We start from the raw sequence: 62,957 nt of genomic DNA, 5'->3' as shown, positions 1-62,957 counted from the left end.
TTTTTCAGTTTAATGGGGATCTATTATGTGCTGATTGCACATTATTCTGTTTACAGATTACTGTATATATCTAAGAAAAGTTTAGCACCCATATGTATATGGGTGTTTCGCCACAGGTATTTCATGATATGGTTATGCTCCCTGCACTTTAATAGACAACATTACCACCACACACACACGTGGCGATCTGACGATGTTTCGTGCAACCATCAGTCGCACAAAACATTGTCAGATCCGCCACACACCGTCAGGGCTGAAACAGCAGATAAGGAGGTAGAAACAATAGGATCTCTACCTCCTTCTGCCGATTCAACCCTGACGGCAGATTTTGGTCAGGCGCCTTCTATGGCGCCAAATCAAAATCTTTTAACCAGTCTGATCGCTTCCTGCGATATCGGTCGACTCGCCGGCATGCCATACACGCATCGAATATCGTACGAAACGAGGTTTCGTACGATAGTATCGGTGCGTGTATGGCCAGCTTTAAGGTGGCCATACAAGGGCAGATGCAGATCCCTTTGATATAGAAAGCCAGACGAATACTTCATCAAATGTGGTAGAATTCTTAATACTTCAGCTTTAAAGCAGGATCATTCAGTACAGTAAATGCTACATGTCATTCCCTCAGAATATGCCTCTTCCTGGCTGCAAGGATCAATCCACTGCCTCAAAGCCTCAAGATCTGGTTGGAAATTACTACTTGTAAATGGAAAATCTGTGGACATTTCCAGTCTTGCTTACTCATACGTACATTATACTAGACAGAGAGATTTACCAACCCTTGTGGATATTTAGGCAGATATAGGTCACAACCCTCTGCTTCAGTTAGAAAATGATGTTGATATTCTTGCAAATATTAATGTTGATAATTATAGAAATACTTATCGATACAGATAGTATAGTATAGAGGGCTTTGCTCAAAAGACCTTTCAGTCTATAAGGAGATGGGGTATAATGCAGGTAATCATTTCCATGTTTGTGCTTTCCATAACCATGGAATTGGCAATAGTCAAATTCTTACTAGCTAGCAGTTTGTCCAGGTCACGACTATTAATATCCTCTCAATGTTAATTTTCATTGGGCAGCCTCAAGCCGCAGGGCACATAGGTGCAGGGCTTTCTGAAAAGTTCAGGGGTACCAGGGCATGTGTGGGTATGATTGAGAAATGTGCCAAAACTGTTCAAATTCAAACACTGGGCTATATGTATTATATAGTTTTCTGCTTCTGTGACTGGGGGCAGAAAAATGTACTGCAGAAATATGTCAAAGTTAGTTATGGGGGGCACAGCAGGGTTTGGAGAAGAGAGATAGAAGTGATGTTAATGGGAACCTTTTCAAGCATCATTCTATGTAACATAAGTGGTATACATTTATATAAAGTTAAAATATATAATCTTTAGTGAGTGTGCCAAAAATGTTTTAGCAAACCTGAAAACCAATGATTTTCTTGATTTGTAATAATAATTCAGGTTACTGTACCCTTATTTTTCCTGTATTACTCATCTTGCAATTCACAAATGTACCACTAAATTTATATACAGTGACACCTACTGGGGCATTATAGGTACATCAAGCACTTTAAAGATTATTTCTTATCTAAAGGCCTCCCAGAATTAGCAGATTATTATTATTATTATTACATATTTAAAAAGTACCAACCGAGAGTTTATATTATATCAAACATATATTTTCCATAAAAAAAATCATCAAGGCAAGCCATAGGTGCCAGTTAGCCATTACAACATACAATCAGCAAATTATTTTAGTTGAGTAGAAAATGTAAAAAAAATAAATAAAACCTACACCATACCAGTATAAAAGATGAGATTTTATATTCAAATGTGAAGAAGCTTTTGTTTCTCCATTTGCCTGTTTAGCTCAAAGAATAACAAAACCATCAAATTTTTAACGTCAAAACAATGGCCCAAAAGTATGTTCATGGCAGTCATGGCATATCTAAACTATATTTCTTAATCTGTATTCCAATCTGACCTTAGCACCTGCTGAGCATGCAAGCACAAAGGTATCCTGGGGAGGTGTCAGTATGCTACTAGTTATTCCCCACTAAATGTCACTTTGCAAGTAAAACAGCACTGCAGCCCACTGATAACTGGTCTTGCGCTAATGGTTAAATGATTAAAAATTGAAGGCATAATTTTGCCACGGTGTGGCCCACTGGTATACCGTGAAAACACAGTGGGCCCTGACCCTGCCACCTGCCTGCAAGCCAGCTGTCCCTAACCATCACCACTACCCTCTCCACTGTGCTATTTACTTTGCTGTGTGCTCCCCAGTGGAAAGCACTGCCATCTTTAATTTGTAGCAGTGAAGTTAGTAGTACAGCAGAGCGGTGGCTGAGGGTAGAATGGAAGCAGGGTGATGGGAAATTAAGGTGGCCATACAAGCTAAGATCCACTTGTTTGGCGAGGTCGCCAGGTATAGGTATACGACGGGTATAGGTGTCCGATGGTTCAGGGACGGCATCAATGAGCCGATGTGGTCCGCGATCCGACTAATTTTTAAACCTGCTCAATCGAGATCTGCCCGATTTCAGGCCAGATGTCGGTCGGGCAGTCCCGTTGTTAGTGCCCATACACGGCCCAATAAGCTGCTGAATCGTTCTAAGGGACCAATATCGGCAGCTACAATCTGCCTGTGTATGGCCACCTTTAGGTAGCTGGATGGTGGGCCCTGAGTACTCCAGTCAAACTCTGGATAAGATACCCCTTATTTGGCCACCCACGCATAGCAGAGCACCCATTTGTTTGTCACACCCCCAAAGAATAATTGTGCACAAGTGCACCGACTGAACCTTTAGAACCCTGGACTGCCACCTTGAACATGGCATTAGCTCCCCAGTTTCCCGCAGCACAATTTTAGCCAACTCCTGATTTAGGAAAGAATGCTTGCTCAGTTGCATTTTTTTTACATATTGGATGCATTTGCAACAAACACAAGGCTGCTGTCAGACAAAATGACACTGGCATTGTGGGAAAATATACTTTTCACACTGCACTTGAACAAAGAATATATTCCTACTGCATTTTTATGCATTTGATGCATGTTTAGAATGTAATAAAACAGAGAAACAGGGATGGAACTCATAATATGAACCACATGAAAAAAAGCATGTAGATGCAATATATGTAGTTTGATGCATTTCAACAGATGCATGCTCAAATACCCCTGTGTAAGGGCCCTAATGGGTGTCCCCCTTTTCACAATAAGAATGTGATCCAATGAAACAATTCTTTCCCTGTAAAAGATGTAGTCAAAAATACTTTCAATATAACTAGGCCAATCAGCATTCCCAAAGCTTCATCATGCGCAGTATCATTGGGCACAATTTCATATAAAGTGTATTTTAGCTTATGAATTAGTGTAACCAATTATGATGCTACATTATTTATGAAGATGATCATTAAAACATATCACTTGGTGCTTAACCAATCCCTGGGTTTGGGTATTCTCCTCTAGAAGAGTGGGGTTGCCAATCTTATGCCTCACTCTGCTAATGTGGTAAAGACAAACAACCCAATGACAGGCCCAATATAGAGATTGTCTATGGCAGCCATCGATGGCATTTGCCAGTACATACAAATTGCAATCCCAGGTCTGATTGTGTTCTGAAACACATGAACAGGGCAATGGAGAATTTTAGGGGGCAAAACCCAGACTGACCCAATACAGCATTCAGCCATTTGACCCACAAGCTCACATATCATATTCCCTTCCTGACTTTGTTCCTCAACATATTCGTCCATTTCCATATAGGTTGAGATTGACAGGTCATTATACAAGTACTGGAACAAGGCATAGACCAGGTAGGCACCTGCTTTGGGTATAGTCCACGTGACATCTGCATACTTGGGGGTGCATGAACCTTAGAAACTTTTGGGGAGTGTTTTGTGACCTTTTACCAACACCCCAACTCACTAACATCTACAGGTTCTAGTCGGGCTAATGGTGGGGGGTGGGTGACTCTTGTCAAAAATTATGCTACTGGTTTTGCAGAAAGTTTATACTAGGGCTAGAGTTAGCCTCTACCACAAACAGCAGGATATAGGACCCTGCAGCTCCTTTCACCCTGCCCATTAGAAGCAGAGGCTCAGCATGCAGGATGGGAAGTTTCCTTTTCCCTCCCCAGTGAGCTATTAGGGTGCAGACACCCTTATATGTTAGTTGTATAAAGTACTATAAAGTGTATGTTTTCCTACTTCTCCCTTCATGCAAAAATGACATTGCCCGGCCCTGCCCATATTTACTATTAAATGATGACTGGGAGTTCATATGGTGTGGCTGTTGCATATTTGGGGGAACCAGTGGGGTCTAGGAAAAATATATTTTTTCTAGATATGAGTTGTGCCCTAAAATAATGTTGTGGGTGGGGGGACAGTAACTTGTAGTTCCACTACTATACACCCGACAAGGCCAATTCAATGCTGGCACTTTCTGGCTTGCCATGGGTCATGTCCTCACTGAACAGACACCCTGTACTTTCAAGGGATCAGCATCCCATAGGCTGTCACTGCAGACGCACTACAACTCCCAGCTTCCTTGGAAATCCTTCCGTTATTAGCAAATGCCCGAGTTCCGCTTAAAGATTCCTGGTCTGTAAGAAATACTCTAATTGAGTCCAGGCACGACCAACCTGCAACCCTCCATCAGTTTAATAGTTACAGTATTACATATCCCGACCTTGCCTGTGGTGGAATTGTGGGAGTTGTAGTATAACGAAAGCTGGAGGAGTAACCAAGGGATAAGCACTTTCTCTCTCTGCCAGTTCCCAAACAACATACTAAGTGCCTCCCCCTAGCTGCCATGATCCCTCCCTCTGTTTCTGACACACACTCTCCCAGTGTATCTCCCTCTCACACACTGTCTCTGTCATCCCCCACCTCCCCCCTCTCTGGCTCTCTCTCCCTCTCACACACACACTGTTGTCACTGCTCTCCCTTCAGCAGCCTTCGACCCCCACCCTCACTTCTCCCGGACCCAGGAGCACATTCCGGCCGGCTAAGGTAAGGAACCTCGGAGTAGCGGAGTACTGTTCGGCGGGGAGGACTTTTCGCTCCATGGGGTTACAAGCTGTTTTGCTGCAGCGTTAGGGGGTGGGGGGTTAAGGAGGCATCTGGGAGCCGGGCATGAGGGGAATCCCAGGCAGCGGCAGACATGATGGTAGCGCTCGTACCGCTCAGCCCGGAGTAGTAGGCATGAGCAGAGCGGCCCTTCTCCTTGCCATACTGTGTATTTTTGCCCTTGCCCTTTCACCTCGTCTGGCTCGGAGAGACCCCTTAATATGAGCTACAGGAGGGGTTAAAGCATTAGGCAATCCCTCCTCCCTGGCCATGTCCAGAGGCAGCAGCCAGTGCACAGGGGATGGGATCAGAACAGGGTGGGGGGTTGGAGCTTGGTGTCATCAGGGCCTATATGTTTGTTGTGTAAGCCAGTCAGTGTGTGCAGGGGTGGGAGAGTTGGCAGTTCATCCATCCCGCCTCCATGTGAAGCACTGCCGCGGGAAGTATGGCACACGGGGGGCAAGCCTGTAACTCGGCCCAGGTTAGTGACTCCTGTGACAAACTGATAAACAGCGACTTACAGGAATACTAGGAACACTTTCGGTTTGGGTGGCTCTGTCCCTCCCACTGCTTTATATGGCTGTTCCTCACAACATGGGCACGGAGCTTGGCTGCTCTACATCTCCATGTGCTGCTGCTGCACACGGGCTTTATATGTTTTACTGAACACATGGCAAGCAGGACACCCCTGCCATAGTGTCCAGGCGTAGGGCATTGCCTCACAGCATGGCTACCAGGCTAGTCTGCAGGAGCCGGTGTTGTTTAGCCTTACTACTGGTATTGGGAATGGCTTTATCTCAATCCTAATATGGTTACTGGGGTATGTGTGGTGCTGTTTTATCAGGGAACCTGTATTTTATGTATTGTGCCTCACAACATGGTTACTGGGGCCTTAATGATAATGAAATAGAAGGGCAGAACTAGAGGCAGAGTAAGTATTAGCCATGGTTGCCGTTTTAAGGGGGTGATGTGCCTGGTCCTTTAAATGCTGCATGCCCACTCCCCCAGTGCCCATGTGATGTCAGCATACTTGGTGGTGCATGTTCCCTACAAGCTTCTGGGGAGCGGGATCCTGCCTGCAGTGCCAACACTGACAACCAAGCCCAGCAGTTTTGGAAAAGCAGGAATGGAAAGCAGTTTACTTGAAAGCACCTCTCCAGCATCTGTATGGCAGTGGGTGTGAATCTGTATGGTTGTGAGTGTGAGAATATGAATTATATCTTAGTGCCTTTACATGTATTAAAGCCCTTGTGTATGCCTGCAAGTGAAGTTTCATGAAAAAAAAAAAAAAAAATATATATATATATATATATAATAAACCTGATTCATGTGTAGGTGGGTTTTCACATGTAGCAGGTAGTGTAGGATATGCCAGAGCAAATAACCGCTTCAGTATCAGGTACATTTATTAGTGTGGAGATACTATATACAGGAATGTGTATGAAGCATTTAATGCCTAGTTAGTCAGGCTCTGCTTCTGGTTAAAATGCAAAGCACTGTATTACAGGGAGGTCCAAAATATTTTGTTGTAGTGGGCCAAAATATTTCTGATGGCAGCCATGTTGCTTCACAGTTACGGCTGCAACCTGTACTGTATTGCACTGGCCTGACTGCTAAAAATAACACTTGGTGTCAATGTTATCTATTGGCCAGAAAAATAAGAGAAAATTAGGTTGGTATTTTTTTTCCACCAAAAAAAACTTCAGCCCTACTTGCATCATTCGTATTAGGTATGGTGTTGTCTGGTATGCCTTACATGTGCATTGGGCCTATATGGTTTAATCTTACAACATGGGCACTGGGACTTGTGTGGCAATGTTTATGGTTTTACTGCTATCGTGGATTACACATGTTATATTCCATAGCACTATATTTCTTCATAATGTGAGATGCTAAGGCTTAAATGATATTTTCTCACATCACTTGTGGGGGCTGTGGTGGCTGTATTCCACTGCATTGCCAGTTGGTTTTTATATTGTGACCCACACAACATGGACACCATGAAAACAAGGGCTTTTATGGACAGTAGGTCTTGCTTAAAAGAATGGGAAATGCTATGATGTTAGCTGACAGGTGAAGCTGTGGCCTAGTAATGATATACCTCTCCAGCCATTACAGCTACAGCTTGCTGCATCCTTTCTCCATTTGTATGCTTTTATTTTAGTACTGCAAAATTATTTTCTTATATTCACATAACATACCAAAGTACAAAGGGCTCATACCCGTCATCTGCTAAAATGTCATAAGGTGGACAATGTATAAAAATTAAACTTCCCATGTGAGGTAGAGCCACAGTTTCCATGACAGTAAAACCAAACAAGAACACACAAATCCCAACACCAATGTTGTCAGCAGGGCTGACACTTTTCAGTGCAGTAGGCCCTTTTCTTGGGTCCAGGGCCTGCCACTTACATGGCCCCTACAGAAGTTCCATATTTTCTTTTTGGTGAAATTCCTGTGCACTAAGAAAGAGGTGTCCTGATTGTCATTTGTTTAGTAAGAATTAAAAGCCTCTATGCCCACATGTTGATGTAAAACCAATATCCATGTTATATCCATGTATAACATCCATATCCATGTTGTGGAAACCAGCCATATAAACCAGGGAAGAAAGAGCCACCCAAACTGAAACTGTTCTTAGTGTTCCTGTAAATTCATGGTTATCAGTTTGTCACAGGCGTTACTAACCTGGGCTAAGCCATTGCCAGAGGTATAATATGCCATACTTCCCACAGCTGTGGTGGCCTTGATGCTGCAGCAGGATGGATGAGTCTTTTTAGAATCCAACTACTGGATAACTGATAAACACTTAATGCATAAATATACTTCATGTCTGGATCAGTTATGCTGGATGGAGTTTTATTAGTTATATTCATTTATTTTTTCCTTATATATGCAAACAGTAATTTTCCATTAATTCCTTACAAGGTAGAGGTTGTGGAGGAAATGAAAATTACATTAGAGTGTATTTTGGGATGTGGATTGCATGCACTTTGTTTTGTGTACACAAATACACAAAACAAGCTGTTAAACAATAGTGCGCCTATAGGGCGTATTGGAGGGGATTAAACAGGTTAATTGGAAATAGACTATGAGCACAGTGGATTTTATATGATGTTCTAATTTTGCAGGGATAGAGAAGGTTGATTAAAAAAAAGTGTCCCATTTTCAGACAAACATTGCTACTGCCAGCTGATGTTATTGATATAAATATTGCTCAGTGGATGTTACGTATTAATGCCAAAATGGGTTCTAGCATTTTATAAAGGACTTATTCTTATTTTTATCCACAACTGCTGTTTCACCAGGTACTATGAGTTTATTGAGATATTTAAAAAGCCAGTATTAAACAATGTAATGAATAAAGCTGGAATGTAACTGCATTTACCTTTAAGTTAACTTTTAGTATGAGATATAATGACCTAGTCTTAACATCTTTTACATTTGTTTTCTTTGTTTTAATAGGTTTTGAATTATTTTCCGCCTTGTTTTCTCTTTCCATCTGTCAAATAGGGGTCACTGACCCAGCAGTCAAAAAAACTATTGCTCTTTGAAGCTATAGTTTCATTGTTACTGTTATCAGTCTTTATTAGTTATCTCTTTTAGGCCATCTCCTATATAAACTCTAGTCTCTCATTTAATCAAATTCCTGGTTACTAGGGTAAATTGGACTATAGCAACTGCTGAAATTTTAAACTGAAGAGCTGCTGAACAAAAAGGCTAAATAATTCAAAAACCACATTTCTAGGTCACCTTTTTCTGTCATAGTTGCCCTTTTGGTTATTTTTCTGTTCTATTAATATTGGAGTCACATGGTGTACATATTCTCATACTAACACTAAAATATTACATATTAAGTTTTGACTCTTTAATAAAGTTTCTTACTTTTTTTTCTCTAGATCTGAACACGATTTTGCTGCATCGTTTTCCGGCTTTTGTTTTGGAAACTGATTAACAGCTGAACTTACTGCGTTCTGGTATGTATCATCTAGGATAAATTAGGGTTGCCATTTTGGGCTGTGTAATGGATGTTTTTATGTAAAAGAAAATAGAATGAGATAAAGAGGAGTGGGAGAGAGATGGATCTGGTCAATTAGCATAACATCAGAAAATGCATGTATTGCACTGTGATTTTGTAGTGCTTCTCTTTCTTCCAAGCACTCCCCTGCTCATCTTTCTTTCTAACCACTATCTGGTTTCTAGGATTATTGGTGCCTTTAATTAAAAATGTGGTGCCACCGTTTCCACTGTATGGAATTTACAGTCACCAAGTAATGAGACCAAAGTACCACAGATTGAATATTCTACAATCTGTTGGGGTGCAGAAAACAGAGGACTGGCTTTTAAACCATTACTCCCTCTTCTTCTCAATCAGAGAAGATGGTGTTCACCAACTCCCCTGCATTACACTGCTTTTTATTTCCAGATACTGCAAATGTTGCGATATTAGGGGTCCCCAGTGATGTGGTTTGGAAGTAGGAAAGCTTCTGGAGGTGGCCCAGGGTTTTCACAGATTTTTGTTCTTCCCTTGTAAAAGTTTCTGTTTCAAAGTGTTTTGAGCACATCTTGCTAGGTTCTGTTCTACTGTTTTTGGATGGACTTTGATGCTAGCAATTGTTGAAAAGTGTTACTGCAGGTGATATTGTGATCTTTGGCCCCAACAGCCTTTAGATAAAGCATCTCTCATAAATGGCAGAGCCTTGCTCATCAGGCCAAGCACTACAACATATTGTACTTAACAGATCAAGGAACAATATTCCTGCTTCCATTAATGCTATTTTTGGCATTTAAACTTCTTGAAATTGCGGGGCCCCTGGGATGTTGTAATTTCAGTTTTCCTGACAGAGATGAGAGATGGGGTGTTCCCTCAGCACCTGCTCATGAGAAATGAAAGCTGTGCCTTGCAGCAACTCAATGCAGCCAGTGGGCTTAAAGGTGTTATCAGATTATTTTGTAGGTTTAGAGAGGGTGCTTCCACATTTGCAATCCCATTATATTAATATTAGGGATGCACCGAACCCAGTTTTTTTTTTTTTAACAGAACCGAATCCGAATAAGCATAATAAGCATAATCCTAATTAGCATTAATTAGGACTCGGAGGGGTTAAAAAACGTTGTCTGCGCAACGCGTGGCGAAATTTACCCTTTCGAGTGCTAATTAGCATATGCTAAAATCGGCCAAAACCGAACCCTGCCAAAAAAGGCCGAATCCTGGCCGAATACTGAACTGAATCCTGGATAAATGACAAAATTATAGATCTTTTGTTTTTCCCACATACCATGTTGATTCTGCCCAACTTTGCTGCAATGTGGCAAAATTAGTGAGACACAGTGGAACCTGCGGTGCTATGTGACTCTGCAGTGGGGCAGTTATGCTCGGTGCATTGTACACTCACTAGTGACACCCATGATGCTCATTTTGACATTTAAAGGAGGTTCTTAATGCTTATGTCATAGCAGCTAGGTACCTAGGTATTAACCAATGTTGTGAACTGAACGGTGTATTTACATAACATTACTCAATTACAGTGGATCTTTACATACATTTGATTTGTGGCATCTTTTTTTCTCCAGATTTTACACTTTCCCAAAATTTACATTGTTTTGATGCTGTCCCTGGGAAATGTAAAATCTGGGTTCTTGTGTATTTTCTGTTCTATTTGGTTCTATTTGGCCATGGTATAATATTGCTCTAGTAGTTTGGCACATTGTTCAGTGTACAGCAATTGTTCTCTGTCTCGTGAAAAAAAAACATTTCCCCAAGCATAATTGCTTCTCCCCTGCTTGTGTAGTTAAAGCACCCTTATGCCACACTTGAAGTGTAACATTACCCTAAGAGATGTGAGACAATAACCACTGGCGTTTCTCAACCAATAGAGATTATTATATAATCAGATGAAATGTATTTATTGCATGTTTGTGTAAATCAGCTAGGTCCTCTGACAATTTTTTTTATATATTAGTGATTATCATACCTTATGGGCTTTTTATAAATAAAAAAAAACAGACTGGGTGTTTACTAGCACAGTTTTCTGCACATTTTGCACTTTTTACACACTTTTTTATTTTTACCATCTGTTATAGGAATGGCTGGTTAAGGTGTTTTTTAGGCCTATAAAGCTCTAATTTTGGATGTATGACCTTTTTTGAATTTTTTATACAAATTAAATTATGGATCTTTTATTAGTGCTTCTTTTGGGATATTTTTATAGACAATGGGGCTCACTTATTAACTGGGCAATTTTGCTCATGGGCAGTAACCCATAGCAGCCAATCAGTGATTTACTTTTTTCAGCCAGCTGCAGGTAGAACAATGATAGCTAAAATGTTATTGGTTGCCATGGGTTACTACCCATGGGCAAATTTGCCCAGTGTTGATAAATGACCACCAGTGTGTGTCAGGCCATATAAATATGCCAATATGACATTTTGAAATTACCACATATTAGGGATATTAGGTTGCTCAGTGTGCCTCATCATGGATTTAGCTGATGGGCCACAACACATTGAATGTGCATTATCACATATGTGTGTTAACATTCATATCCCTCAATATACAGCTATACGAGATTGGAGATATTTATTTGTTTTTGGTTTGTATATTATTATTATTACTATTACATCTTAATTTCTAAAAATATGTGAGATTTTAGATATGGCCTTTTGAGTAAGAGTCCCTTTTAACCAGGTGGGAGTAAAATGATGTGCTTTTTTGATCATTTTCGTTATTTGATTAGATTATGTATGTATTACAGTAGCACTAACAGTGTATATGGTTTTCACTGCATTTTAATATATATATATATATATATATATATATATATATATATATATATATATATATATATATATATAATATTATATTATATTTAATGTGTGTGTATGTACGGGATGGTGACAAAACAATTCTAATAAATCTAACAGTCTGGATAGTAACAGGTCCTATACACATTAAAGAGGACCGGTCACCCTAAGAAATAATTTGAAATTATTTTCTATTGTGTTTGTTAAGTAAAATAAACTTCACTTACACTATATAAGTAATATAAATCTTGTTTCCTTCAGTCCTGGAATTACACAATCACAGCAAATAGGCAGGTGCCATTTTGTGGCCACTGTTAATAAGGCAAAATTTGTGTTACCCCAAAATCTTGTGTATGTACCAGAATGGGGGACCTGATGCACAGGCCCATGCACTGGCTACACATTTAGATGGTTAGAAGGGAAGGGGAAAGTGTGTGCTGAATTGAAAGTTAAAGTTCTTGTCTGCCCTGCCTCTATGCCTTAGGTTTTTAAATGCTTTTATAATGGGTATGGATGTGTAAATATAACAATTAATTTGGGTTTCTTATTTAATTTGAAAAGGACTAAAGGTCCCCATCCACTATAAGATCTGCTTGCTTGGCGATGTCGCCAAGCGAGCGGATCTTTACCCGATATCCCCACCTACGGGTGGGCGATATCGGGTAGCAAGTTGCTTTTAAAAAAAATAATGGGGCCCTGGGGCCAAACAATCGGATTACATTTGCGGCCATGGGGCAGTCGGTTCGGGGACCGCATCAACGAGCCGATGCGGTCCCCGATCTGACTGGATTTTCTAACCTGGCCGATTGATATCTGGCCAATTTCAGGCCAGATATCGGTTGGCCAGGCCGCTCGTTTCTGCCCATACATGGGCCGATTAGCTGCCGAATCGGTCCAAGAGACCGATATCGGCAGCTTCTATCGGCCCGTGTATGGGGGCCTTTATGTTATACAGTTTATGTCTGGGTGACAGGTCCACTTTTAAAATAGATTGTATATATACCTTATAAATACGAATTTGCATACATCCCCTGACTATTGTTTTCATTCTCCCTTCAACTTTGCTACAATTGAGTCTCTATAATAGGCTCTACTTAGGCATTGCTTTCCCTATGAAAGCAGCACTTCATTGATGTGGATAAATGGAACATTGAAAGCCCTTGTATTTATGACACAGAGTTTTCCATGTTAGATGATATATTTTATTACAGGATAATACTGTGAGGCAAGTCACTTTATCTTTATTGTGTAACCTTCTTAATACAGGAAGATCTACAATGTTTATGGGTTATCAATAGACAAAATTGTTTTTTGTTTTGTCTGCTGGCAAATTCTTTGTTTTTGAGTGTGATAGAAATTTGTTGTTTTTGTAATATCTTTTAGGTGTTCAGCCATCTCTGTTTATTGTGTAATATTAACACAGCTTAATGATTTTTTTTTTATCTTACCTGAATTTGATATGAGCCTCTTCAGTTGGGTTTATGTAATAAAAAAAAAAGTATAAACACTAAATGAACTGCCAAAAATAAATTTCATTTTTCATTGCACATATATGCTTTATTGTGAAGTGATTCATTCTGGGATCTGGTCTCATTTTTCCCAATTGAAGTTGTATCTATATTTTGTAATGTAAGGTAATATAATGTAAGGTAGAATCTAGGAAGATAGCAAATGCATTTTGTTTGGGATCCTCCCTCAAAAATATTGTTTGTATAGTAAAAGAGAATGTAACTCTAAGAAACTTTCCAATATATATTAATTTGCAGTGGTTTTAAAGTTAAACTATTTTCTGTTATTTCTTGAGCTAAATAGTGCAACCTGGGAAATTTAACTTAGGCTAGGTGCCACACTGGCAGATCATTTTTTGAAGTGAAGGGGCAGAGTGTCAGCCTGCGGATAAGCACAGGACCAAACTCTGCTCCTTCACTTCAAAAATCCTGGTATCAGCACAACTTGAAAATTTTTCAAACGTAGGTGCAGAATCTCAGCCTGCGTTTATCGTCAGGTTGAGAATCCTTACAGTGTGGCACTAGCCTAAAGCTGGCCATACACACACCAATATTATTGTACAAAACCTCATTTCATACGATATTCCGTGCGTGTTTGGTGGACTAGATGGCCAATATCGCAAAAGCTTCAGATATTGGTTGTCTCGGCGATTGCATGGGACAAAAGATTTTGATCGGGCACCATTAAAGATGCCCAAGCTAAATCTGCGTTTAGGGTCTTAATCGTTAGGTGGAGGTAGAATCCTTATTGTTTCTACCTCCATATCTGACGATTCAGCCCTGAAAGTCAGTGGAGGTAAAAAAAAAACTATCTTTAATGCGACCACTGATTGCAGGAAAGATCGTAATTGGTACGTGTATGGCCACCTTTAGTCCATGTTTGGTCCTTGAAAAGTAGATAATTAGATTGCCAGTATTTAATTACCACCCTTCCCTTTTTTTTGGGCAAGTATTCATTGTGCAAGGGGATTATCAGTGCACTGGTAATTTAATATAACATGAAACAAACATGCAATCGCGGGCGACTAATCTCCCCGGATTTCCATCCCGCCGGCGAGACTGTAAATCGCCGGTGGGATGGCATACGCGGCGGCGTGATTTCAGTGTAATCGTACAAGTTGCCTCAAGAGGAAACTTGCGCAATTTCAGTGTAATCGCGCCGCCGCGTATGCCATCCCACCGGCGATTTACATTTTCGCCGGCAGGATGGCAATCCGGGGAGATTAGTCGCCCGATACACGGGAGATTTCTGTCTTGCTGTTTGTATTTTCTCCACACCTGGCTCTGAGAGCTGGTAGTGACATGACTCCTCTTACATTGTTTTCAGACCAAGAGAACAGAAAGGGAAAAACAGTAATTCTGACTGAATACACTTGCACGTATTTTAGGAAATTTTACAAAATCCATCCGAGCCGAGACAGTGGGTCCGGGTGAAGGCACATGGAAAGGCTGTTTGGAGCTTAGGAGGTGATTCACGGCCTCCATTTATCTACTGCATGTGGCTGTAGCCTTATGGATTGCAGGAAAACTTACAGCTCGACTAATCACAGATGGGGGCAGGACTTGGGCTGCTGCAGAGCTTTGCATGACTGTTACCTGTGGGAGAATGAAAGGACATGCCCCTGGCCTTGATTACAACATAGATACAGAGCTGAAAGTTTGTCCCTGCAGCTCTGATATAATGACATTTTTATAAGTTAAAACACAATTGAAACCATTTTGTTTCTTTGTCACAATACATTTAATGGAATACTGTCATGGTTTTTTTCAAAACGCATCAATGAATAGAGCTTTTCTCTATTTTTATGGTGTACTTTTTATTTTTTAATTACACTGTTTACAAAGCAGGTGATTCACTCTACCATTTAAACTTTTATTCTTATACCAATAAATTTATTTTTTTTAGCTGTAATATTGGTGTGTAGGGCAATCTCAGTGCATTGTGCCTGAATCTGAGCTTTCAGAAAGAGCCAGCGCTACACAGCGCTAACTGCTTTCAGGTAACCTATTGTTTCTCCTACTCCCATGTAACTGGAGGAGTCCCAGGCCAGACTTGGAATTCTATGGAGTGCTATTCTGATATCTACTAGGAGCTGCTGCCTTGCTACCTTTCCATTGTTCTGCTGATCGGCTGCTGGGAGGGGGGTGATATCACTCCAACTTGCATATATATATTAAATATACAAAAAAAATCTGTGCTTTTGAAAAATGGATTTCAATGCAGGATTCTGCTGGAGAAGCACTATTAACTGAGGCATTTAAAAAAAATGTTTTCCCATGACAGTATTCCTTTAAAGGAGAATGCAAGTCAAAATTTAAAAAGCATACTGCCCAATAGTACTCCTATTGTTTAGTAAAAACGCCACACTTTTGGCTCACCTAATCAAATATTTACTCAGTCACACTTACTTCACATTTTCTAGAACAGGCAGCCATCTCTAAAAAGGTATTCACCCTTCCTTTCCCTCCTTGCTTCATACTGCACATGTGTTTCATTCCCTCACCCCCTCCCCTCTGACAAATCTGCTTCTGATTGGCTGGTGGGCATGTGTAGCTCAGAGCAGGAGACAGGATCAAGGTACACACATGCTCAGAGAATAGGAAGGCTGCCGCTGGCAGCCTACAGGAAGGGGAGAGAGATTTCAGTGATGTCACTGTAGTCTTCACACTGCTGTAGGCTGCCAGCACCATATCTCAGAGAAGCAAGCAGGGATCTGGGAATTTAGATATGCAGTAAGTACTTAAAAAGAATGCCTTTAGACTTACTTTTAATTTATATTAACCTTTCATTGTCCTTAAGTTACTGGGGCATGAAGCATCTGACTCATCTCTGTTTAGTTATTTCTCTGACTGTAAGGAAAGATAGAACTGAGCAGAAAGACATTAGGAGACAGTTCCTGTATTAGGTACAAATTCATGATGCTGGCTGGATAAAACTACTAGTATAAACTGAAAGTAAAAATAATCTATATTGCGTATATTTTTTTTAAAGATAATTAGGCAAAAATGTAATCTATAAAGTGAGCAGATGTCTAACATAATAGAACACTACTTCCTCCTTCACAGCTCTCTAACCACTTCGTCAGCAATTTGAGGGAGGTGGCACATGAGACATAACTGTTTGTGAGCACGCAGGTCATATTCAAAGCAAACTAAATGAACTGTTATGTCCCATATGCCCCCCCCTTAATTAACGTATTGGTTACTGACTGCAAACAGCTTTGAGTGCTGTAATAGGTTACATTTTTGGCTAACAAACTATATTAAAAATATTTTTGTTTTGCACAGCCTATTTACCCACTTACATTTTTACACTGAACTGTTCCTTTAACAGACCTGTGGAAAAACTGACTTCTGCCAAGTTGTTTCTAAAGCTGAGAAAAGAAATGGATAAACCAATTCCACTTACAACTGCATACTCATTTAGTTTGCATGCAGAACACCAGCAGGGTTGAGCACCCTGGAGTCCTTCAGTTGTTAAATTAGGGCAAGATGAGAGTATGGGCCAACCAAATAGAGGACTAAATGTGGCTGATGTGATTATTTAGCCCCTAGGCCAGCTATCAGATCAAAATGGGTAGCCAGTGTAGGTGTAATGGGGAAGACCACATCAAAAGGTTGATCTGCTCCTTGCCTGGAATTTTCTTACCTGCTTTATAGTTATCTGGTTGATACTTGTTCGGATATTGATAAGTTTGGTCCCATACACAGGTTAGTAGGCTGGTGACTTAGATAAGGTGCCAGCTTATATCTGCCTGTATATGACCGTATGAACAGGAGGAGATATTTGCCAGAACTGTCCAGATTTTCTCTTTGGGAAGATTCATAGAGCTGCTGTCCAGAAACACCTCCTAATGCCTTGGTGTTCCTAGTACTGCAACTCAGAAACAGGGAGGTTTTATACAGCAATTCCCTGCATACCCTGGCAAACAGTTGCACAAGGGACCAGTATCATTGCTTACTCTACAGACTGTCATCTGTTTAGGTCAGGGCTAAAAGAGAGACTTGGTGCACATGGTGCTGAAAAACTGAATGCTTCTAAAAGTGCCCTACTGTGTGTCCTTATGGCTGTAACTATGCTTCTACCAGATGGGTGAATATCAACTGAACACATGAGAAATATTCCAGAGTAGTGCATTATACTCCCTGAATGATTGGCAGAGCTTGACTATATGCCAAATGTTAATATAATTTGCATACTTGAGCATCTATTTCCAAAGAAAATGCAATTTTAACAGAGCCCTATTTTATGTTTTTCAAAGGACCAGAAAAAAATGTTTTAAATACAAGAAAATGTAAAATCAGGGAAATGTGCTAAAGCAAGTTAAAGTAACACCAAAAAATTTAAAGTGTTTTAAAGGGATTCTGGTTTATTGATTATGGTATATTTATTATATTCTTTCTAAATTACACTGTTTACATAGCAAATAATTCATTCTACCATTTAAACTTTTATTCTTAAACCAACAAATGTATTTTTTTTTAGTTTTAATATTGGTGAGTAGGCGCCATCTCAGTGAATTGAGTCTGAGCTTTCAGAAGGAGCCAGCACTACACATTAGAACTGCTTTCTGATAACCTATTACTTCTCATATCATATTAACTGATGTGTTTTGAAAAAAAAACATGTTTTCCCATGACAGTATTCCTTTGAAGTAATCAAAATATAATGTACAATTGCCCTGCACTGGTTGTGTTCCATCTTTGCTAGAGAAACCCTACTATAGTTTATATAAATAAGCTCTGTAGAATATAAATATTGTATCTGTTATCTGCTATGTAACTTGTGCCTTTTCTCCTTTTAATGGCTACCCCCATGGCTACACAGCATTTTGGTTTATATAAACTATAGTAGTCTTTATTAGGCAAACATGCCAGTCATACCAGTGCGGGGCAACAGCACATTATTACTTTTATACAGTTTAATTTTTTTGAGTGTTACTTTAAGCTTCAAGTTATATAAGCACGGGAGTCAGTTGTACTTTTCTGTATTAATAACAAGATTAAAGCAGTACAGCATTAAAGAAACGGTAAAACATAAATATTTGATACCTTATTCACCACAAAACATTTCTAATAATAGGTCTACTCTTTTTCCCCTTTGTCTTTTTTAAATGCTTCATTTAGAATTTTAGTCATAAACTGCTTCATAGCTGCATGGGAAAAGGCGAAGGGTGCTTGAATTCCTGTGTGCACTGACCCGGAAGTTGTCTTCACATCGCATCGGAGTACCTTCAGCACTTAAGTTTTTTTTTATCAGCTCCTGGCATTTAAATTTATGATCCCAACCTTAAACCCCCCCCCCCCCAAACTGTCTGAAGGAATAGAAACATAAATTTAAACTACAGGCACTGATAAAAGGGCTTACATGCCGAAGGTCCTCCAATGCAAAGACAGCTTCCGGGTCAGTGCACACATCAAATATCTGTGTTACTGTTCCTTTAATAATACACTATGGCAGTGCTGTCCAACTGGCGGATGCGGCCCATCACCCCCCTCTGTGTGGCCCCCACCTGTCTGGCTGCTTTGATGGCTTACCTCTGTGTAAGCTTTAAATGCTATCAGTACTGAGATTAACTGGCCCCCTGCATGGTTCACACCTCAGATTCAGGCTCTAAACCCCCTGTATTGTTTAAAAATGAAATCTGTTGTGTTGTTCACACCTTTTAATCCCTGCATTGTTCACACCTCAGGCACAGAGTGTAAACCCCACATTGTTCACCTGTTCATACCTTAGACAGACTGTAGGAGCAATAGAAACTCACAAATAAACCCTGCACACTATAAGAAGAATATATACTGAGGTGGTATTGCAATTAAAAATATATAGCTATTGTGGAGACTGTAGGAGCAGTGTCAGCATTGTGTCACTGTGTGTGCCATACACTGCTTGCCCTATGCTATCTGTGTGCCGCACACACAGGCAGGGTAGGGCAGGAAGATTATGGCTCACACAGGCAGCATAGGGCAGGCAGAGTATGGCTCACACAGGCAGCATAGGGCAGGCAGAGTATGGCTCACACAGGCAGCATAGGGCAGGCAGAGTATGGCTCACACAGGCAGCATAGGGCAGGCAGAGTATGGCTCACACAGGCAGCATAGGGCAGGCAGAGTATGGCTCACACAGGCAGCATAGGGCAGGCAGAGTATGGCACACACAGGTAGCATAGGGCAGGCAGAGTATGGCTCACACAGGAAGGGTAGGGAAACGTGCAGTATGAAGCAAGGAGGTAAAGGAAGGGAGAATACCTTTTTAAAGATGGCTGCCTGTTTAAGAAAACAGAAAATGTGAAGTGTGACTGAGTAAATATTTGATTAGGTGAGCCAAAAGTGTGGCGTTTTTACTAAACAATAGGAGGACTATTGGGCAGTATGCTTTTTAAATTTTGACTTGCATTCTCCTTTAAAGGAACAGTAACACCAAAAAATGAAAGTGTATAAAAGTAATTACAATATAATGTACTGTTGCCCTGCATTGCTACAACTGGTGTGTTTGCCTCAGAAAGACTACTATAGTTTATATAAGTAAGCTGCTGTGTAGCCATGGGGGCAGCCATTCAAAAGGCACAGGTTACTTAGCAGATAACCGATAAACCCCCATTATATGGGGCTTATCTACTAGTTATCTGCTATGTAACCTGTGCCTTTTTTCCAGCTTGAATGGCTGCCCCCATGGCTACACAGCAGCTTATTTATATATTAGCATTTCTGTAGCATAAACACCAGTTTTTTGCAGAGCAACAGCACATTATATTTTAATTACTATAAAACACTTTCATTTTTTGATGTTACTGTTCCTTTAACTCACCCATAACACCACATATCTTTTTTACTGGCTGTATTTTCCTGTTCTAAGACAGTGGATTTCAGTGCCTAACTTGGAGGTCCCCCCTTTGGTTAGGAGTCCCCTTAGTCCATAACAAGGCTACAGATTTAGGAAAACCTTGACATAGCATTCATTATAGTACAGGTATGGGATCCCATATCCGGAAACCCATTATCCAGAAAGCTCCGAATTACGGAAAGCCTGTCTACCATAGACTCCATTTTAATCAAATATTTTAGAATTTTAAAACTGATTACCCTATTCTCTGTAATAATAAAACAGTACCTTGTAATTGATCCCAGCTAAAATATAAATAATCCTTATTGGATGCAAAACAATCCTGTTAGATTAAATTAATGTTTTATTGATTTTTTTAGTAGACTTAAGGTATGGAGATCCAAATTACGCAAAGACCCCTTATCCGGATAACCCGAGCATTCTGGATAACGGGTCCTATACCTGTACCAACGACATCAAATATGTGTTAACCACAAATTCCATCTTAATTGAACTTCAAGATGGACTTCAGGTTTATTTTGGCTTATTTAGGTTTATTTTATATTCATTCTCCATAAATCTCACAGTAACTGGCCTTGAGTCAGAGCCCCCTGCTACTCCAGATTGCTACTTTAGGTAGTATGTTGGCTACTGGTCTGTGGTTGTAGTAGATGTCATTTTTGCCTTAGACGGTGGTCACACATTCTAAATTAGTGATAGGCAACTGGAGGACACAAATGTTGTTGATCTACAACTCACAACTCCTGACAGTATACTGAGTCAGTATAATTCTGGGAGTTGTTGTTCTTCAGTTGCCCATTGGTCTAGATGCTCACCAATCTGCCATATTGATTCTTTTGTAGTATCAATTATCATGTTATTGCTTTTCTGTTTCTCAGTCACAACTAAAAAGTAGCGTTCTTCTCAACACTTCAACACCTTTTTGCACTGCTTTATCTTCACCTCTCAACTTAAGTGCTCTTCCTCCCTTTCATTCTCTTTCAGTGTTGCTGCTGGAGATTTTGTAGCGTATTTACTTTTTATTTTATTGGTCACATAGTAGTATATATGTGGTAACTCATAGCACTACAGATGCAACAAACTACCACCAACTATGCTTTTCCTAAGTGCTGGCAGGCAAAGGCACAAAATACCAGGGATGTAAGAGAAACTTTTGCTTGCAATTTGTGGAATACAATCAAATGTCTTTAGTTTGGACACTTCATGTAGCTCCCTGAGCCATCCCACTACATACTGCAGCACAGACTCAGCAATTTAAATCCCTCTTGCCCTTCCTCTCTGTGCTGGAATATGTTTGAGTAACACATTTATACGCTTTGATTTATATCAAGTTAATTTTTTTTAGGTAATTATATTGTGTTGTGAAAATCCTGTAAATTATATTCTTATATTTGGTACTTAGTACAAATAATGTACCCCATAAATTAAATAAAATATATTAGATTACACCTCACTGCACCATGACCTATGTAAAAGTGCTTGACCTTTGGCCTTGCACCTTTGTATGGTCATGGAACTCCTTTATGACTTGTGTATATATAAGTAATGAATAATGTTCCCTCTATTGTAATATAAATCTTGTTAGAGGACTGGAAACACAAACATTCAAGCAGATTTGGACAGCTTAGATCAGGGGTGGCCAGACTTTTTCATTCCGTGTTCATATACAGTTCATATATATTTCACAGTTGGAGTATATGCTTAGCTTGAATTGATTTTCGGGGCAGAGCCAAGCTCCCTGCAGCTGCTGATAATTCAGGCACCGGTGTTGGCATAGAAGGAGGTGGATGTATTGCTGATGTAATCAGGGATGGGAATTATGGGAGTTGAAGTATGCTGGTTGAAGGAAGGGAAGCTAAAATCACTATGGAAGCAAAGTTTTTAGCCACTAATAATCTGATTAAACAGGGTTGGGGGAGCTGACTGAGAGTTAGCTAACTGTTCAAATGGACAGCTGCAAATAGTTTACGAACTATAAAAATGTGTTAGACATATATTACACTTTAGCAAGCATATGGCTGTTCCTTAATATGACAGTTTTATTTCTAGCTTGATAACCCATTAAAAGTTTGTCACAAAACGCACGTCCATACTCATTTTCTTATGCCCCTGACACAAATGCAGGAAGGCTGTGGAGGGGCACAAAATCACACCCCTTAGAATGCCACAGACTCTAGTAACTTGCTGTGGCATTAGTAAAACCTTTCTGATTAACAAAAACCGTTACTTCTGTAGTTCATGTTGATGCTATGCTAGTGTAGGGGAGGTTTCCGTTCTGCAAAAGTCATTGCATTTCCTGCCAGTTTCCTGTATTTCTTCATTTCTTTTCCTCCCCCTCCCCATGTGCACAGATCTTTGGTCAGAGGATTTGCAGAAGCAAAGCAAACCATTCTTTGCCTCGGGGTACTAGTGTTCCCTTCTACAATTAGGGGTCCTAGTGTTGCCTACAATAAGCATGATATGTGTTCAGTTTATTTTTCCATACGTGTTTATATGAATTCAAAACATTATTGTTTACAGCCAAGTAATGTTTACAGTGTTATAGCTCCCACTTCTCTCAGGTGCTGAGAGATTACAGAATATAAACACTAGGGAACTTGTTACAGTTTTTTTGGGTTTTTTTTTTAAACATTTCATATTTTAACATGGAACTTTGAATAAGAGCAATAGAGTAAAAGGCATATTGTTGTTATATCACAGAAGTACAGGTATGGGATCCGTTATCCGGAAACCCGTTATCGGAAAGCCTGTCTCTCATAGACTCCATTTTAATCAAATAATTCAGATTTTTAAAATGTATTTCCTTTTTCTCTGTAATAATAAAACAGAACATTGTATTTGATCCCAGTTGAGATATAATTAATCCTTATTGGATTCAAATCAGTTTTATTGTTTTTTTTTTTTAGTAGACTTAAGGTATGGAGACCCAAATTACGAAAAGACCCCTTATCCGGAATACCCTTGGTCCCCAGCGTTCTGGATAATGGGTCCTATAGCTGTACAATCAAGCATAACATCTGAACTGGGAACTAGCACTTATATTGCAGGGTCAACCACTTTAACCTGCAGCACTTAATATCCTCCCATTTGTGTCTGTAAGTTACCCATCCACATAGATTGTAAGCTCTACAAGGCAGGGACCTCCTTCCTCTTGTCTCTTTGACAGCTCTTAAATGTTGATGGAACTGTACTGTGTATTTGTATTCATTATTGTAATGTTTAAATGTAATAATAAACACTGTTTATAAATTATACATTAACATATACTTGAATGACAGTAGTGGTCTCTCTTTTACACATTTATGCCGTAAGGCAGCCATTGTTTTGAAATGTGTAAGTCTGTGTTTACTTGCGCACCAGAAAGTCTGTATTATGGACAGCTAGTGAATTTGAAGTGGTTATAAGCAGGGGTGAGTGTTTTGTTTGCCAAAGCTTTCTGAGAGTGGTAGCCAAAACATACTGACTGGGGGCAATCATGTGTGTGCTCTGTGTGAAAAACTCTTGGGGAAACAAGTATATTTAAGTGTAAGAAAGTTTAATTTCTTGATAAATGGTGATGACTGTTGCATGGTGTTTTGGGTAGTATATAAAGTTATAATGCTGGTTAGGAGGAGGGTTTAGAAGTATACATGAGAACATATTTGATGTTTTATCTATGCCTTGAGGCTGGGTGGGGTAAATTATACCTCTGCTTGACAGAAGAGTTTGTTTATAGCCCCAGAAAATATCTTTAGTAAGAAGACAGTCTAAAGGTGGCCATACACGAGCAGATCCGCTCGCTTGGCGATGTCGCCAAGCGAGCGGATCTTCCCCCGATATCCCCACCTATGGGTGGGCGATATCGGGGAGCATTTAGGTAAAAAAAAAAATATTAGGTAAATATTAGCATTTAGGTAAAAAAAAAAAATAATCCTATCGTTTGGCCCTGGTCTGCCAGGCCGCTCTGCTCTCCCCATACACGGGCCGATTAGCTGCCGAATCGGTCCAAGGGACCGATATCGGCAGCTATAGACGGCCCGTGTATGGGGACCTTAAGGGCTCTGGCACACGGGGAGATTAGTCGCCCGCGACAAAACTCCCTGTTTGCGGGCGACTAATCTCCCCGAGTTGCCATGACCCGCCATCCCACCGGCGAACATGTAAGCTATTTATAGACGCGGGACGGGCGCAGGTATAAAAATGTACACAGCTCAGCGGGCTGGGTTAGGTGCGGGTTGAATTTTTGTCGACCCACACATCACTAGTACCTATGTTAGTAAATACACTTATATGAACCCCCTGGGCTATCCTCCTAGTTATTACAATTCCACAGGAAGGCTATGGTTCTGGGCAGTAAACTAGTAGAAAATTACAGCATATATTTTTAGTTTTCAGTACTTCTTTTGGACAGTTACAAATGGAAGACCAAAATGAACATCTTGTCCATTTAAAGGAAAATAACATCAAAATGTAAAACTGTACATGTTAAAAATATATGGTACTTATTCTGCACTTTGCTTAGAAACACTACTACAGTTTATATAAATGAATAACCTTGTTGCCAAATGGGTGAGCCATTTAAAGGAAAAGTAATGCCGGGCAGAATCCACTATGGGACGATCGATTGATCGATCCTAGCCTTCCTTCTGTATAGAAAGGAGTCGGGCTAGGATCGATCAATCGATCGTCGCATAGTGGATTCTGCACTGCATCGCCGTATCGCCCTATTTCAAATGATCGGAAGCCAAGTTTTAGCAGGTATTTTGTAATAAAGCATTCACAATAATAAATGGTGTGCCGGATAGGGCAATTATTGGGGCAGGGTAGAATACATTTTTTTTTTCTTGAAAAATGTTAGTGTTATTTTTCCTTAAAGTTGAATTTGGAGTGTAGGGCCCATGTTTACATAGCAAGTAACTAATAAACTGTGTAGAATAAAATGGATTAGATCTTACACAGGAGGATGAACAGGTCAAATGCCATTCTTTGCTTTCTACAGAACTGTCAAATGAAAGCCTCTCTCATATATAATAGGACATTTGTTGTCAAGAAATAGTTTGTTTGTGGGTGCTGGATATACTGAAATTAATTATATCACTTATGGCATTACCTTTTCTTCAAGACAGCTACTTGCCCTCCAGCAGGAGATAATGTTTAAACAGATATTTTAGATTAATCCATTCATTAATGTTGGGTCGATTAAAGATTTTTTATCACTTAATAAAAAATTGATTGTAATGGGTTTTTTTCTCTTTTAGAACAAAGGCAAGGTAGTGAGGGACGGTTTCTGGAGACCGCGCAACACCTGGACTCAGGGGATGCAACATGACCTCTGCTGCTGTGGATGGCGGTGGATCGGTGGGAGACATTGTCAGCAATGGAGTGGAGAATTTGGAACAGGTAAGAACCCAGACTGATGCTAACTGTATGTGTATCTTGTCAAAAAAACAATAAAACACATGAAGATTTGTGTATGTATATATGTATGTATATATGTGTGTGTGTATGCATATATATATATATATATATATATATAACACTTCCAAATAGTCCGCACTCCCTCATCAGTGTTGTTGCTCACAAACTTCCTGGGTGCTGCATATGGTTGTGTATATATATATATATCTATATATATATATATATATATATATCTAGGACCTTGTTCACGATGTTATAGGGTATAACATCGTGAACAAGGTCCTAGACCAGGACCGAAACGTTGATGGAATAACCATGTGTTTATAATAAAGTTAAATTATTGGGATTGGAGTGCGCACAATCCTTGAAATGAGATATATATATTAGTCCTTGTAGTGTCTGCACTCCAAAGCTTGTAACTTTGCGGGGTGCACAGCCAAAATTTGAGTATTCAGCAATAAATATTCAGTTGCCAGCACACCCTTAAAAAAAAAAGACATATTGTTTAAAAAGAATCTGACGTTTTGGTCCTCACATATATAGGTGTGTGTTCTCTCTTACACAATTTGTACCACTGTAGGACAACAGTACAATATATTTTAATTTATAATAAAATATATAATACTGTTCATTTTATTTGGTTGTCACAGGAAGAAGTTCAAGTAACTGAATACCCTGCTGTGATAGTAGAGCCAGTTCCTAGTGCCCGGCTGGAACAGGGTTATGCAGCCCAGGTTCTGGTATATGATGATGAGACCTTCATGATGCAGGATTTTGCAGAGGAGCATGAGGTGGAGACAGAATGCGTGGAAATAGGTGAGTGCTATGGGCAAGCACAGTATAATTAAAATCCCATTGTAGATGCACAGACAGGCACAGTATGATTACAGTGCCAGTAAAGATGCATAGGCAAGCACATTATGATCACAATCCCATAAGAGATGCACAGGAAATCACAATTACAATACTAATAATTTAGACCACACCAAATGTAAATAACTAAAAGATTTTACACAGATAACTTAATGTTTGGACCCACTGGGGCACTAGAGTTTCCTTTTTTGCATAAATATATGTAAGGGCACTGGCACAGGCACATAAAGCATTTGCTCTGCTTCTCTCCACTTGGGTTTTGTTGGCAGACGGAGAGAAATGGATCCACTTTTAAACACTTCCGTGTGTAGCAGGCATTTTTGGCCCGATCTCAGCTTTGTGTATCTGCACTTAGGCTGTTAGCACAGCTTGACATGAAAGCTTCTCTCTTCCTGCTTACAAAAACACAGGTGCAGAGAAGTGAAGCAGGCGCTTTGTGTGCCCTTGCCCTAAGGGCTCTGGCACACGGGGAGATTAGTCGCCGCACAACAAATCTTCATTGTCGCGGGCAACTAATGTAAATCGCCGATGGGATTACATATGTGGCACCACGATTTGCCAAAGTTGCCTTGAGAGGAAACTGCAGGCAACTTCAGAAAAATTAAATGCTGTGTGTGGGGAAAGAATTTTGTGGAGATTAGTTGCCTGCAGTTGTGAATAATTATCACAGATGACTTCCCGTGTGCCAGTACCCTTCGTTTGCTAAAAACCAAATAGGATTGTTTTGCCACCAATGTGGATTTGTGAATCTTAGTTAGGATAAAGTACAGGTATAGTACCCATTATCCAGAATGCTTGAGACAAAGGATTTTCCGGATAAGGGGTCTTTCTGTAATATGGATATTCATACCTTTTACTAAAAAATCAACAAAATATTAATTAAACCCAATAATATTATTTTGCATCCAGTAAGGATTTATTATATCTTAGTTGGGATCAAGTACAAGGTACTGTTTTATTACAAAGAAAAAGGAGTTTATTTTTAAAAATCTGAATTCTTTGATTAAAATGTAGTCAATGGGAGACAAGCTTTCTGTAATTTGGAGCTTTCTGGATAACTGATCCCATACCTGTACACGACACTGGTTTAATATTAAATTTTTTTAATTATTTGCTTAAAATGGACTCTTTAGGAGATGGCCTTACCGTAATTAACAGCTTTCTGGATAATGGATTTCCAGATAAGGGATCCGACTAGTTATTGTACTAGTTAAAGAAAGAAAAGCCAGTTCTTAGCATTTTAATATTGTATAAAGAATCCTATTTCACCCAAATGTTTTCCAAAGCTTCTTTTCTAGAATCAGTATAAGCTGTAAAATGTTATGATTTTGGAGCCATTGCAGCTTTAGATAGTATGACGCTAGGCTCAAGAAAAAGTTCCAAAAGCAGATATAATCATGCCACACGCTATATAATGCCTAATGGGCTTTTGGAGATAACATTTCTACTGCATTGCGAATTGTCTAGTTTACATCTAAAACTAAGGGGCTGATTAATCAAAGTTCAAATCCCAAAATGGGAAAAATTCGGATTGGATACAATAATTTCTGATGGTCGCAAATATCACGAAAATGCTTACGAAAAAAACGCATTAGTTACTAGGTACAAAAAAGTCACAGAAAATACACACAGTACAAAAAAGTCAGATTTGGACCGATCGTACTTTAATAAATCTGCCCCTAAATGTATAATAATCAATAAACTTCTGTAAGGAAAAGATTTTGTAATAGCATTCTATGGGGTCATTTAGCAACATTGCCTGTTATACCTTCTATGCTCTTTCCGTCCTCAGTCCTCTTCAATCATCTTTCAGTGAACTTGCAGACAAACACAGTTAAATGATCATGAAAGCCTTCTTCCAAAGCAGTGTCTGACGTGGCCATTTTAGTTTTTTTTATGCACATTTTAAGGTAGCCCAAAAATGTGTCTCTAAGTGACTTCAAAGTTAGTATGTGGGGGGGGGGGCTTGTATTAGACACTTTGGCATCACTGAAACAAACCTGTGTGACATTGCCCAGATGGCATACTTCTCTTCCTTCCTTGCAATTCTTGCAGTACCAAGAGAATACATTTCTTTTTTCTAAAGGTTTATTGAAGAGAAAGCAGAATAGTTACCTCAGTGGTGGGATGTCAGATAACATAATCTCCTGTAAGAAGTGCACACAGTTGTGTCTTACAGGTGAGCTGGCAGCCGTTAGCAATGCACATTCAGACCACAAGATGGAAAGAGTTTTAAGAAGAGCTTTTAACAGAAAAAATATTCTGTGTCCCACTGTACAAAAATATCCTAAATCAGGGGTCGGGAACCTTTTTGGCTGAGAGAGCCATAAACACCACATATTTTAAAATGTAATTCAGTAAGAGCCATACAATATGTTTGGCCACGGATGCTGTGGGGCAAGGTAGGGTGGGTCCCAAGGATGCCGGATGCGATCAGAGGAGGGTGTGGCCTGCGCTCGGCAGATAGAAGACGTGTTCTAAGGCAGGTCACGCCCTCGTTATTTTTTTTTTTATTAAAGATTTAGCAGCGAGCCAGATGCAGCCATCAAAAGAGCCACATCTGGCTCCCGAGCCATAGGTTCCCTACCCCTGTCCTAAATTGTAAACTGTTAGAAATTCTCATAGTAACATAAAATATGCAATGTATACTTTTTTGCTGCTGCACGAGTTTATAACACTGTATTGTCTCCAAAGGAAATACTAAACCTAGAATTGGAAAGCTATGGTGTATCAAAAATTATATATATGTAATGTATCCCATAAGGGTGTATCAACAAATACAAAAAGCCAGTGGGCTAATTGTACTTATATATATGCACTAACAGAATCAGAAAAGGTAAGCCAAAAATGTATTACAGCCCCAAAGCAGGGCAAATTGTCGCTCATTTTATGCCCTAAGCGTGAAGACACACAGAGCTACTAGTAGCAGCTATTTTTTCACTGTTTCTAAAGGCCAGAAAATCTGCCATAGAGAATACTGAGAATTGCCTCTGCTAACACACACATAGAGAAAATTATCAGTAAATGATCATCATTGTCTATTTTAGTAGCCACAACAAGTAGCTGCTAATAGTTGAAAAGCAGATTTGTTTTATTCTAGTCACAATTAGTGAACTATAGAGTAGTGATATAAATTCTATATATTGCCTATGCTGTCTTCAAAGCTTGCAGTTAAGAATTACATTTAATCTTTGTATTTTAAAATAATAACTTTTCTGTCTTTTAGAGATCTTTTGAGGAAAGCATTGGTTTTGTTCTTGGTATAGGCCATGTAATACACTAGCAAAAGTGACCTGGTCTTTGTCTAGTATGTTTTAATTTAGGTGCCTCTTTAACAAGGTTCAACAATGTGGCTTTTGTTTATGCTTCATGTTATAAAAGTACAAAATATTGTCGTAAAGTCACAATGGTTTAGAATATAGTGGCATATGGTAATTTTGCATGGAAAATTATCAGTCTGTTGCAGAAAGCTTTACAAAGGTGAATGAATTTCACTTGCAAGTAGCACAGTATAGTGAAAATATATGGGCTTCACGCAGTTAATCTGCATGTCTTGCTACTGTGTTTCCCTATTGTGTGATTGTGTGTAGTGAAAACTAAACATACTGGCTTTTATTATATCATTAATGAGTAGCTTAGTTGTCCTCTCCAGGAGCAATTTGTCTTCTCATATTCATATGGAACCTGCTTTTGGATGGTTCTGTTTGTAAGGTGCACTAAATGTGTATGTTAAATAGAGCAGCATTACCACCATTCCTCAAAGGCAGTAGATTGAATGGTAGGGCAGGGGATGCCTGTGATGCAATGGAAGATGGCTCATAAGGTAGAAATGCAGAAGGACTGGGGAGTAAAAATAAAAAAGAACTGCATGCCCAGTATAATCTCGGCCTACTCTGTACATTGAAACCAGGTGACTTCCTCCTAAATTGCTCCTCCATGTAGTGGATAAGGATGGACTGCTGTTTGGCATAAACCATATGCAAAGGGGTGTCACTGATGCACCTTTGGTGGGTCTGTTTTGTTGTAAAAAGACTTTGGGATCTCCCTTTTATGGAAGAAATCTGCTTGTAGGTATGTTCTCCTAATCTGCTCTCAGAATGCACAAGGGATTTGTTATAAAGATGATGCAACAATCCCATTGGCACAAAGGATGTAACTTGATCATTTTGTGTTTCCTAGTAATATAAAAAATACTCTACAGCTTACTGTACAGTCTTACTCTTATGTAATCATTATAAACATAGTACACTAAGCTTTTAAAGGAACACTGATCATTTTTATTTTTTTTTTTTACCTTCATACATTATTTAAATCACTGCATAAGCTTATGCAGGGCTATCTTATATTTCTTCTTTTTACAAATAAATATGCACAGGGCTTTTAAGCAAAAAAAAAAAAAAAAATATTGATCATACATTTTATAACTTAACAAAATAAACTGTAATTTGCGTCAATATAAACCTACTGCTGCTGGGGATGGGCAATGCTAGCAAGTGATACCATTAGCCACACTGACTGACCACAAATCAAGTAGTGTTTTGTGCATTCTTTGGAAAATGACCAGATTTCCAGATAACATTGGCCTTTTTGTATTGTAGGAGAGGTTTTTTTTTTTTTTTTTTCAATAAGAAAAAATTGCATTGTTACCCCTTGTGCTATTGCCCTTTGTGACATTAAGCTGCAGTTCCAGTAGGCTTGCTTGTACATGAGTCTTAGGATACTGGTACATTTTATACACTTAGAAGTTTTTGCAGGGTTAAGCTGCCCTTTAACTAAAATAACATTGGCAGCAGTTCTTACTGATATCCATTTTCCATTTCATGCTTGCTTAATGAACTCACTAGAAGGGAAAAGAGGTGGTTTTCTTTCCTCTGCTGATAACACAGCTATAAGTAAGAGCACTGACAGGGAACAGGAGCACCCTCTGTGTGGGTTAAAGAATACTGCAGCTTATAGTAGAAACTACAAGATTTCCTGTTTTTTTTTTTTTTTTGTGTTAACACTCGGATTTTGAATGACAGCCCTAATATTACATGGGTGTGTCCTCCCTTTGCCTAGACAATGTATTAGTGCTAGCTATCTTTTCAAGTAGCTGTCAATTAAAATATTCATCCGACTTCACATGAAGATCAACAAATTCTGGGGGAATACTGATGGGTGACTTGATTTCAGAAACTGTACAAAATTGTTATTTGTTTACATTTAGTTTCTTGGGGTGCAGCCAGGGACATTTAGGCTCCCAGAGTTCACCCTACTTCGATCAGAAAATTGGCGTTGGAGCAGCTCATTGGGGGGAGGGGGGGTTGCCTGTATCCCTAGTGCCAGAATGGATAGCAGAGCTGAAATTCAAGTTTAATAACTGAACTTGGCTCTCGAAATTACCAGGAGCAGCTTATTACTGAGATTCTCAGCTTGACTCATGGCAGCAGCACCCCTGGGTGCAGCTCCTTTTACATTTTCATGATACTTCTGCTTTAAAGAAAAGTGTACAGGATTGTGTTAGAATCTGTGTATGCCTACAAATGCATTGTGCTGACATAAACAGTGTACTTTGTGTGCTTAATGTGTTGTATATATTAGGGCATCTTTAAAGAATTACATGCATTCAAAAAACAAAATACTTCTGCAAATGAAAATGTAGTCAGAAGGGACACCATCACTTTATTCTTTTCTTCTTTTTTTTTCTTCCTTCTGCTTAAAGAAATATTTTTATTAATCTATATAATAAGTGTTATAATGTATTATTATTACAGTCTTCCACTAGGTGGGGCATGACTTGAAAACTGCAGCCTGCAGAGAAAAGTGTTAAATCAGTGGAAAATTTAGATTGCTGCAAACATCATTGAAACTATCCCTCTTAGCATTTGCCTTACTCCTTTCTAAATAAAGTAAAATAATATCTTTTTAATGAACTTTTTACATGCTGCCAAATGTAGAATCTACAGTGCTGGCATTGTTCCAATGGTATAGATTCTGTGTTAACTTTTAATACATACATCAAAAGTAATTTGCATCAAAGGGATAAATCTGAACAGAAGGGATGATACAGATAAGAGATACCTGCCTGCTGCTAGCTAGTCTACTGCCTATGCAAGACTATCCCCCTTCAGCAAGAAAAATACCACTTTTTTTAACCTGAGTAAGGTTTTCTTTTTTATAGCATTTAAATAAGAGTTAGATTTCACAAAGTAGCATTAAATCATACCTTATTGCTGAGATTCTACTGACAATTAGAAGGCTTAGGGCTGTGACAGATGGGGAGATTAGTTGCCCCATGACAAATCTCCCCGAAGTGTCATACCACCGGCTTGAATGTAAATTGCCGGTGGGATTGCATACGCGGTGCCGAAATTGCCAACGTTTCCTCTCAAGGTGACTTCAGCAATTTCGGCAAATTGCCTCGCCGTGTATGCCATCTCACTGGCGATTTACATTCTAGCCGGTGGGATGGCATGTCGGGGAGATTAGTCGCCCCACGACAAATCTCCCCCGATATGTCTGTCACAGCCTTTATAGCACACAGGTTGCATTTATGAGCTTTGAGTGCTTTTAAGCAGTCTGAAACTGGACCTATCTAGTGGCCATTTTAATTTTGCATACCCTGTTAGGTACTTTTTATAACATCATCCAATGAGATGTTTGCTTTTAAACCAGTAAATGCTTCCTGGGCAGACTTAGTGCCTTTTATTACATAACCCCAACAGTGTCTTAATATTTTAAATTATCTTTTTGCTTGTGATAAATCATGTGTAATTGAATCTGAAATCTAATTTGACTAATTTTACTTCAGTTTCTATTTATCAACATTATTATAGCTATGCACTACAATATTGCTGTACATATTAGAGACTGACAACAATTAGAAAGCCATTTTTTTCTCTGAATAAAGTAGATAGAAAGTAAATGAGAGTGAAAGGATTCACTTAATATGTATGTCTGTATTTAGCCTCTGTGAGTGTTCATATTTTTAAAACCGCTGAACACAAGCCCTATGCCTTAGGCTTTTGTTGAACAAAGGGGCATTTTGTATTCGAAATAAATAGGATTATCAACAATAGTTAGCATAATAAATGTTATGACATTATCCCCTGACATAACTGTTAAAGCTGTATTTCTGAATACAATCTGGTTACATTTGTATCCTACAATATGTATTGTTTTCAGTTTCCACAATATTTTTATACTGAAAGATACACTCATTACACCTTGGCAAGGTCATCAAATAAGTGGATGGTTTTTTTTTTTGATACAGCCACCCAGGTTGTGGAACAAATCAGGCCAATCCAATCTCTTGGAATCATGGCCACAGATAAGAGACCTATGCAGAGTAAGCTGACCAAATATATTTGGGAACTACCAATCTAGCTGAAGTTGGTGGGTTTTAAAATGCCCTTTGTGAGACCTGTGCCAGCCACACCGGGAGTGAGTGCATCCCTGGATCTACTATAAGCAGGTAGTGGAACTGCTCTCAGATTACTTTTATTGCAGGAAAGCAATCACTGGCCCCTCTCCAACAAAGCCTTACAGCCAGTGAAAAGCCAATGGGACTATAATGCACCATAAAACATACAAAAATGACTGAAATCTAAAGCTGGCCAAGCTTTTGATGAAACCTAATCATTGAAGACCAGATGCACTGACTGACAGCCCTGCTGGGTGTATGGATGGATACGTTTTTGCAAGGGCACATAATGTTCCAGAGTGGTCAATGACCCCATTAGCATAGAGTGTTTTATTGACAAATCAAACATTTGGCAATTACTGATAAAAATGTCCCTTTGCTAGAATCATTTCACAATATCTTCTCCTTAAAACATTCCTAATTACTTTGTGCACAGTACATTTGTGTGTCATTTTCGACTCTAGGGGTCCTGTCACACAGGACACTTCTTCTCCCGGTGGGAAATCTCCTCTTCTTCAGGCGATAAGGATGTCGGTCAATACCTGCCCCTTTACAATAGTTGGAATTGCCATATGTAAAATAAATTACATGTGGTGACCATAGGTAAAGTGGGGAAAGAAAGCTTTTTTAAGTAATAAAAGGTAGCAGTAACAGTAAAACAGACTATTGCTCTCACAGAGCAATAGATTTGGCTGCCAGGGTCAGTAACCTCTATTTGAGAGCTGAAAAGAGGTAGTAGAGGAATGTAAATAATTCTGCAACTATAAAATATTAAGACTAGTTTGAGGGGCAGATCTATCAAAATGTGAGTTTAGAGCTTAATATATAAAAACTCATCCACGTTCTTTTGGTTCTTTTGGGTTTTTCAAGGAGAAGGAAAGTCATTTTACTGCCAATAGATTTGCCAGAATAGTGTCACCTAGAACAATATATTTATTCTGCAGAAACCATTAATATACCCGAGTAAACGGCTTTCTCCTTTTGCTTAAGATAGAAGCTGACATTTTAGGTAGCTTCCTTCCTGCAGTCTCTATCCATTATAGCTGAGATCACACATTCCTAAGGGAGGGGGGAGGGAATTCTTAGCATTCTGGTGGGAGGGGGAGCAGGAGTGATGAGAGAACTGAGCAGACTCTGACCCCAGGAATTAAGGCTTTTTCTGAGAGAGGAAGTCAGACACTGGAACATAATTTTTGCAAAAAAAGTGACCAGAAATCCTGTGTTTCTTTTAAAAGAGGACTCAGTACAGCATTACTGTAAGTGCTTATGGCTGTATTTACATAGACCTTTCTAATAAAGCTTACTTGGTTTTTACCTTTCCTTCTCCTTTAAGAAGTGTATTTATCAATTGGTGAATTTTAACTTTCACTCATTGATAAATACACTTCTAAAAATCCCATAGGAATGAATAAAACCACTAGCCCCTGGAATGAAGGATTTTTCTGAGAGAGGAAGTCAGATACAAAAGAACATATTTACAAAAAAGGAGACAAGAAATCCTGTGTTTCTTTTGATAGAGGACTTTCAGCTTTTCTGTGAGTGGCTTATGGCTGTATTTACCTTTCTGATAAAGCTTACTTTGTTTTTACCTTTTCTTCTCCTTTAAAGAATGCAAAGGAAGACATATTACAAAATCAACTAATAACGCTGTTGATAGAGTGGGGAATAATATAAGAGGAGGAGACCTAATAACCAAGGTTGCTCCAACTTGAAACAAAATGGATTTTCCATCTTCACGCTAGGAAACCGCTAGGTCTTAACTGTGAATTCAATTTTACTCGCTATTTGAGAAAATAATAAATATATATGTAATAGATACATGTTCCCCCCTCTCCATCCTCTGCTTCTTTCCACATTTTTTACTTTTTCTGCATAAACACACAAAAAAATCATGCTCAAGCGTCTTTTATGTATATATATTTGTATATTTAATGCTTCATTTTGCCTGGAAATAATTTTATAACTATATTCAGCTTTTTATATTTACATGTATGCATCATACACTGTTATATATTGCTTATACAGCCTGGTGTTCCCTCCATAACTTGTGTGGGGTACTATTCTTTCTTTTCTTTTTAATTTACTATACCAATGCATCAGTATATTAAAAGTTTTTTCATTTAACGTTTTCCTTCTTTTTCACATTTTTGTGACCCACCCCAGAATGCTCGGGACCTGGGGTTTTCTGGATCTTTCTGTAATTTGGATCTTTGTACCTTAAAGGAGAAGGAAAGGCTACCAAAGAGTTAATCTCAAGCTGCAGGCTTACCTTCAGTTGTCTCAATAGTGCCCTTAAGTCTCCCCAAATTGCCATCGTTCAGATGATCAGAAGCCAAACAGGAAAAAAAAACGCTGAGCTGGGTAAAGAGGATTCCCATAATGCCTCACTCCTGCAACGACTCTACGACCAGGACTGTAGGCGGCGCATGTGCACATGTCCCTCTTCAGCATAAGCAGGTGCACTCCCCTTCTGACAAACCGGCAAGCGTCCGGTTGCTATGGCTGTCGCTGTATAAATAGCGCATGCAGCAGCGCCCTGGGGCCATTAGAAGCCGGACAGGCGAGTGTGCTGGGGGGGAGCTGTGAGCGGGAGGGGGGGTTTGGGGGTGGGGTTGGTACTGGTTGACCAAGACTCCAGGGATTGGAGCGGAGCAGGGAGGGTGGTGGGTGGTTAAGGACTCCAAAGGTGCGAGGATTGGAGGGGGGGCCAGGTTCCGCCGGACAAAGACGCAGGGAGGGTGACGGGGTGCAGAGGCCGCTTTCTGTGTTGTCTGGGATCAGCTACTAGTAGCCCAGCGGGGAGCAGACGGGGGGGACGCATGCGCAGTAGAGATGTGAAGGGAAAGGGTATGGGCATCCCTTTTTAAAGATGGTGGTGCCGTTCACTGAAACAAGTACCGTATATACTCGAGTATAAGCCGATCTGAATATAAGCCGAGGTACCTAATTTTACCTAAGAAAACTGGAAAAACTTATTGACTCGAGTATAAGCCTAGGGTGGGGAATGCAGCAGCTACTGCTAAGTTTCATCAAAATAAATACCAATAAAATTATATTAAATGAGGCATCAGTGAGGTATATGTTTTTAAATATTTATTTCAAATAAAAACTGTAAACTAGCTCTATAAGTGGAGGGTCAACAAAAGCAATTGTTTTATCAACAATGATACCTTAAGAGTACTCTGCAACCAAGCTAAAACACAGAGTTAAAATCCTTCAAAACTATATATAGTTTATATAGAATATAAAGTGCAATGTCTAGTGCAGAATGGGACAGGTGAGAATGGTAGATGAAGATGAATTTGGGAGCGGGCCAGGGCACTGGAGGGTCTGGTTGCGGGTGGCCTAATTTGCACACAAAGGACAGAGGGTGCTAGTTTGGAGGGACCCATGGCACCCGACTCGTGTATAAGCTGAGGGTGACTTTTTTAACACGTTTTTGGGTGCTGAAAAACTAGGCTTATACTCGAGTATATACAGTATGTAGTTTGTAGTAAGTGTATCTCTGTTAATCTTTCATTAGGCAAGCCAGAAATATAGCGTTTTTACACAGCAATAGTAGTACTATTTAATAACGTAGATTTTGACTTTCCTTGTCCTTTAAGTCTACTAACATTAAATAAACCTAATAGGATAGTTTTGCCTCCAATAAGGATTAATTATACAAGGTACTGTTTTATTATAGAAAAAAAAAACAATTTTAAAAATGGGAATTATTTGATTAAACTGGAATTAATAGGAGCTGGACTTCTCGTAATTCGGAACTTTTCGGATAACGGGTTTCCGGATGAGGAATCCCATACCTGTATGATTTTTTTTTTTTCCCTTTCATTTTAGTCTTAGACACATATGAGTATTTTGCCTATTTGGATTGAATTGTACCACTGTGCTTGATCTAGAATCGTCTCCACATTTGTGATTGGTTATTGTGTATTCTAATCTGATTGGCCACATCCCCCATAAAAACCATGTACAGGAGTGTGCCCATTAGCCTATAAATAAGTGCCCCAACAGGCACGAAACACATTAGGGTTTTCTTTGTCCTAAATCCTTATCACTTTTCATTTTTTGGGGAACCCACATCCTTTTTCTGTGAATGTTATACCACACATATATAGACTGGGGTGCTTTGTGGGTCTTCTTTATATAATTGCAATGTCAAAAATCTTTTTTTTGGAGCTTTTATTACCGCTCCTTTTTTGTTTTTGTACATTCTACAACATAGGCCATTGCCTAAAACATAATGTAGGCACTTTAAAATAAACTTAAAACTTTTTCCGTTAGAGCATTCCAAATTAAATAACTTTCCATTATAGTCCGTAAGGCAGTTCTATATATTTTCAAGTAATTTTCTGCAGCTTGCTTCCTCAAGCCAGGCTCACTTTGAGTGTCGCTCTAACAATGCATCTAGTCCTGCGCCTCAGCAGCCAGACTTCTTATCCCATTACCAACTAGAGTCTCTACTGCAGCCACATGGGATTTCCCTGCAGTGCATAGTATCTTTACATGATTTACAGCAGCTATCACTTTAAGCGATTATTATATGTGTTCAGTGATTTATCCTGATATTTTCCAAACACTACTCATTCACCTGAAGTAGTTCAGCACATCCTCTGGGAATTCTCTGCGCATTCTGGGCTTCTTTTTATCTTTTAGAATATTGTAAAGAATATAGAACAAACTTGCGCAGATAGTGTTTAGATAGGTGTGTATGGTGAAAATCGGAGATTTCCCAGGTGATATCAGCTGAAAAATCCCACACAACATGCAGGAAATTCAAAAGAATACAGGCAGAGAACAACTGATTTCTGTAGAACAAAACTGACTGAAATAGGGTATTTACATGCCTTATACGATCATTCAGTTCATAACAAGGCACAGAACAATCATACCAATTCTTACATTTTAGGTTGGCTTTCCCTTAAAATGCATTTTGTATTTTATTGACCACTACTTTAACACTCGATTTCTTTGTTGTATATTTTAAAACTATTTGTCCCCCCCCTTTTTTTTAAGCTTTTCCGTATTATCTTTTGCCTTAAAACTTTTTTAAATGTCCATTAGAGCTTTTTCCAATAGAAAAGTTAATAGCCAGTTCTTGTAGATGTTGGTTTATATGGTTATTACCACAGGATGGGATATATGTTAAAAGGCTGACCTGTATATTTAGGGCTAGATATATTTACTTCTGAGCTTGTGGTTTTTATCAATTTTTGGAAAAAAAAAAAAAAAAAAAAAACGTCGCATTAAAAAAACTCTATATTCTATATATAAATTCTATATAAGTCAGTGGGAATAGTCTCGATAAACTTTATTTTCCAGTTAAAAACATTTTGGATTCAGCCTCATTGAAAATGAGTGGAACAATTATTTTCACTTGTGCAATTTTTCTACTGCAAAAAAAAACTGTGAGCTATTCTGGCCAAGTTTTTTCTTAAATAAGCTAATGCTCTAGTAAAAAAAAAAAACAAGGCGTGTGTAAGAAAGGTCACGCATGTTTTGTCGCAGTTTGTTGACGCAATCACTTTTTTCTCTTCTCATACTCAAAAATTTATCAATTGGTCTTCTTGAATATTACTTAAGTTCTGCTTTAAATATGCAGTGGTTGGAAGGGTTTTGATATATTGGTCAATAAATTTTGCAGGAAAGGTAAGGGTTCACAACACGTCATTCTATGGCAGCATAAATAGTAAATTGGTCCTGCACCCAAGCACTTACTCCCCAAAGACACAGTGGGAGAAACACCCAGTGTGCAATAAGACTAAAAGATAAAGTAAAGCAAATATAAACCAAGACACATGTATAGATCGATTCAGCTGATTTGGCCTAGCAGGTGTATAGACAAACTAAGCAAAGGTTAAACATTGTGGTCACTTTCTACGTATTTTTGCACAGTTACACAATTTAAGTGTTTTACCTGCTGCAATTCTCAAAGCATTCTCAGCGCATTTTCTGGCATTTTGTTGTAATGACAAAATGCCATGTGTGACATTGGCCTTAAGTAAGCCCAGCTTTATTTGCTATCTTAGATATTCTTGGAACTATAGTGGTAAACTTGTTAACGGGGGACTTGACTAAATGATGGACCACAAAGGTCTAATGGATATCCAAATGCATAAAGGTCAACATTGCTGCTCTTCCACATTGGTTTAATAACTTCATCACAGAAATAACAAACTGTTATATTCACATCAGCTGTAGGAGTGCTGTAGCCTGTTTTTATTTTGTTAAAAGTTTCAAAATGAAAACAAAGTTGATACTGCACACTGAATAATTATTTGTATTCATTAATATGTATAAGAATACTTGTGTCTGCTGAATTATACTCAGTAGCCAGCTAAAGCAGCAGACCATAATGCCCAGAGGTTTTCCAACTTTTTGCTGTCCATTTGTTTAGGTCCTTATTTAGGACCAGGTTTGATATATTTACAGCCTTGTTGTGACCTAAGGGGCAACCTGCTAGCTTTTTCACTGAATTCTCCGACAGTAGAGGGCAGATTTTTTTTATATTTAATTTTGAAATTTCACATGGAGCGAGCCAAATTCTTCATTTCCCATGGTGCCACAGGCATCTGACCTGTGCTCTGATAAACCTCAGTCACTCTTTACTGCTGAGCTGCAAGTTGGAGTGATATCATCCCCCTCCCAGCAGAACAATGGGAAGATAGCAGCTCCCGGTAGATATCAGAATAGCACTTAATAGTAAGAAATTCAAGTCTGGCTTGGGACTCCTCTAGTTACATGGGAGTAGGAGAAACAATAGGTTACCTGAAAGCAGTTCTAATTTGTAGCGCTGGCTCCTTCTGAAAGCTCAGACTCAGGCACAATGCACTGAGATGGCTGCCTACACACCAATATTACAACTAAAAAAATACATTTGTTGGTTCAATAAAAGTTTAAATGGTAGAGTGAATTATTTGCTATGTAAACTTTAAGGCAGTGGCACACGGGAAATATTTGTTGCTTCAGTTTCCCAAAGTTACCTAACAAGGAAGCTTAGGGCGACTTTGGAAAACCAAAGCAAAGCATATGCCATCCCACCGGCGATTTACATTCTTGCAGTTGGGATGGCATTTTGGGAAGCAAAGATTTAGGGCTCTGGTACACGGGGAGATTAGTCGCCCGCGGCAAAACTCCCTGCTCGCGGGCGACTAATCTCCCCGAGTTGCCTTCCCTCTGCCATCCCACCGGCGAACATGTAAGTCGCCGGCGGGATGGCAGACGCGGCGGCGCGATTTCGGGAAATCGCCGAAAAAGACTCGCGAGTCTTTTTCGGCGATTTGCGCTAAATCGCGCCGCCGCGTCTGCCATCCCGCCGGCGACTTACATGTTCGCCGGTGGGATGGCAGAGGGAAGGCAACTCGGGGAGATTAGTCGCCCGCGAGCAGGGAGTTTTGCCGCGGGCGACTAATCTCCCCGTGTACCAGAGCCCTTAACGTGAGCAACTAATCTCCCCGTGTGCCACTGTCCTTAGCGTGAAGACATATAGAGCTACTAGTAGCAGCTACTTGTCACAGCTACTAAAATAGACAATGCTGATCATTTACTGATAATTGTCATTTACTGATAAGTGTGTTTTAGCAGCGGTAATTCTCAGTATTGTCTCTGAAAGGGTATTTTCTGACATTTAGTAGCCGTGACAAGTAGCTGCTACTTTGTAGCTCTGTGTGTCCTCACCCTTAAGGTGTTTTTTTTTTTTTAATTGCTTTTATTTTCCTTTTTTCAAAACAAGGTATAAAAGAAGAGGGTGGGAAAGGAGAGAGAGAGGGAGAAAGGGGGGTTGAAAGAGAAGTAGTAGTAGAAGGGTTTAAATATTATGCTCGCATTGGAATTAGTGAGGCATATAGGGACTTAGCATGGTGGGTCAGGAGTGTCTCCTATTCTAGGCAGGGGGTCCCCTTTAATGTCCAGCCATGGTTGCCATATTTTGTCAAACTTTGTTGGACATCCTCTAGTTAGGTATGTCAGTTTGATAGAGGGTAAGGCTCCGTTAATAAGCTTAATCCATTGTTTCTTTCAGGGGAGCTTTGGCCCCATCCAGCGGAGAATGATACACTTTTGGGCATAGTAGAGTAGCGACCGGGCAAACAGTCAGGAGGCAGTACCTCCCACTTGGTCCTCCATAATGCCAAGTAGGCAGGCATGTGGCGAGAGGAGAGGAGGGTAGGCTAGTTGAGCTGACATATGAGTGGTAATATCTTCCCAAAAGTCCTGGACCATGGGGCAGTTCCAGATCATTTGCAGGAAATCTGCTTGGTCTGCTTGGCACCTGTCACATTTGTCAGTATCTGACAAATGCGACCAATTTCTTTTAGTCTGACCGCGGAGTATATTAGGCCTGCATCAGTAATTTGTATTGAATTAATCTGTCTCTTGAGGATACCAAAAAATGGTAAAAGGTCTGTTACCTCCTCCCATTGCTCCTCTGTTAGGTCATCTAGCAGTGACCTCCATTTGAGGTAGGTTCTATGATTAAGTGCCTTAATGGGCACGAAACGCGTCAGGCGTTTATTGTTTTAAACATGAAGAAATAAATTTTGGATTTTAGCAGTCTTCACGTGTCCGGAGTGCTTGATGTTCCATATGCTAACTTTGGAGATTTCCCCCTTCAGCTGCGGGTTCGGGGCCTTGAGCACCCGGACCACTATCGGCCTGTGGTGAGCTATTCTTTGATTCCTCAGCTTTTACACTATTTGAGCGACGTGCATTGTGTGATTCTTTGAACCATAGCGTCAGGTTCGGGGTTTGAACACCCGGGCCCAACCCGATACTGGGTATTATATATTTATTTACTTCATATAAATTTATGCCTGGGAATCCCTTTGGGGTTTGTTCGTTTGGTTTACATTCCCCTTCTCTGTGAAAGGGGGCCTGTGAGGCTGAGATTAGTAGAGTCGAGAGACCAACTTGGGGGGGGCACTCCTGAGTCAGTAGATTTTCTATGGGATAATTCTCGTAGACTAGGGATGCTTCCCGAAATGGGTCTACAAATGCCTCCCTCAGTTGTAAGTATTGCTACAGTTTAATGTTAGTCAGTAAAGGTCTGTTCCTAAGATCACTATACGTGGGAAACAAGTTTTCTTCCAGTATGTTCCTGAGCCTTTTTATACCTGCTATGGGCCAGATCTGAAATTGGGGCAGTTGAGTAAGGTGAATGAGGTTGTTGTTATTCCAAAGGGGGAGCCTAGGTGAAAGCAGTGGTGGGTCTATACCTAATTTATGCAGTGCCATAAGCCACAGTCTATGCGTATATTTTATAATAGGGGTGATGTGCTGTATATCTCCTTGCATTCTGTATGGGGCATTTTCCATAGTTTCCACCGAGTCCAATATTGTGGCTTGTAATGCCGTATTTGGACAAGCCACCAGTGGGTGTAGGACACTTTGGAGGCGATATAGTACATATGGAGGTTGGGTAGTCCCAACCCTCCTCACCCTTAATGTGTTTTAGCTTCACAAGTTTATGAAACTTAAAAATATGGGGGCTGAAAAAGACCAGAATGGACCGAACTGCTATTAATATAATGGCTTAGGTACTAAGTAGTTGTGAAAATAAATTGACTGACACAACGTACATACATTCTATTGACCCAGCTGGATATCTTGCAGGCCAGAGATATAACAGCCACATTTGCTGTCCTTCCTTCCATTCATTTCATATTTCTTCTTTAGTAGTAATATTCATTTTACAGGAGGTGGCATCCCTAGTTCTAAACTACAGAATTCTCAGAACTACTTTGACTATCATTCTTACATTATATTTGTATAGGGCCCTGACAGTCTTAATTACTCAACCATTAGCCTTAGGAACAGGGGTTTCTCTGGGGGTCAAAATTAACTTTGCAGTCCAAAAATCACACTGTTTTGCACCTCATAAAAAGCTTTTTATTGTATTAAATGGGATCTTGGGGCCACACACCAGAGAACATAAGAACCCAATTTTGGGTCCCAATAATAGTCATTGCATCGCTCAGACGATTTCCTGAGGCAGTGGGAACTTATTCTCTGGTCTTTCAACCCCCATTGGAGAAGAATGTGTCAGGGAAACATGTTATAGTCAGTGTAGCGGAATCGGCGCTCCAGGTTTGCACAGGTGGAAAATATTAGCTGAAATTGTACGTAGTACTAGCTGCTTCCGACCAAAAATATGCGCCGGGCTTCTGTTCAGTTTAGACACGTCGCTGTCAAGCGAGGCGTAGAGTTGTGGTACATCAACATTATGCCTGGATTGCTTGGCTGGACCATAGGGACTAGTGAGGGATAATGTGGCCAGGCATATGAGATGTAGCAGTGCGCTTCCTGTGTGAGACTGCGGAAGGATCGTGCAACGCATACACTCTGCTTGTAGCAGCCGTTCGCTTCCTGTAGGGTGCGGAAGGATCCCAGTAACCCCTCCTCCCTTTGCACGCACACACTAGGCGCTGTGTGTGTCTGAATCTCCGCTTCCTCCTCTCTCCTGCCAATGTGAAGCTGAACCTCCGGGATAAATATGGCGACTTCGCTGCATGAGGGACCTACCAACCAGCTTGATCTGCTCATCAGAGCCGGTGAGGCAGTAGTGGCGAGCGCAGTTGCATGCAGGGGGAGGCGGGGGCATCGGCTAGAGAGCTGCGATAACGGAGCGTGCACACCCGGCTCCCTTGCGCGCTGCTAGCTGCGATTAGCGGAAGGCGTGATGGCAGCCGCGCACGTCTATTTTATCCGCCTCTATACCTGTGTGGGGATAAGTGAATGGGAAGCAGGAAGTGATGGCTGCAGCCTGGCCGCAGCGGGTGGGAGGCCCTGGCACTTGTGCACTTACATCCATGCCGTGCAAGTGCAACCAGGAAGTGTGTGAGAATGTTGTCTTGTGCCACGCTGTCTGCTTTCTCTGTGCGCTCCCGCTCCGTACAGCCTGTGTGTGCGCCTGCATTTACTTACAGCCTCTCTCTTTTATGCTTCTTTTCCATTTCTCTGCTCACCTACTGGCCAACGGGGCTTCATGTTTGCTTTGTAATATAGATTTGCCTTCGCATTGTCAGGTGGAGAGGTTGGGTTGCGGGCCAATCAGCAATTAGCCAGGCTTTGATTTGCAGGGAGATGTGAGCTCACAATGCGGATGGAATTGGAGGGAAGAAGAGAGATGTAAACACGGAAGTGAGAGGCGGGGACTGTACGGGGCAGCCAGAGCGCTACTGCGAGCATGCCATGTGGGCTTGCCTAGTAACATTGCTAACAGGCACATAGAAAGCGCCAACGGATTCCACAGCGCTGTGCTTTAGGCATGTGTATATATCAAACATAACGGGCATTAAATAGAAACAATGACCGATTCCACAAGGGAAGAACGTAGTGTCAAAAACAGCTTGTCTCGAATTCGTGCGTTCTGCCCTTAAATCTTATATGGTGTGTAAATACATAGTTTCCTACTGAATAAACGGATAGTGCTGATGGCATAAGCACCATCTTTCTCTTGGGGGTTTCCTCTTTAATTGCAAGCTGCTTGGGTCGCTGGGTGCTGATGTTGAGTTACCCTACGTTTGAGTCAATAGAACATAATATAAATTCAAATAATACAGCAGAAATGCTGATAGATTGTGTTTTATTGCATCATTTTTATTGACATTTTAACTCCTTATGCACTTTCGGTGGCTTATTCCCATTGAAAGTATTCAGATTATTGCTAAAAAAACATTTAGTATCATAACGCTGCTTCCTTAATCCATCATCATCATTGCATGCCAGATACAAAGCTCCACATCCACCCCAAAAAAGCCAAAACGCAGCACATTGTGTCATTTAGCATTTAATGGGACTATTGCGTCATTAATAAATTCTCGTTCCTAGTCAAGGTTTTTGTAATATATCCAGTCTCATTCAGAGGTATACCTTGCCTTGTGCAAATGTCCCTTTATCTTTAATGCTTTGCTGTGGAATTGTGCTATATTACTAGGAGCATTTGTCTTTTCTCTTGTTGAGAATTGTCTTTTCGTGAGTAAAAGAATACTATCATTCAAATCATGCAACAAAACATTTTTTAAAGAATAGGCACATTTTCTGGTTCTGCTAGGATATATTTCAAACAACCTTCCTATGTGTTATAAAAGCAGAAAATATGGAATAAATTGTGGTTTTTATATATAATTTCTAATTAAATAGTGACACAGTTTTTGTGTAATGAAATGATCAGGGTGTTACTTTGTGGTTTGAATAACAAACAATGACCCCTGGACTTCTTTTCAGGTCCCACAGACATAACTGACTATGTAGGCCCATGTATAATAATGCCATCTACCTGACATATTAATTTAATTTTATAGATAATAATTTTCTCTGGTGTATCGGCTTCTGCATCTGAAAACCTACATACTTATGGCAGATGTGTCTGTTTTGTAACATATGTACAGCGCTGCGGAATATGTTGGCGCTTTATAAATAAATGTTAATAATAATATGTAGTCTAGTATTTTCTATAGTAATGTTTCTTTGGCATTTTTATACCCACTTTGATCCTTATAAATATCATGCATAAAAATGCTGTGTGTGACATAATCCTAAATCCATAATCCTTTGTCATTTCCATTGTTTTAAACTGGAAATGTTTTGATTTGTTTACATTTTATTGGCCCATTGACTTGCCTATTCATCTCACAAAACACAACCCTAAAAATGTGAGTAACTAGTACCCCTCTGCCAGCAATCTTAAAATAGGTAATATATGTTGTGGTGACATTGTAGCCAGAGGGAAGCCATTTCTGGCACAATTAAAGAAGGTGGTTACAGATTCTCCCTTTAGGGCTCTGGTACACGGGGAGATTAGTCGCCCGCGGCAAAACTCCCTGCTCGCGGGCGACTAATCTCCCCAAGTTGCCTGCCCCCTGCCATCCCACCGGCGAACATGTAAGTCGCCGGCGGGATGGCAGACGCGGCGGGGCGATTTCGGGAAATCGCCGGAAAAGCCTCGCGAGTCTTTTTCGGCGATTTGCGCGAAATCGCGCCGCCGCGTCTGCCATCCCGCCGGCGACTTACATGTTCGCCGGTGGGATGGCAGGGGGGAGGCAACTCGGGGAGATTAGTCGCCCGCGAGCAGGGAGTTTTGCCGCGGGCGACTAATCTCCCCGTGTACCAGAGCCCTTAACACATCCCTAGGTCACCTGTGTTTACTCTTTTACTCTACATTTAAGATAAAAAGATTTTGAGATAAAAGCATAGTGTCAGCTTATGCATGCTATTGTGTACTAAGCCTTTTTGTAGTAAAAGTTTGAATGCTTCCTTCCTTTTGCAGTGAAAAGACTGGGGAAACTTGTTAATTGATCATGGGCAACATAGCTGCAGGCTGTATACCTGGCTATTTAAAACACTGGCAGTTTTTTAGAACTGCTTAGAGATGAGTGAAATATTTTAAATGTTTTTTGTAAATAGCAAAACTTATATCAGTTCATGGGGTTACCAAGGTAATATTCATGGGGTTAAAGAGGTAATTCATCTTTAAATTAATTTTTAGTGTAATGTAGACAGTGATGTTTTGAGAGAGTTTGTAGCTGGTCTCCATTTATTTGTTGTGGTTTTTTTTAAATATTTAGTTTTTTTTTAGATTGCAAGCTTGTAAGGGCATGGCCATCTTTACCTCTAGTATCAGATATTGGTTGTTTTTGTATGTAAATCTGTAGGTTCTGTGTGTACACTAGGGATGCACCAAATCCACTATTTTGGGATTCGGCTGAACCTTGAACCCTTTGTGAAAGATTCGGGCAAATTCTGAACCGAATCCTAATTTGCATATGCAAACTAAGACACACAAAGTATAAAAACAATCGCGCACACATCGCCCATCAAAAAAATTTTGATTTTAAGGGTTCCAATTCAGTTTGGCCGAATCTGAATCCTGTGAAAAAGGCTGAATCTTGGCCGAATCCCAAACAGAATCCTGGATTTGGTGCATCCCTAGTATATTGTACAGCACAGCAGAATGTCTGCCCCTTATAAAAATATTCCGTAGCTGCCCAGTTTAGAATTTCAGCTGTACTCTGGTTGCTAGGGTCCAGTTTACGTTTAAAGGACCAGACAGTGGTTTGAATGGCTGACTATGAGTAGAAAAGGGCTTTTATAAAAAAAAAAGTAACAGTAAAATTGGAGCCTGACAAATGGAAATGATGGAAAGAAGCAGAAGAGGAAGGTAAATAATTTGAACTAGAAAAATGAACACCAGTGTTGCTAATAATAGAACATTATATAACATACTAAAATTTAACTTAAAGGCAAGTTACTTCTTTTAAGGGGACAGCAGAAAGTATTTTGGGATCATAAGTAAGTGACTCTTGGTATAATATAGGCAATGACATTAAAGGTAATTTTCCAAATGCTATTTTTTATGGGCTTGTGGGGTTCTGAATTTGTACTTTTTAATATCAAGATTATAATTTGAGAATTTAAACTGCTGTCTGGTTTAAATGTTAGAATGAAAGTTCATAGGAATAGAAAAATATGAATTAAAGTCTTACAATAATGGTATTGCTGCAGTCACTGTCCCTTGCAACCAGCTAGCATTTTATTTTTCTTTGGCCCGAGAATGAATAGAACGGCTAATAATTCAGCAAGCACAAAAGAAGCAAGTTCCTTAAATTCCTTTTATCTGCTGCCTCCTGAAAGTTCATTTATTAGAGCAAAATGTTCCTCGTAGTATTGTAGTTCTGAACTTCTAATATATAAATAACATATTTACAATATTGAGGCTAAAAAAACCTTTTCCCTATTTTAATTAAGAAATATCTATGGAATTCTTCTGCAAACATAAAGATAATGCAGTAATCTTCACTGGGTCTTTTGAGCATAAGAGCATTAAGAAGCTACTAAAACAAGTGAACAATCCACTGATAAGCCTTCTGTATAATGAGCAGCAAACCCTAAAGGTCCCCATACACTGGCCGATTATAACTGCAGATATCGGTCCCTTGGACCGATTCGGCAGCTTATCGGCCCGTGTAGGGGCAGAACCGAGGGGCCTGGCCGACCGATATCTGGCCTGAAATTGGCCAGATATCGATCGGCCAGGTTAGAAAATCCATTCGGATCGGGGACCGCATCGGCTCGTTGATGCGGCCCCCAAACCGACTGCCCCACATGCCTCCCCGATATCGCCACCCGTAGGTGGGGATATGGGGTTGAGATCCGCTCGCTTGGCGACATCACTCGTGTATGGCCAGCTTAAGTTGTAGCCTAACAAAGGCTTGTAGTATTGGGCTGTTTATACAGAGCTTATTATCTCTTTGAGCAAACTCTGTTTATAGGTTAGCTGGGGGGCAATGAGTTAAGTGAAAAACAAGACGCTGAAACACCTGAGCAGATCGACGACATAGAAATCCACTGGAGGGCCTACTAAATCCTGTAAGGTGGTACTGAGGCAGGGAAGGACTTTTTGCACAACTGTGTCCTCTTGTCAAGGCTCTTTCCCATTGTACTTCACATTGGGAACCAGGTGCTAATCAGGTAGTGGATTTTAACCAGAGATGATGTATTCTGTTAAGTGTGTTTTAAGGTGACACCCACCCATTGAATACCCAGCTAGCAGCTGGCTTACTGAGTGTGATGCACACCTTGGAACACCTTCTTGGTGTTCCAAGAAATAGAATGGCTACTGCATTTCAGAAGTCGTATTGAAAAGTTAAAATAAATGCCCCTTTCTGTCCCCCTAGTTTGCTGTACTCTTTGTGCTCCACAAGGAGTAACTTGAATTGCCAAAGTGAATGGAAAGAGTGCTTCTTAAAAGATTCTTGATTGAAGCGTTCATGACTCCTCCTTTTCTGTCAGTATGGTTTTCGCATAGTGATAACCATAGAAACAGCCATCAGTGACTGATTACAGAGAGGAAGCTTGCATATTCTTGGCTGCTTCCCAAGTATTGCCTCTTTCAAAAGGCCTTAACTGCTTATTGTCCCTAACAGAGACTGATTGGGTGTTGGTGAATTCATCACACAGGAACCCTGCTTCCCTTGGCTACGGTTAGGGGGCAGCTGTAAGGAATTAACCCTTAGCTAGTTTGTCAGCTAAGACAAGGAGTAACCGCTCTGGTAATGTTTAGAAACAAGATATAAAGGATTACCTGTTGTACTTGTCAAATTTTCATTATATTTATGTTTAAAAAGCTTTCATTGCAGTCTGGCAATTGGTAAAAGATGCACCAGTTAAGGTCTTATGCACATGGAAGATTTTATTGCTTTATGACTTGACTTGAAAAAAAAGTCACTTGGTCTTGGTAGCCCAATCGAAACTGTGCCGGCTCAGTTTGTGGGGAAAAAGAAGTTTGCAGTAGGGTGATGGCATGACAGCTTCTGATCTGATTGTGAGGTGGGGGGGAATTCTGTTATTGACTTATATACAACCAGTCTGTTGCCAGCCATGATGTGAATATCTGCCTAAAAATGCACATTTTGATTTTTCTGACCAAAATCTGTTGGCCATTAAAGTCAGTGGCGGGCATCTTTGGTGGGCTTTTCTTCACCGGCAGAAATGTGTCAATACATGTGCCATTAACCTTGAAGTTACCGTACGCCCAATATGTTAAAGGACCATTAACACTGATGACTGAAAGGGTTTTGTATTTATTTAAATATAATCACTGGTTTAAATTTTCTGTTGCTTTAAAAACAGGACTGCTACAGTTCAGCTGTGAGGATAGGCATTCAGGGTAAAAATTGCCTATAGGGCATACATTTAGGGCTGTGACACACAGGGAGATTAGTCACGCCGCGACAAATCTCACTTGTTGTGGACAACTAATCTCCCTGAAATTCCATCCCACCAGCTCGAATGTAAATCGCGGGTGGGATGGCGTACGCAGCGGTGCGATTTGGAGAGTTTCCTCTCAAGGCACAATTTCTTACACAGGGAGATAAAAATTCCATGCCATTCATAAAATGTTTTCTCAATTAAAATGTGGCATTTGTTGCAAACACATAGGTTAATAAGAGTTTTTAAATGAACAGATGGAAATGTTATATTTAAAAATAATTAACATTTATGGCTTTACTGGTTTCTTAATAAATTTTGCAAAGAAAAACCTAATCGGTCACTTTATTGATCTTGGTAAATATCAGAATATTAACCTAGCTTGCTGAAAGGAACTAGCATCCTCATGTGTTATCAGCTCTCAGGATTCTTCAACATATGCTCATGGGTAAAGTCATACTGGGAGTTGTAGTCTAGCAAGGTTAAGAAACAGGGATCTAGCCAAATAGATGACAAGCTGCCCTGTAAATCTGGCTGTTTGTGGCCATAATGACAAAGCAGAGTTCCATGCATGTGTCTGTGTCTCCAAGCAGCAGTTTCCTGATAAACAAGTGGCCTCAGCTTTGCAGGTAGCTGCCATACAGGCGCATGGGAGTTAATTTTGAGCATGTGCTGTGGGACCAAATTGTTCTGAATCACTTTTTGTGCCTTTTCCTTTAAAAAAAACTATTTGCAATGTGGTGTCCAACCACAATTCATTTTGGCCAGGGGTTAAACAGTGGGGGTGCAACATGAAGCTTATGGCAGGAAATGTGAAAGGTAACATAAGTACTCCCTGCAGAAAGATTGCTAATTATATGAAAAAGTCTTTCTGCAGTTGTGAGAAGGACTATGGAAAAGAATTTGGACATGGGCTAGATTGGCTAACATTTATTTTTTGCCATCCAAATCGGCATTTCTTTGACATTAGTTTTTATTATTTAATTTACTATGAAGCACCAACTTAGTTTACATAGCTGTAACTTACACACACAAACACCATACTGTGTATATAGCACCAAGTTTTTATCTGTTATGGGTGTGTTCTAGGCCACTTGCAGTTCATTTCCCAGTTGCAAGAAGCATGAGGAAGGGTAACCTAAAGATAGATGGAGTGCAGCGTTGCTGGCTGCTTGTTAGGAATGGCTCGGCCATGAGCACATTTCCATACATGGCCACAGCAATCGGAGATGGCACCTTGCAGGCAAAGTAGATGAGGAGCAGCAGGTGCTGACGGGACCGTGACATTAAAGAGCTGATAAACTCGGAGCCAATTCTGTGCGTGCCATAGCCTCTTTCACTTAGGAACCATACAGCAAGGAGCAGCTTAGCTACATTTTAGAAGAGGTGCCCTCGGTGTGGCTGCATTGATTTCTAAAAATCGTAGCTGGCATGTGTTCCTAAATTCAGCAGTGTCTGATGGGGATAAAACTCCCTAAAATATTTACCCTTGAATTTTGCTTTGTGTTGTGCCAGTTCCTTGTTAGTTCTCTCTGGCGTGTGTTTATCTCTTGTAAAAGCTTTCAGAAAGTTTGTTTATATTCTCAGCAGTGGCATCTAATTTGTAAGGCAATAAGTGAGATTTGTGCTGGAGTTTGTAAATCGGCAGCCCATGCAGGAGTTCAGCCCCAGTGGGGTCTAGACTTCGGCAAAAAGGGCAGGGAGCAAGAGAAATTAGGTGGGGGATGTTAGGGGGTGTTTGGGCATAACGAGGTGTGGCTGGGCAGGAGTATTGTGATTCATGATTTAAGGCAACCCGGACATCCATATACATTTTCTACAAAGTCAAATGTAGTGACGATAAGGATAGGATGATTATGCATCAGACATGTGGTGTGAACATAATTCCATTCAGTTTAAGTCTCACTTGTAAAATATATTATTGGTGACATGTTAATTGCTAGTGAAGTTTTTAACCATTCACTCTCACCAACCTGTTTTTCACAATTTATTTTTCTTTCCCCCACCACCATAGCTACCACAGTAGTTAGTCACAAAAACACAAGGGTGTATATAAGATAAAACAATCCAATTTTCGGTCACAGTCATTTAACCTTTTGCATTACCTTATGAGTGTGGTACAGGATAGGATCCCTTATTCAGAAAGGTCCAAATTACAGGACAACCATTTTCCATATACAAACATAATATAATGCTTTGCTAACAGGCACCACATGACAAAAATGGCCTTTTCCAGAATGTATTATTTAATTGTCCAGCATGTTACCAGAATATGATCATTTTCAGAGTTTGAAGAATGGCTTTTTGTTTAGTTTAAGGTCAAATATTTTATGTGTGGTACTGATTATGATGTCCAACATAATAGCCAGAACACTTCCTCCTTTGCAGCTCTCTAAACTGTTACCAGTCAGTAACCAATCAGTGAATTGAAGGGTGTGGCCGAATGGGACATAACTGCTTACAAACTAAGTGAATAGTTATGTCCCATGTGCCCCCCCTAAAGTCACTGACTAACTGAAAGGTTAGAGAGCTGAAGCAGGAAGTAGTGTTCTGGCTAATTATGTTATTTGTCTTCTCACTCCAGCAGTGACAGTAGTTAGCTATTTACTGTTTACTCCTACGTTTAACAATGTCATTTGGAATGTAATTGATTTATTTGGTTCTTGCCTGTGTTTTACAGTGGAAGCATCGGTTCATGGCAGCAATGTTCACTGCACGGATAAGACTATTGAGGCTGCGGAAGCACTGCTTCACATGGAGTCGCCTACTATCTTGCGAGATACCAGGAGCCCCGGTATGTGCACTTATTATCATCATGCAGTCTGTCACCTCACCACTTGCTAATGCACATTTTGTAGTGTTTTATTACTGGCATCTTTACCACTATCAGGGATATTGTTAGGATATTTGTATTCTTTACAGGATAACTATACCCTTAAACAATGTAGGTCTCTAGAAATATATCTCACAAAACAGCACATATGTAAAGCCCTGCTTCATGCTTCATCTAAATTAACCATTTTCATGAAAATATACTTTTTTTTTTTTTTTGCTATGTGCCATTGAGTAGTCCAAAATAGAAAATTTCCGTTTTAAGTCTAAAGGTCACTCTCTGGGGTCATACGATTCACGGTGCACACATACATGTTAGTTCACTTCAGCCAATTAATGGGCAATGTTCTGTCTTTTACTCCCACACTACTTCCTGTTAGAGTTGCATTATTTCAGGTGATCAGGTGAGCCCATCACTAAATGGTGGATCAAGGGAAAGGATGTAAAAGGGCAATATTTACTGATATATATATATATATGTGTGTGTGTGTGTGTGTGTGTGTGTATATATATATATATATATATCTATATATATATATATCTCAAACTCAACAGTAGAAAGCACTCACAGCTATAGCATCAATCAAGTCAGTAATTTATTTCGACGTACCATCTACGTGTTTCGATCACCACAGGATCGTCATCAGGATGATAGACAGGAAGTGAAGTGTCAGGTTAAAAACCCGCAGTATCCAATCAATGTTTATACAACATTAACCCATTCAATAACATGTGCAAAGTGTAATCAAATACCAGGCACTTAAAAATCCCCATATGATCAAAAATAGAATAATTATCAAACATCTAGACTCATGATAATACATAAACTAGGACATATCCCATATATATCAATGTAGTAAGCCACATGGCAAAGCTCATAGTGAAATATAATTTTGAAACACATATAAGTCAATCTATCAAGACACATGACAAAGTCACATGTCATATCTAAAAATTGAGTTTCTAAATATCACCATTAACTTCAATACTCATCTAAACTCATGCTAATACATAAACTAAAACATATCCCATATATATCCGTGTAGTAAGCCACTGATAAATATGGGATATGTTTTAGTTTATTGTTAAAAGGTAAGGATGGATACAGGATCGCTTCACTAACCTTATTTCTCTTATCCTGTCAGCTGAACAGTTTATGGACTTCCTTTTGTTTGCATGTATTTTGAGGGAATATAGTGTGGGAAGGCAGGTGTAGACTTGCTGTAACAGTTACTTCTTGTATATTAGAGTATTGTCTGATTTGCATGATGGACTTGAACATGTTTCCTAATCAGACATAGCAGGGTGGCCCTTTTTCCTATGAATAAGCTAAATGTTTTATGAAACATGTTTATTGCCCTTTTTGTAATTGGACATTTTAAATTGCAGTGCTTCTACTCTACCCTGTGTCTGCATAGTTTCTATTCATACACCTATATATGTGCTTAGATGAGGAGAAATTATTGGGTGGTACATTTGATAATCATTTTTAACTGTGTTTCCGTGTAAATCATTAAATTAAAAACAAAATTAGAATTGCCAGTCACACCTCCTGGATGGATTCCAGTGGCTGATAAGTAAATGGATTGAGTTCTAAATACCCAAGCAAAGCCAACACTTTTCCTGTTGCATATAGAAAATGTAGTCCAGAGTTAGCTCCAGATACATATACAGTAAAAAAGATGGAAAGATAGTTATACAGAGGTTTCTATTTTTATATTTTTTAGTTTTTTTTTTTTATTCAGTCAGGGGCAGGAAATTATGCATTTCTTTTCAATAATAGAACAGTTCAGAGACTTAAGACACAAGGATTGTCAATTAGATTGTAAGCTTTAGTGAGCATAGCCATCTTGTTTTAAAGGTCATTTCAATTCCTTGGAGAGAACTACAAACCAGGAGTTTTTAAATGGTTCTGTTGAGCATTGTAATTGAAGTTCTGTGTATCTTTAGGATGATCTTTCAACAGATGAGCTCCATTGTTAAAATCACTGCAGGATTAAGTTATTGAATATAACTTCAGAATTTCAGGACTGTATTGGCAATGTGCTCAAAGCCTGTCCCCATCATTTCTTTTCTTTTACAGTGGAAGTCTATGTTCCCCCATGTGTCTCCACTCCTGAATTCATTCATGCGGCTATGAGGCCAGATGTAATTACAGAAACAGTTGTGGAAGTTTCCACTGAAGATTCTGAACCAATGGACTCAACGTCCATCCCAATATCTATTGAACTTGGAGAACCGATGAAGAAGAAAAAAGGTATAAACTCTTCTGAAATGCCTTATTTGGGAGATTTGCCACCCACAGTAGCAACCGCTGCCATCACCCTTAAGTTGATATCCTTCGGGTGGTTAGTCACCTGCGGTTAATCCATCTGTAAAACTTGGGGGTGATGTCCCACTGTGTGACTAATCTCCCCGAAAAACCTTCCCAACAGCAATAATGTGAATCACCGGTGGAAAGGCATATGCACTGCTAAGTCGCCCCCTAGTGTCCTTTGCTAGGAAACTTCAGTAGACTTAGCAATGCGTTTGCCTTTCCACCGGTGATTCACATTATTGCTGTTGGGAAGGTATTTCGGGGGGAGATTAGTCACAGAGATTTAACCACAGATGACAAAGCATGCAGGGGGACACAGAGGATTGTCTTTTTTTTTTTTTTTTTCCTACCACTATCAAATGTCAAGCTTGATTTGTTATATATTTGAAAATTTTACTTATCAATGATATACTGTTATTTTAAAGATATAAGTAAATCACATTATCCTGCAAGTAGTAAGGGCAATGGCCTACGGGGAGATTAGTCGCCTGTGGTTAATCTCAGAGACTGCGGGCGACATATTCCCTTGAAATGCCTTTCCACCAACAATAAAGTAAAACGCCATTATATCTATCTTCTTGTACAGCTGGACGCAAACCAAAGATGCAACAACCTGCATTTCCCAATGGATCCCCAGAACTGGGAATCAAGAAGAAGCAAAGGGAAGGCAAAGGTAAACTGAAAGAAATAGTCATTTTATATATTCTATGTATTCTGTATATTGTGTGTTTCTCCCTAAGCTCAGTAACTGGCAGCAGCACAGAGCATGTACAGGGGATCAGCAGAAAGAAGATGGGGAGCTACTGGGGGTATCTTTCTGGGCACAGAATATTCCTGCTGTAGTTGCTTTAGGCTTTTTCACAACAAAATGTACAACATTTCTGCCCTTTTCATTTAATCTTTGGTTCTCCATTAATTGCATATTCAAATTTGAGAAAAGCAAAACCAATTGCATTACGTGCAAAGAAAAACCTGTTTAGTTGACCAAAGCTTTAAAGTCGCATGAACCAATCTAAACTAATGATTTTGACAAATTCTGCAAAAAATAGGAGTGTTCCAAGCATATTGCTTTGAACAGTGTCCAAGAAACTGGGTCACTTTTTTGCTTTTTTCCCCCCAAACTTACTGTTTTTGAGTACTTCACCCTTCCATACAGGCATGGCACCTCAGTCTCAGCTACTCGTCTTTTTTTTTTTTTAAATGTTTGTCAGCCCCTGAGGCTTCCCTTACAAGGCTCTTTGTTTGCACAGAGATGATTGTTTGAGACACCCCCTGGGTAGTTTAGTGCAGCTTCCTACTAAATTAATGCCCACTGGAAGATCAAAACACTTGTGTATAATTTTGTACCCTTTCCCAACTTGTTTACTTATTTTACATTATTTTAATAGTCTACTGTGGTCTTAAGTCCAGAAATAAAATTTTTGTCCCTTTGTTATAATATCTATAAGGCATTAAACCTTATGGGCTTTGGAATTTCCTTGTTTTTTGTTAATTTGGACTTCCAGATCTGATGATTTAGTAACAGTTGCTCATGCACAGTGATTGTGTCTTATGTTTTTTTTTGTTTTTTGTTTTTTTTAGGCAATACCACTTACCTGTGGGAGTTTTTGTTGGACCTGCTGCAGGATAAGAACACCTGTCCACGTTACATTAAGTGGACTCAGAGAGAAAAGGGAATCTTCAAGCTGGTGGATTCAAAGGCCGTCTCCAGACTATGGGGGAAGCATAAGAACAAGCCAGATATGAACTATGAAACTATGGGTCGAGCTTTAAGGTATTAAATATGAAAGAGAAATGTACACCTGTGCTCCTGTAGGTCAGCTGAGGAAAGTGCTTCTTTGTGTACTTCAGCATAGAAATCTAAAGTATGTTAAATGCACAGTTGTTTTTTGATTGAGTTAAGAATGCAATAGTTTTCCAGGGTTTAGAAATCAGAAATCTGATTTATAGAAAGCTCCAAAGTCCATTTTAAGTATATAATTTAAATTGATTAAATTATTTCATTTTTTTTTTTTTTGTAATAAACAGTACCTTATACTACATGGTAACTATATTGCATCAAATCATGTTGTTGGCAAAACAGTCCTTCTGGGTTTATATTTTATTTCATTTTTATTTAAATTATGGGGATCCAAATTCTAGAAAGAACCCTAATCTGGAAATCCCAGGTCCCATACATTCTGAGCAAAAGATCTAATGCCTGTGCAATCATACTCATGAAAAGAAATGTGTTTTGAATAGTTATGCTTTAAAAAAGTTGTGTTTCACCGTAATTTGAGACTTGCAAGCTGCTAAGCTTATATTAATGTTAACATTGGCCTCACTGATACTGACATTGTTTTATCTATGCAGGTACTACTACCAGAGAGGGATCCTTGCAAAAGTTGAGGGTCAGAGGTTGGTCTACCAATTCAAAGAGATGCCCAAGAACATTGTGGTTATAGAAGATGACAAAGCAGAGCCCTGTAGTGAAGAGATGGTGTCTCCCATAGATGACAAATCATTGGAGAGAGTCTCCATCCCCACCGAAGGAATCATGAAAATGGCAATGCCGGCTAGGCTAGAGAAGAGCCCAACCCAGCAGAGTTCTAATAGGAAGCCAAGACTGGTTAGCTTGTCCTCTCCTGTCAGTGAGGTATCACCTCACTCACCCACCAGCACCACGCCAACAGCACCACAGAGGTCAGTTGGTGTCTTCCACATTTTGTTTTCACTTAAAAGTGCATATAAATCTTAACACAGATCATATATCAATTATCTATCATATCCATTTATCTATATCTCTATCTTCTGTTGACAAAGACAAGATATATATACACACACACATGCAATTTTGTGCAATAAGCGGCTATAACATGCCCCCCCCTTAACAGATTTTTGACCATATGTTTTGTCTCGTCTGATTCAATAAGAATTCTACTGCTTCATTATACATTTTTCACAGTGAGTTTTACATGCAATTTGCTTTTTAAGGTTAAAACTTCATTCACAATGGTTGTCCTTTTATTGGCCACCACTGGCATCACCTGACTGTAGCTGGGATGGGTGGGAGCTACAGCATGGAGCTGGCCACTGCTTCTGTATAAACCATAGCAAAAAAGGGGGAAAGTTATGCTCACCAGTAAATTTTCAACCTTTAGATGGGGATGGAATAAAGTCAAGAGATCCTCTGCACTCACCCATTTTTTTTTTTTTTTTGTTAGACCTGTTGACATATAGCAGTAATATACTTCAAGTGAAAATGCATTACATTAAATTATAGTCATGTAAAAACATTTTACATTTCTTGTATAAAACTTTCAGTATATGTACTCCATACTGAACTCATCACGTTAAAGAAACAATGTTCCTATTTTAAATGTGTAAAGCTGAGTCTCCAGTTAACTTGGGGCTGCATTTGCAGTCATGGGGAAACCTCCTAGTATCTATCACTAAAAGAAAAATACATCCAAATTGCACTGAACAATCACTAAAGGCAGATGCCCTTTGTTCCACTTTTGTTGTACCGTCCGTTCCTACATAAAGACTCAATTCTTATAGTTGTGTAAAGCTGGAGTCTAATGTGCCCAGATAATGATCCAACATAAGCACATAAATAAACCGATGGAATTCTAAATCCTTATTTAAACCATGGGTGAAGAGCGTATCCAAACAAAAACATCCAACTGACTTTGCACTGCAGAATACATATATCCCAAAGTTGTTGCTTCACAATTCTGCATTACCTTCCTAAAACCTAAATTTACTTTTACGCATTTTATCATAGGTTGTCCGCTTTAGAATTAGTTAAAACACCAGCAAGGTTAATACATAACTTTTTTTTTTTTCTTTTCTATTTATTTTGTAGAACTGTCCGGGTGGCCATGCAAGTGCCTGTAGTAATGACATCTTTGGGGCAGAAGATTTCTACTTTGGCTGTTCAGTCGGTGAATCCAGGTTCTCCTCTGATTGCAAACAGCAGCCCAACAACAGCATCAGCTCCAAAGGTTGTCATCCAGACAATCCCTACAATGTTACCAGCATCGTCTGAAAGTGGAGACAAATTCACTGTGCAACCTGCCAAAATAATCACTATTCCAACTTCCCAACTCACCCAGTGTCAGTTGCAGACAAAGCCTGGATTAAGTGGGTCAGGGAGTTTAAATCTTGTGGGAACACCACTGACTGTGAGAGCACTTACCCCTGTTTCAATAGCTCATGGAACTCCAGTTATGAGACTGGCAATGCCAGCACAGCAAGCCAGATGTCAGACTCCCCCTAGGGTCATTAGCACCCTTATCAAAGGACCTGAAATTAAATCAGACATGGTAGTGAGCAGACAGGAGGGAGAGATAAAAACATTTCAGTTAATTAAAGACGATAAACCTGCAGATGGGGGCAAAACAGTTACCCATGTGGTTGTTGTCAGCACCCCTTCCGCAATCAACCTCCCCATTACTGTCAAACAAGAGACAAGTGTGGTGTGTGAAAAGTGACAAAGCCTGCCTGCGTCTCTAGAATTTTGTGTTAAACTGACATTTAAGAATCAAACGCTGATTAAACGAAACTTCTGGACAGAAAGAAGTGAGGAAGTCTGCGGAGACTTTAAACAAAGACAATATAAATATACGCAAATTACAAAAGAAAAACTTGACTGGAAATGAATTCTGTTCCCATGTTTTCAGTGGGATCTGTTCATGTTATGAAATGTTCCTAAGGCATCGGAAGAAAAAGCAAACTGAAAGGGACCAAAGTGATTGTTCAGATCTATTGTTTTCGTTTTTCAGGTTTTTTTTGTTACACTAAAAATAAAGAGGAACACTAAATGACATCGCAGGAGGTTGTTATCCCAGAACCACAGTAAATGTAAATGGTAAAGAAATGTGTACTGCTGTGTGTGCAGACAGCTCTCACTTCATCGGTGCTATGCGGGAGAAACTGCTCAATAAGTATTGTAGGCTAAATAAACTGTACCAACGCGCACGCAGGGAAATAACGCCCACTGAGTTCCGCAAGGGGATGACAGATGCAGATTTCATATTAAAGCCTTAGACTCGTTTTTAGTTTTATTTTCTGTAAAATAAGCTAACAGCTTGTTTATGTAAAGCAATTTTTATACATATTAAAAAAAAATGTAAAAAGAGAAAAAAAAAACCCATTGTACCTAGCACAGTATTGGTATAGAATTACACGTAACCTATTTTATACAGTAGTTAAAAGTATGATTTTTTTTTTTGTTCATTTTTGTTATATCTCTGAGTGTTTTGGGAAGGCCTGAAGCATCTCGAGCAGAAAGCTTTTCACGGGAGGGTACAAACTGTCTCATGGCGGAGACGGCAGGTCAGAGGAGCCTTTAAATGTAACATGCTTTTTTTGTTGTTGTTTTTTTTGCCAGAATCCCTTGCAAACATTTCAGTTTTTATGCTATCCATTTGAAAGGTCACCATGAAGCATGTGTCCATTTTTGGGTTATAGAGTTTGAAGCCTGCTATTTTTTTAGTTGAAGTTATGAAGGTGGGTTGCTTAGGGGAGGGCATGGGGGGTAAATACCAGTGTTCAGAATGAACTAAAATAGTTTGTATATTCAACATTTGAAGTATATTCTATTTTGTTGTACTCTTGTTTCAAAGTGTATTCGAGTAGATTTTACTGCAATATAGAAAATTAATTTGATTGTCCGTGTCCTGTCTTTATTTTTTACATTTTTGTGTTTTAAATGGACTCTCTTGTGGAATATTCGTATCCCTCAGAATGCCTTACAAATGTCAAACTATTGTATTTTACATTCTGTTATCTGGGTCAGTTCCTCCAAACTGCTGCCAATATGTTGGACCCTTCGTGCTATACAGTCAGCAGGATCTATTGGTCAGTGGTAGTGTGGATTTACAGGGAATTAAAAGGGAAAGTACAGAGCTTTAGTCAATATCCACACTATGATATGAGAGAAAGGATGAAGAACAGCATGGCAGCTACAGGCAAGTGGCTACATGGAGGCTGCTCTCGGCCTGGCTGCATCTGCACTCACAGGCACGGTCATTCTTTCATCACCATTTCTTTTTTAGATCGCTGCAGCCACAGATACATGCAGATGTGCCGCTGCGGATACCATGCCCCACTCCAAACAATCTTAATAAATGTCACTGTTCCATTTACGCTGCCCCTATGTCCTTTTTCCAAGGAAAATAAAGCTTTGGACAATTTTGAGCAAATGCCTCTAGAAATGTATGTTTCTTCTTTGGTTCAGTATGAAAAAGTGATTAGCTTGGATTTGTGGTATATAGGTCCCGTGGTCAGTATAAGTGTACATTGCAGCTATGAGACCCAAAGCAGCTACTAGTTATTCTTAATAAGCCGACTTGGCCAGCACTACTTTCTGTTGCTGAAGGATTTTGGCATACTCCAGACACTTCATGTAAGACAGGGGTACCCTACCTTTTATTATCAGTGAGCCACATTCAAATGTAAAAAGAGTTGGAGAGCAACACAAACATTCAAAAGGTTTCTGGGGTGTAAAATATGGGCTGTTATTTACTGTAGTATCCTCTATGTGAACTAATAGCCTCCAGGAGGCTCTGTTTAGCTGCATGAAAACTATGTTTACCTCCAAAAATACACACCTGCTTTGAGGCCAACATGTTGCTCCTGAGCCACTGGTTGGGGATCACTTATCTAAGATGATGTGTTTAATTAGAATACTCTTCTGCAGAAGAACTATTCATAGGAACGAGAACTAAAACTGTGAAAATATCTTATTTTACTTCTAATTTTTGTATTTGTTGATTTAGAAGCTTCAAATAATTTCCTAGTAATACAAACTATTTTATTAGAGCTCTACATTATATAGGTCTGTATAAATGGCCTTTGAACCCTGTTGATCTTAAGGTGGCTGATTGTAGCTGCTGATATTGTTCCCTTGGACCGGTTCGGCAGCTTATTGGCCCGTGTAGGGGCAGAAATGACGGCAATGCCCGACCGATATCTGGCCTGAAATTGGCCAGATATGGATCGGGCAGGTTAAAAGATTTAGTCGGATTGGGGACCGCATCGGCTCGTCCCCGAACCGACTGTGCCATTGCCGCCGCTAGAATTAGATTGTTTGGCCCCCAGGATCGAGTTTGCCTACATTTGCCCGATATTGCCCACCTGTAGGTGGGGATATCGGAGAAGATCCACTTGCTTGGCAACCTCGCCAAACTAGCGGATCTTCACGTGTATTGGT

At 39.7% G+C, this 62,957-nt stretch overlaps 1 protein-coding gene across 4 annotated transcripts; it reads left to right on the top strand.

The window, feature by feature from the left end:
- The first annotated feature begins 4,813 nt into the window (after positions 1-4,813).
- Positions 4,814-61,936, top strand: elf2 (E74 like ETS transcription factor 2). Of its 4 annotated transcripts, none has more exons than XM_012959865.3 (10): positions 4,814-5,021; positions 8,978-9,055; positions 25,472-25,613; positions 26,282-26,447; positions 53,291-53,404; positions 55,526-55,699; positions 56,346-56,432; positions 57,341-57,533; positions 58,112-58,441; positions 59,607-61,936. In XM_012959865.3, the coding sequence occupies exons 3-10, from the start codon at positions 25,539-25,541 to the stop codon at positions 60,232-60,234; spliced, it is 1,767 nt and encodes a 588-aa protein (XP_012815319.1). In that variant the 5' UTR covers positions 4,814-5,021; positions 8,978-9,055; positions 25,472-25,538; the 3' UTR covers positions 60,235-61,936. The 4 variants fall into 4 exon arrangements, with proteins under 4 accessions (XP_012815319.1, XP_012815321.1, XP_012815325.1 ...); XM_012959867.3 differs by lacking the exon at positions 4,814-5,021 and adding an exon at positions 5,452-5,559; XM_012959871.3 differs by lacking the exon at positions 4,814-5,021 and adding an exon at positions 6,458-8,386.
- The last annotated feature ends 1,021 nt before the right edge of the window (positions 61,937-62,957 follow it).

This window comes from Xenopus tropicalis, chromosome 1 (assembly GCF_000004195.4).
Source record: "Xenopus tropicalis strain Nigerian chromosome 1, UCB_Xtro_10.0, whole genome shotgun sequence".
NCBI classification, from domain to species: Eukaryota; Metazoa; Chordata; class Amphibia; order Anura; family Pipidae; genus Xenopus; species Xenopus tropicalis.
The sequence above is the reverse complement of the archived record's forward strand: the minus strand, read 5'-3'. Positions and strand labels throughout refer to the sequence as shown.

Excerpts from the sequence above, each read along its gene's own strand:
- elf2 (XM_012959865.3), top strand. The coding sequence starts at position 25,539 with ATGACCTCTGCTGCTGTGGATGGCGGTGGATCGGTGGGAGACATTGTC. Across the intron at positions 25,614-26,281 it reads GAGTGGAGAATTTGGAACAG|GAAGAAGTTCAAGTAACTGA; the intron begins GTAAGAACCCAG and ends TGGTTGTCACAG. Across the intron at positions 53,405-55,525 it reads GCGAGATACCAGGAGCCCCG|TGGAAGTCTATGTTCCCCCA; the intron begins GTATGTGCACTT and ends TTTCTTTTACAG.